The 72,089-nt window shown below is 40.3% G+C and overlaps 1 pseudogene; it reads left to right on the top strand.

The window, feature by feature from the left end:
- Positions 1-10,225: 10,225 nt before the first annotated feature.
- LOC148773128 (serine/threonine-protein phosphatase 2A 65 kDa regulatory subunit A beta isoform pseudogene) lies at positions 10,226-19,046 on the top strand (annotated as a pseudogene).
- Positions 19,047-72,089: the final 53,043 nt, after the last annotated feature.

The following is a 72,089-nucleotide window of genomic DNA, read 5'->3' on the forward strand; positions in this document are numbered from 1 at the left end:
TTGAAGAGTCTGCATATTTCATGTAAGATAAAATGTGTTCAAAATTTCATATGTGAAATATACAGTATTCTATGTCTCAGGTAGTATGTCTGATGCCCAGTTATTCATATTTAAAATGTATAGAATTCAATATTCCGTGTTAAAATTGCAGCTCAGTTGTTCATATATCAAGCACAGAAAATTCCAAATTTCTATAATTAAACGTTGTGTGCAGTTTTTCAAATGTGAAATAGTGTTTATTCCATAATTTATTAGAATAACATGCCCTCAACACTCAGATTACCAAATTAAAAATATAGGAAAGTCACACTTCAAGCTTGAAAATATGAAGTGATATTTTCATATACACAATATCGAAGGTCCATAATATACATATGAATATCTTTGTGCAGTCCTGCTTATAAGCATTCAGACTTTCTAATTACATGTTTGAAAATGTATCCACATTTTCTCCTATTAAAAACAAAACAAAACACAAAACTGTTTTTCAGGTCTCAACAATGAACCTATAATGCTACATGTGAAATTCACAGTTCATATGTCAGATGAAAAAAATCACCAGCCTTTCTTATTCCAAATATGCAAAGTTTCATGTGTTGTCAGAAAACATTCATTCAGATTTTCATATTTGATGTATCAAGAATTTCATAATGAAGATGAAAATCTTCACTAGTATGCTCATACATAAAATATACATAATTACACATGAGTTGGTGATGGACTGGGAGGCCTGTCGAGTTGTGATTCATAGGGTCCCAAAGAGTCGGACATGACTGAGCAACTGAACTGACCTGAACTGAACTGACACATTTGATGTAGAAATTCTACACACAGTGCAATTTTGCCTCCACTTGAGATTAGATTTATTTTCACTCTGCTGTGTCTTGTTTCCCTCATTCCATTTCTTCCAAAAAACCTCACCAATAATTCACTTGAAAAGCAAGTATGGACCCTGATTTAAGGGATCCTGATGAAAATTTATCACTAGGAATGCCAAATATCATTCACCAAGAAAAAGAAAGAGAGAAAGTTTAACAATCTAGCCTCAATTTCTCCTGAAGAAAAATGCCATTATTTGCCTCTATTTACTATCTATGATATAGATCTCTGACATTTATTTTTGCTTTTTTTAAAATATTCCTTAGCCATTTTAATAATTGAAAATTATGCTTTTCAGAGAAGCTGATGATTTTTTCTATACCTGATTGTGGGATAGACAACAAAAATTGGTGATTTTAACTTGCAATCAAGTTACTTTTACTCTTTTTAGTGAATTAACTCTTCAAGTTCAGAATTTATTAAATTTTATACGTTAAAATTTTCATCTCTTATTTACATTGTTCATGTTGTGCTGGAGAAGGAAATGCAACCCACTCCAATATCTTTGCTGGAAAAGCGCATGGATAGATGATCCTGTTGGGCTGCATTCCATGAGGTTGCAGAGTTGGGTATGAGTCAGTGACTAAGTTGCACATCCATTCAGGTTGTATTATTCAAATACAGTCCTTTACTCCTTAATACAGCTGAGTAAATCACAAGCTGAAATAGATGTGTGTTGTCATAATTTATTCCTTTGGGAGAGGACAGTCTATCAAGGCACATCAATTAGGATAATCTAAAATTAAAATCTCAAAATGATCTGTAAAGTGAAAAAAAGTTTCCAGAGGAATTTAAAATAACATCTCATAGACATTAATAAAAAAGGAAATCAAGGAAAACAGAACAGTGTCTGCACAGACAGTGAGACGGAGAAGAAGAGAACACAAACTGAAACTTCAGTGTGACTGAAGAAATGAGACTTAAAAGAACAATGTGAAGACTGAGACAAAGTTAGAATACAGAATCCTGAAAGGGTATTTATTCTCAAGAACTTGCTTTCTATCGCATGGCTTCGCTAGTGAGAGACAATTTTCTCTGTCTATAGCAAGGTAGAGATTTCTGAGGAACATAAATGGATGCTGGAGAATGGTTAGGAGACCATTGAATCATGTGTAGTTGAGAAATCACATATACTTTGGTCCATTTGGGGGACAGCAATAGCAACAGACATGGCTGAATCTTTGCATGGTACGTGGTGAAAGTAGTGCAACTGAGATATAGATAGGGTATGGCGAGATAGAAAATGAAGTAGTCACGGATATCTACTACTGTCATTAACAGGAAAGAATGTTTTGCTATTGTTGTTCAGTCAGTTATTCACGCCCATCCCTTTGCCACCCCATGGACTGTGTCCCATCAGGCTGACCTTCCCTATTTCCCAGAATTTGTTCAGACTCATGTCCATAGCGTTTGTGATGTTATCTAATTCTCTCATCATCTGCTGCCCACTTCTCTTTTTACCTTCAATTCCATCACTTCATGGGAAATAGATGGAAACTGCAGATTCTGATTGCAGCCATGAAATTGAAAGACACTTACTCCTTGGAAGGAAAGTTATGACCAACTTAGATAGTATATTACAAAGCACAGACATTACTTTGCCAACAGAGGTCCGTCTAGTCAAGGCTATGGTTTTTCCCATGGTCATGTATGGATGTGAGATTTGGACTGTGAAGAAAGCTGATCGCCGAAGAATTGATATTTTTGAACTATGGTGCTGGAGAAGATTCTTGAGAGTCCCTTAGACTGCAAGGAGATCCAACCAGTCCATTCTAAAGGAGATCAATCCTGGGTGTTCATTGGAAGGACTGATGCTGAAGCTGAAACTGCAATACTTTGGCCACCTTATGCGACGAGTTGACTCATTGGAAAAGACTCTGATGCTGGGAAAGGTTGGGGGCGGGAGGAGAAGGGGACGACGGAGAATGAGATGGCTGGATGGCATCACCGACTCTGTGGACATGAGTTTGAGTGAACTCTGGGAGTTGATGATGGACAGGGAGGCCTGGCGTGCTGTAATTCATGGGGTCACAGAGTGTAGGCCACGACTGAGCGACTGAACTGAACTGATTCCCAGTATCAGAACACTCGTTACTGAGACAGCACTTTGCATCAAGTGGCCAGATGAGAAAAAAACAATGAATGATAATAAACGTTTCCAAGGAGATGTGTTGAACACAACTAAGACACAGATGCAGAAAGCACCTTGGACAAAATTAAACACTTATTTATGAAAAACCCTGTGCAGGAAGTGGGAACAGAGAGGATCATCTTCATCTTAATAAAGGCCACGTATGGATAAACCTACCACTAAAATGCTTCTCATAGGTGAAAACTGAAAATATTTTGCCTAAGATCATGAGAAAGTTAAAGTTTGCCGCTCTCACCACTGTTACTCAAAATAATCTTGGGTCTGTTAGCTACAGCAATCAGTGAAGAAGAAGAAGAAAAAAAAACATTACCAGTAAACTGAAAAATAAGAGGTAAAAGTGTCACTGTTTTTCGACACAATTTATTATGTCACAGAATCCTAAGATGGCACCAGAAAATTAACAACAATGACTTTAGGAAAGTTGTTGGATTAAAAAAATAAACAGGAAGATATCTCCTGCATTCCTATAAATAACAAGAGAAAACCAAAAACAAAAATTAAGGAAATAATCTGATTCACCATTGTAACAGGAAAAATGAAATATTGGGCATAATCCTGCCTAAACTGAAAAAGGACTTTTGTGACAGAAATAATAAGGTATGGATGAGACAAATAAAAGATGATAAGCCCTTTGGAGAGGGTGCAGAGAAAAGGGAACCCTTTTACATTGTTGGTGGGAATGCAAACTTGTACAGACACTGTGGAGAACAGGGTGGAGATTCCTTAAAAAAACTGGAAAATAGGACTGCCATATGGCAGATCAATCCCACTGCTGGGGATATACACCGAGGAAACCAGAATTAAGAAAGTGATTTGTACCCCACTGTTCATTGCAGCACTGCTTACAACCACCAGGACATGGAAGCAACTGAGATAGCCATTGGCAGACAAATGAATAAGAAAATTCTGGTACATATGCACAATGGAATACTCAGTTCAGTTCAGTCACTCAGTCGTGTCCGACTCTCTGCAACCCCATGAATCACAGCATGCCAGGACTCCCTGTCCATCACCAACTCCCGGAATTCACTCAAGGTCAATCTAGTCAAGGCTATGTTTTTTCCCGTGGTCATGTATGGATGTGAGAATTGGACTGTGAAGAAAACTGATTGCCGAAGAAATGATGCTTTTGAACTGTGGTGTTGGAGAAGACTCTTGAGAGTCCCTTGTACTGAAAGGAGATTCAACCAGTCCATTCTAAATAAGATCAATCCTGGGTACATTGGAAGGACTGATGCTAAAGCTGAAACTGCAATACTTTGGCCACCTCATGCGGCGAGTTGACTCATTGTAAAAAAAAAAAAAAAGGAATATTACTCAGCTATTAAAAACAATGCATTTGAATCAGTTCTAATGAGGTGAATGAAACTAGAGCCTATTATACAGAGTGAATTAAGTCGGAGAGGAAAACAGCGATCGAGAATATTAACACAAATAGAATTTAGAAAAATGGTAACAATGAGCCTGTATTTGAGACTGCAAAATAGACACAGATGTAAAAAACAGACTTTTGGACTCTGTGGGAGCAGGCAAGGGTGGGATGATTTGAGAGAATAACATTGAAATATGTATATTACCATACGTGTAATTGATCACAAGTCCAGGTTTGATGCATGAGACAGGGTGCTCAGGGCTGGTGTACTGGAATGACCCTGAGGGATGGGATGGAGAGGGAAGTGAGAGGGAGTTCAGGATGGGGAATACATGTACACCCACGGTTGATTCATGTCAATGTATGGCAAAAACCACTACAATATTGTCAAGTAATCAGCCTTCAATTAAAATAAATACCTTTTTTTTTTTAAGGTGACAGAAATGAAATAAGAGATATCCTATTTTGGGGGCTTTAAAAATCAATATGTGAAAATGGCTACACTATGAAAAGGAGTTTGCAAATTCAGTATCATCCCTATTAAATTACCAATGAAATTTTTCACAGAATAGAACCAAAAAAAAAATCTTTACAACTTGATGGAAACACAAAGATTTGAATAACCATGCAAACTTGGGAAAGAGAAACTGAGCTACAGAACTCAGGTTTCCTCACTTCAGTCTATACAAAAAACATATAGTTTTGAAAATGTCATGCAATTAGCACAATATTGGGACTAAAGCCAGTGGAACAGATAGAAAACCCTAAAATAATCTCTTCCAATGATCACCTAATCTTTGACAATGGAGGCAACAATATTCAATGGCAAGAAGATAATATATTTGACAAGTTAAAGTGGAAAATCTGGACAGCTAAAAGTATTAGAATACAGTTAGAACACGACCTGGTTATTCTTCTGTGGCCAAATTGTGTCTGACGTTTTAGGATGCCATGAACTGCAGCATGACCGTCTTTCCTGTCCACCTCTTGGAGTTTGCCAGAGTTCATATCTATTGCATAGGTGATGCCATCCAATCATCTCATTTTTGTTTCCCCCTTCTCCTGCTGCCTTCAATCTTTCCCAGAACAAGGGTCTTTTTCAACGAGTTGGCTGTTGCCATCTCCTGTTATACCACATTCAATTTAAATTGTTCATGGATCTAACATTCTAGGTTGCCCTGCAATACTGTTCTTCACAGCATTTAATTTCAATTTCATCTCCAGACATATAAACAATGAGGCTTATTTCCATTTTGGGGCAACCACTTGTTGCTTTCTGGAAACGTGAGTTATTAACCTCTGCTTCTCTCAAGTAGCATATTAGGCATCTACCATCCTGGGAGACTCTTTTTTTGGTATCACACCTTGTTGCCTTTTTATACAGCTTATAGAGGTGCCATAGCAAGTATAATGGGGTGGTGTGCCATTACCTGCTCCAGTGGATCACATTTAGTCACTCCTTAGCACCATAGAATAAGACAAATTCAAGATGGATTAAAGAACTACTTATGAGGACAGAAACTGTAAATCAATAATATTTGAGGAAAGCATAGGTAGAATACATTGTGACATGGAATGCAGCATCAACTTTTTTTTTTTTTTAACTACCTCCTTGGGAAATGAAAATAAAACCAAAAATATATAAAGGGACTTAACTAAACTTAAATATGTTGCAAAGGAAACCAATAAGCAAGACAGAAATGAAGTCTCATTATGGGAAAAACATTTGCAACTGAAGATAATGACAACAGAAGAATCTCCAAAATATGGAAGCAGCTCATGTGGCTCAATAACAGCCAAATGAACAACCCAACTGAAACAAATGAATAGGTGATGAAATAGACACTTCTCATAAGAAGATATACAGATGTCCATTAATATTTGTAAAAATGCTTAGCATCACTAACTGTGAGAGAAAGGGAAATAAATTCTTCAATGGTGGTATCAACTCACATATGTCTGAATAACCATTATCAAAATAAAAAAATCCACACAAAAACTGCTAAGAGAGTGTTCTAAGTAAACAGAGCAATCCTGTGCTGTTGTTAGGAATGCACATTGATAGATTACGATGGAGAAGAATATAGGGGATCGTTTAAAAATAAGAGTGAAGCTACCATATGTTCAAGAAATCCAATAATTGTCAATAATTTTCATGAGGAAAATCATAATTCCAAAAGATGCACAACCTCAATATTGATGGCAGCATTATTTGCAAAGCACGACATGGAAGCAACAGAAATATCCATTCATCTAGAGAGGAATGGATAAAATGAGTTGGGACATACATACCAAAGTCTTAAGATGGAATGAAATCAGGTAAATTTTATAGATGCTGAAGGACAGAGACAGTGTCAGATACAATAAAGCTAAGACAAAAGAGGAAAAGAAATATCAGATATTAACACAAATATATGGGATCTAGGTAAAACTGGAATAGATGATTCTCTATGAGAAGCATAGATAGGGACACAGCAATGGAGAAGAAATATACGGTTATCAAGGATGCAATGCCTGGTGGTAGCAGGAATTAGGAGATTACAACAGACACACATATACTTCTGATCTGTATGCACAGCACAGGGAAGTCTTAATGCACTGTGGTGACCAGATTTAGAAAGTAGTCAAAAACATGGAGATAGATGTATGGTTGCTGTTTAGTGACTATCTCGTTTACTAGACTTTATGAGGTGAAGGACTGCAGCATTCTCTAATTTTGCTTTAGGGGAGAAACTAACAAAATAATGGAAAACAAGTATACTCCAAAAAAATTAAGTTTTAAAAGCATATTAGCTTTTTAATAAACATCATCATTATTCTTAATGAATCTCACATTATCTTGGAAGTGAAAAGTAGAACTCTAAGTGTGCACACTTTAATGACAAATGCAATGCCAATATCAGAATACTACATCCAAATTCATAACACACTTATTTAGAAGACAGCAATAAAAAATAAAAGTTACTGTACATTATATTTTGCTGCACATGTGCATGTCTAAAGATTGAAAAATTTTCCCCAAAAAGAAAAATTACCTTAAAAGAGTTGGGACAGAACCATGAACAATCTACTCTGTCTAGTTGACCCATCATATGTACTTGTGCATTTTATATATTATAGTGTTTTAATTTTTTTATTTAATTCTTTAAAATATTCATTATATTTGTCACACAACGTCTTTTACATGTTACCATATGTTATGGATGAATGACAATATACGTGTTCTTTTAAATCTCCTTTACATATTTATTTTAAAAATAATAGTTCTTCGTTAACAGGAATTTAAGCTTTACAAAATCTTTAAATGGTTATATTGATATGTTGAATTACATTCCCATGATGGCTGTAGATACAAGAAAATCTGAATTTTATTAAGGCATCCAGTTTAAAGGTATCTTTCTCCAATCAACTATCACTTGAGTTCAGTTCAGTTGCTTAGTGGTGTCCGACTCTTTACGACCCCATGAATGGCAGCACGACTGGCCTCCCTGTCAATCACCAACACCTGCAGTCCACCGAGTCGATGATCCCCTCCAACCATCTAATGCACTATCTAATCCTCTGTCGTCCCCTTCTCTTCCTGCTCTCAATCTTCCCCAGCATCAGGGTCTTTTCAAATGAGTCAGCTCTTCGCATCTGAAGGCCAAAGTACTGCAGTTTCAGCTTTAACATCAGTCCTTAAAATGCACAACCAGGAAAGATCTCCTTCAGAATGGACTGGTTGGATTTCCTGGAAGTCCAAGGGACTCTCAATAATCTTCTCCAACAACACAGTTCAAAAGAATCATTCTGCACTCTGCTTTCTTTATAGTCCAACTCTCAGATCCATGCACGATTACTGCAAAAACCATAGCCTTGACTGGACAGACCTATGTTGGCCAAGTCATTCTCTGCTTTTTAATATCATGTCTAGGTTGGTCATAACTCTACTTCCAGAGTAAGCGCCTTTTAATTTCATGGCTGCAATCACCTTCTGCAGTGATTTTGGAGCCCAGAAAACTAAAGTCAGCCTCTGTTTCCACTGTTTCACCATCTATTTGCCATGAAGTGATGGGACCAGTATCTGAATGTTGTTCTTTAAGCCAATTTTTTATTCTCTTCTTTCACGTTCATTAAGAGGTGATTAATTCTTCTTCACTTTCTGCCATAAGGGTGGTGTCATCTGCATATCTGAGGTTATTGATATTTCTCCCTGCAATCTTGATTCCAGCTTGTGTTTCCTACAGACCAGTGTTTCTCATGATGTAATTTGCATATAAGTTAAATAAGCAGGGTGAAATATACAGTTTGATGTACTCCTTTTCCTATTTGGAACCAATCTGTTGTTCCATGTCCAGTTGTATATATTGCTTCCTGACCTTCATACAAGTTTCTCCATATGCAAATCAGGTGGTCTGGTATTTTCATATTGTTTTAAAAAAATTACACAGTTCATTATGATCCACAATTCAAAGGCTTTGGCATAGTCAATAAAGCAGAAACAGATGATTTCCTGGATTTCTCTTCTTTTACCGAAAACCGAGTGGATGTTGGCCATTTGATCTCTAGTTCCTGTGCCTTTTCTAAATCCACCTTGAACATCTGGAAATTCATGGTTCCCATGTTACTGATTCATGGCTTGGAAAATTTTAAGGAACACTTTAGTAGAGTGTGAGATGAGTGCAATTGTATTGTAGTTCAGCATTTACTGCCATTGCTTTTCTTTGAGATTGGAGTGAAATCTGATATTTCCCAGCCCTGTGTCCACTGCTGAGTTTTGAAAGTTTGCCAGCATATTGCATGCACCACTTTCACAGCATCATTTTTCAGGTTTTTAACTAGTTCAATGGAATTCCATCATCTCCAGTATCTTTGTTCATAATGATGCTTCCTAAGGCCCACTAGACTTCACTTTCCAGGATGTCTGGCTCTAGGTGAGTAATTTCATGATTATCTCGGTCATGAAGTGTTTTTTTTTTTTTTTTTTGTACTGTCCTTCTGTGTATTCTTGCCATTTCTTCTTAATCTCTTCTGCTTCTGTTAGGTCCCTACCATTTCTGAATGTTTCTGCTGTTTTCCCAGATAACATACGATTACAGTAATAAGTCTTAGAGAATGCTGTTCTGGCATACTGTCTCGGGTCACACAGAGTTCCAGCCCCAGGGTACCACTTCCATTCAGATGCAGGCCAAGAGGAGTCACCCAGAATCATGGCTCAGACACACACAAGTGGAGACATGCCCTGGCTTGGCTGGCACTGTGACTTTGGAGCGCGCCACTCCTCCCAGCCCGCACGTCCCTCCACCCCATGGGTTTGCCTGTGCCCTCACCCGTATTCCTCCTCCTGCTCCTTCTATCCTCCTGAACAACCAACCGTAAGAAGCGGTAGTAAGGATATGACTTTGCCCCAGGAGCCAGGAATGCCCTGAATGATTCCACAAGCGACACTTTTCCTCTGATGGTTCTTCCACCTGAGCGGAGAGTAGGCCCTGGGGTAATTTTCACTCCCACAACTCAGCTCTACCTGCGGGAAAGCCAATGCCTCCACTACACGAAGTGGGGGCAGTGGGAGCCAATCCCTCGGGGCTCCACGGCTTGGGTGTACCTGGTCCTGCTCCTCTGGGTTCTCCTCACGCTCTTGAAAGTACAGCAGCTCCTGTTCCTCGCCAACAGACACCAGCTTCACCTCCTCCATGATGTCTTCCACCAGTGGCTGGAGGTCTTGCCAGAACCCCACTATTTCTCCTTCCTGCAAAGTTTCTCCTTACTCCACAGCCTCCATCCTGAAGAGGGTTACCACCTTGACTGGTGTCCCCTAACCCCCGCTCTCTGTAACGTCCCTGATGGCCCCACCGTGCCGGCAGGTCGCAGGGCCCATGTGGCCTGAAAACCAGTCTCATAAGTAAGAAAATTCAGGTTCCCAAAAACACTCCAGCCTTCCACTTGTCTTCCTTTCCTTGTTGCCCTTACCATGTACCAGGTTTGTAAAGGATGTGGGCCTGGAAGCACAGCAACTGGCTGACACAGCGGGCCCACAGGCTTCAATCACTCCCCATCAATTGACTACTTGTGGACACTACCAGAAGGGAAGGTGAGACACACAGGAAGATCATTATGTCATCACCCATGCATAGTATGTTGGTGGGAAAGGCTTGGCTTCTATACCCTGACATTCCAAACAATTCAAGAGCCAATCAAATGGAATTTAAAGTCATTTCCTCAGGGGAACTCTGGCTGCAATAAGCCTGTGCCCATCTCTGATCAACACAGTTCAGTTCACTTCAGTCGCTCACTTGTGTCCAAGTCTCCGTGACCCCATGAATCACAGCATGCCAGGCCTCCCTGTCCATCACCAACTCCCGGAGTTAACTTAAACTCATGTCCACAGAGTCGGTGATGCCATCCAGCCATCTCAGTCCCTGTCGTCCCCTTCTCCTCCCGCCCGAAAACTTTCCCAGTATCAGCGTCTTTTCCAGTGATTCAATTCGTCGCATGAGATGGCCAAAGTATTGGAGTTTCAGCTTTAACATCAGTCCTTCCAACGAACAGCCAGGTTTGATCTCCTTTAGAACGGACTGGTTGGATCTCTTTGCAGTCCAAGGGACTCTCAAGAGTCATCTCCAAAACCACAGTTCAAAAGCATCAATTCTTCGGTGATCAGCTTTCTTCACAGTCCAACTCTCTCATCCATACATGACCACGGGAAAAACCATAGCCTTGACTAGATGAATCTTTGTTGGTAAAGCAATGTCTCTGCTTTTTAATATACTATCTAGGTTGATCATTACTTTCCTTCCAAGGAGTAATTGACTTTTAATTTCCTGGTTGTAATCAGCATCTGCAGTGATTTTGGAGTCCAAAAATATAAAATCTGACACTGGTTCCATTTTTTTTACATCTATTTCCCATGAAGTGATGGGACCAGATGCCAAGATCTTTGTTTTCTGAATGTTGAGCTTCAAGCCAACATTTTCACTCTCCTCATTCGCTTTCATGAAGAGGCTTTTGAGTTCCTCTTCTCTTTCTGCCATAAGGGTTGTGTCATCTGCATATCTGAAGTTATTGATATTTTTTCCAACAATCTTGATTCCAACTTGTGCTTCTTCCAGTTCAGCGTTCCTCATAATGTACTCTGCATGAATAAGCAAGGTGACAATATACAGCCTTGACGTACTCCTTTTCCTATTTGGAACCAGTCTGTTGTTCCATGTCCAGTTCTGACTATTGCTTCCTGACCTGCATACAGGTTTCTCAAGAGGCAGGTCAGGTGGCCTGGTATTCCTATCTCTTTCAGAATTTTCCACGATTTATTGTGATCCACAGAGTCAAAGGCTTTGGCATAGTCAATGAAGCAGAAATAGATGTTTTTCTGGAACTCTCTTGCTTTCTCCATGATCAAGCATATGTTGGCAATTTGATCTCTGGTGTCTGTGCCTTTTGTAAAACCTGATTGAACATCTGGGATTTCACGGTTCACATATTTCTGAAGCCTGGTTTCGGGGATTTTGAACATGACTTTACTAGCGTGTGAGATGAGTGAATTTGTGCGGTAGTTTGAGCATTCTTTGTTATTGCCTTTCTTTGGGATTGGAATGAAGACTGACCTTTTCCAGTCCTGTGGCCACTGCTGAGTTTTCCAAATTTGCTGGCATATTGAGTGCAGCACTTTCACAGCATCATCGGAGCAGCTGTGAAGAGATATCCCATGCCCAAAGTAAGAGAAACCCAAATAAGTCGGTAGGTATTTTGAGGGGACATCAGAGGGTAGACACACTGATATGATGATCACAGGAAACTAGTCGATGTGATCACATGGACCACAGCCGAATGTGGTCCACTGGAGAAGGGAATGGCAAACCACTTCAGTTTACTTGCCTTGAGGACCCCAGGAACAGCATCAAAGTGCAAAATGATAGGATATTGAATGAGGAATTCCCCAGGTTGGTAGATGCCCAGTTTGCTACTGTATATCCGTGGAGAAATAACTCTAGAAGGAATGAAGGTATGGAGCAAAAGCAAAACCAATACCCAGTTGTGGATGTGCCTGGTGATAGAAGCAAGGTCAGGTGCTGTAAAGAGCAATATTGCATAGGAACCTGGAATTTAGGTCCATGAATCAAGGCAAATTGGAAGTGGCCAAACAGGAGATGGCCAGAGTAAACATTGACATTCTAGGAATGAGTGAACTAAGATGGATTGGAATGGGAGAATTTAACTCACAGGACCATTATATCTGTAACTGTGGGCGGGAATCCCTTTGAAGAAATTGAGTAGACAGCATAGTCAACAAAAGAATCCAAAATTCAGTACTTGAGAGCAATCTCAAAAACGACAGAATGATCTCTGTTCTTTACCAAGGCAAACCATTCAATATCATGGTAATCCAAATTTATTCTCTGATCAGTAATGCTGAAGAAGCTGAAACTGAAAGTTCTGTGAAGACCTGCAAGACCTTCTAAAACTAACACCCAAAAAAGATGTCCTTTTCATTATAGGGGAATGGAAAACAGAAGTAGGAATTCAAGAAACACCCAAAGTACGAGGCAAATTTGCCTTGGAGTACAGAATGTAGCAGGGTAAAAGGCTAGTAAAGTTCTGCCAAGAGAACGCACTGGTCAAGCAAACACCCTCTTCTCTTTTTCTTACCACTTATGTTGCCCTCTGAGGTCTAAACTCGCCATGAACTCACAAGTGAGAGTGTTTCCTGGTGTTCGGAACTTTTTAAACTTCTCCCTTTTTTATGCCTCCCTTCCCAGGACAGAGTTCCATCCCTATCTCTTTTGTCTCTCTTTGTATCTTTTATGTTTTTTCCTACCTCCTTTTGAAGCCAATGGGCTGCTTTTCTGGGTGCCTGATGTCCTCAGCCGGCATTCAGTTGTTTCGTGGAATTTACTCAGTGTTCAAATGTTCTTTTGATGAATTTGAGGGAGAGAAAGTGGTCTCCCCATCATTTTCCTCCACCATCTCCTTCCCTACCTCCATTTTTTTTATTTCTAAAAGTAAAGAAGCATTATCAGTTGATGTCATCGATTTATAGAAACATGAATTCGTTCATATTTTAGTACCTAATAGTAAGCCTCTGATATTCAGAAGTATACTAAGTAGGAAATTATAAATGTAGTTTGAAAGCTGAGGTCTGTAATAGGATCATTTATTTTAAAATCCTGGAATTTGTGCTGCTGCTGCTGCTGCTAAGTCACTTCAGTCGTGTCCGACTCTGTGTGACCCCATAGACAGAAGCCCACCAGGCTCCCCCATCCCTGGGATTCTCCAGGCAAGAACACTGGAGTGGATTGCCATTTCCTTCTCCAATGTGTGAAAGTGAAAAGTGAAAGTGAAGTCACTCAGTCGTGTCCGACCCTTAGCGACCCCACGGACTGCAGCCTATCCGGCTTCTCCATCCATGGGATTTTCTAGGCAAGAGTACTGGAGTGGTTTGCCGTTGCCTTCTCCGGGAATTTGTGCTACTGACTGGGAAAAATGCACAGCAAAAATTTTGAGAATTGTATTTTCTTCAGCCAGACTTTAATCCTGAGGGGAGAGCAGCATGGGGAACACATGTAAACCCATGGCTTATTCATAGCAATGAATGGCAAAAACCACTACAATATTGTAATTATTTAACTGCTTCAGCTAAAATAAATAAATGTTAAAAATGTTGTACAATCATAATGAATGTGATTTGTCTCAAAACATTTTTGATTAAAACACTTGTCTACTATTAGCATAGAAACTAGGGTTCCTTTACTGTTTATTGCTTGGATGAAATTTTACTTGCCCACTAATTCTATTTTTTAGTTTTTAATTATTATTTTTTATTGGTGGCTAATTATTTTACAATATTATATTGGTTTTGCAATACATTGACATTAATCCTCCCCAGGTGCACACGTGCTCCCCTTCTTGAACCCCCCTCCCATATCCCTCCTCCCTTTATCCTACTCCCAGGTCATCCATGTGCACCAGCCCCAAACGTCCTGCATCATTTGTCGAACCTGGACTGGTGATTCGCTTCACATGTGATAATATACATGTTTCAATGCCATTCTCCTAAATCATCCCTCTCCCACAGAGTCCAAAAGACTGTTCTATACACCTGTGTCTCTTTTACTGTCTCATATACAGGGTCATCGTTACCATCTTTCAAAATTGTTTGCGTTAGTATACTGTATTGTTGTTTTTCTTCCTGGCTTACTTCACTTTGTATAATAGGCTCCAGTTTCATCCACCTCATTAGAACTGATTCAAATGTATTCTTTTTAATGGCTGAGTAAAACTCCATTGTGTATAGGTACCAAAGCTTCCTTACCAATTCATCTGCAGATGGACATATAGGTTGCTTCCATGTTCTTGCTATTATAAACGGTGCTGCAATGAACAATCGAGTATACGTGTTTCTTTCAAATCTGGTTTCTTCAGTGTTTATGCCAGGAGTGCGACTGCTGGATCGTATGGCAGTTCTATTTCCAGTTTTTTAAAGGAATTTCCACACTGTTCTCCATAGTGGCTGTAGTAGTTTTCATTCCCACCAACAGTGTAACAGGGTTCCCTTTTCTCCAAACCCTCTCCAGCATTTATTGCTTGTAGACTTTTGGATAGCAGCCATTCTGTCTTGTGTGAAATGGTACCTCTTTGTCATCTTGATTTGAATTTCTCTGATTATGCGGGATATTGAGCATTTTTTCATGTGCTTGTTAGCCATCTGTATGTCTTCTTTGGATGTCTGTTTAGATCTTTGGCCCATTTTTTGATTGGGTCGTTTATTTTTCTGGAATTGAGCTGCAGGAGCTGCTTGTATATTTTGGAGAATAATTCTTTGTCAGTTGTTTCAGTGGCTATTATTTTCTTCCATTCTGAGAGCTGTCTTTTCACCTTGTTTATAGTTTCCTTTGCTGTGCAGAAGCTTTTAATCTTCATTAGGTCCCATTTGTTTATTTTGCTTTTAGTTCCAATATTCTGGGAGGTGGCTCATGGAGGATCCTGCTGTGATTTATGTCAGAGAGTGTTTTGCCTATGTTCTCCTCTAGGAGTTTTATAGTTTCTGGTCTTACATTTAGATCTTTAATCCATTTTGAGATTGTTTTTGGGTATGATATTAGGGGGTGTTCTAGTTTCATTCATTTACCAGTTTCCCCAACACCACTTGTTAAAGAATCTGTCTTTTCTCCATTTTATATTCTTGCCTCCTTTGTCAAAGTAAAGGTGTCCATAGGTGCATGGATATATCTCTGGACTTTCTATTTTGTTTCATTGATCTATATTTATGTCTTTATGCCAGTACCATACTGTCTTGATGATTGTGGCTTTGTAGTAGAGCCTGAAGTTCAGCAGGTTGATTCCCTCAGTTCCATTCTTCTTCAAGATTGCTTTGGCTATTCGCGGTTTTTTGTATTTCCATACAAACTGTGAGATTACTTGTTGTAGCTCTGTGAAAAATACTGTTGGTAGCTTGATAGGGATTGCATTGAATGTATGTTACTTTAGGTAGTATACGCATTTTCACAATTATCGGGGACCAGCCTCGATATGGCCCAGGATATCCTCGGGATGAACGGCGTCGGCGTCAGTGAGAGAGAGAGAGAGAAAAAAAACCCAAGCACGGGGTTTGCTCTGCTTACGTAGGCCGCAGGCGCCCTCTTGAATCACCAGAGGCACCCCACCAGGGCACCACCTCGAGTGGGTCTTAGAAGCCCAGGCAGATAAATAAACGCAGAGGGCCCAGCACTCCAAGGATCTCAACCAGAAAAAGGAGAATAGAGAAAAGGACAGAAAAAGAGAAAGAACGACATGGGGAGACCAAGCTTCAGTGAGCAAGGCCCAAAACTTTATTTTCCAGTGCTGCTTTTATACCCTAAGTTGTGCACATAAAAACTAGAGAAAGGGAGGTATAGACTCACGCCAAAATCAGGCGGGGTCTGCAGTCTTGACCCTTATCAGGATCAGGGCTTATTTTTGTATATCTCATGATAAACAAAAGTTTTAGGTGGTTTACATCATCTTCTGGCCAGGAGGCCTGCTGACAGTTTATGGCCTTCTCTCCTAACAAAGGTTAGTTAGCTAGAAAAAGTCTTATATTCTTTTTAAGTGATTTTCGTAAAGTCATGTGCTAGACACATGACAAAGTTACATTCCTATAAGGCAAAAGTGTAGTGAGCTACAAGAAAGGAATTTATTAACTTAAGATCTGATGTGGTTAAATCAAAGGCTACTACTTATACTCTCTATATGTGACTAATAAATTTCCAAGGATACAATAGATAAACTTTGCAGCAAGCATTGATTCAACAATGAAATCTCTTTTTTACTACTATTCTAATGATTTTTACTTCTTCAACAAATTCCTGTATTTTAGAATATTAGGCTTTCTGTCCTTGCATGGTTCGAGGCTGTAAACAGTCACATTCATAGTTGTAAAAGCCCGGACAAACTTGTCATGCAAGTTAGAAAGCTATCAGAGGGGCTTGGATTGGAACACTCCTATTAAGCCAAGGAGAACTTTTAAACTACAGCTCTGAATTAATGTTTTCAGAGATAAGTGGTTGGGGGGAAGCCCCCGTAAGTATTAAAGGACTTGATAAGAGGTGTAAGAGAGTAAGGCAGTCAGACTCCGGTTTTCTTTGGGGTAGATGCTCAGGTAAGTCCAGGGGGTTCCTCGAGTCCTGATTAGCCTTTGCCCATCAGGCCTCTTACCCAATTGACCATTGCCATGGGTAGGATTTCCCTCGCTGGCTCCTGGCACACAATATTTATTCTTCTAATCCATGAACATGGTATATTTCTCCATCTATTAGTGTCCTATTTGATTTCATTCACCAGTGTCTTATAGTTTTCTATAGAAGTCTTTTGTTCCTTTCCTCCTCCCAGCCCAACCCCTCCCTATCCCAGTTTTAGCATGGCACTGGCCTCAATCTTGACAGGAAGGGGACGGGCCCAAGATGGCGGCAGCCAACAGCAACCACTCATTCTACCCCATCACGGTGCTCATAGACGAGCTCCACAACGAGGATGTTCAGCTTTGCCCCAACAGCATCTAGAAGCTGTCCACCATTGCTTTGACCCTTGGGGTCGAAAGGGCCCACGGTAAACTTCTGCCCTTCCTTACAGACACAGTCTACGATGAGGACGAGGTCCCTTTGGACCTGGCAGAGCAGCTGGGCACTTTTACCACTCTGCTGGGTGGCCTCGAGTACATGCACTGCCTGCTGCTGCCCCTGAAGTTGCTGGCCACGGTGGAGGAGACGGTGGTGCTGGATAAGGCAATGGAATCCCTGCGGGATATCTCGCATGAGCACTCCCCCTCCGACCTTGAGGTCCACTTCGTGCCCCTGGTGAAGTGGCTGGCGGGCGGAGCCTGGTTCACCTCCCACACTTCAGCCTGCGGCCTCTTCTCTGTCTGTTACCCCCGTGTGTCAAGGGCCATCAAGGCAGAGCTTTAACAGTACTTCCAGAACCTATGTTCAGATGACACCCCCATGGTGCTGTGACCCACAGCCTCCAAGGTTGGGGAGTTCGCCAAGGTGCTGGAGCTGGACAACATCAAGAGCGAGATGGGGATGCTAGCAGTGGAGACATGTGTGAACATCGCCCAATTCCTGCCCCAGGAGGCCCTGGAGGACCTGGTGATGCCCACCCTGTGCCAGGCTACCGAGGACAAGTCCTGGCGCATCCGTTACATGGTGGCCGACAAGTTCACAGGGCTCCAGAAAGCAATGGGGCCTGAAATCACCCAGAAGAACCTGAGTCCTTCCTTCCAGAACCTGATGAAAGACTGTGAGGCTGACTGAGGTGAAGGTTGCCGCCTCCCACAACGTCAAAGAATTCTGTGGAAATCTCTCCGCTGACTGTCGGGAGAATGTGATCATGACCCAGATCTTTCCCTGCATCAAGGAGCTGGTGTCTGATGCCAACCATCTCGTCAAGTCAGCCCTGGCCTCCATCATCATGGGCCTCTTTCTGATCCTGGGCAAAGACAGCACGATCAAGGACCTCCTGCACCTCTTCCTGGCCCAGTTGAAGGACGAGTGCCCGGAGGTGCGGCTGAACATCATCTCCAACCTGGACTGCATGAACGAGGTGATCGGCTTCAGGCAGCTGTTGAAGTCCCTACTCCCTGCCATCGTGGAGCTGGCGGAGGATGCCAAGTGGTGGGTGCGGCTGGCCATCATCAAGTATATCCCTCTGCTGGCGGGACAACTGGGGGTGGAGTTGTTTGATGAGAAATTCAAATCTTTGTGCATGGCCTGGCTTTTGGATCATGTCTATGCCACCCGCGAGGCGGCTACCAGCAACCTCAAGAAGGTGGTGGAGAGGTTTGGGAAGGAATGGGCCCATGCGACTATCATCCCGAAGGTCTTGGCCATGTCTGGGGACGCCAACTCCCTGCACCGCATGACCACACTCTTCTGTATCAATGTGCTGTCTGAGATCTGCGGGCAGGACAACACCACCAAGCACATACTGCCCACCGTGCTGCACATGGCCGGGGACCCTGTTGCCAACGTCCGCTTCAACGTGGCCAAGTCCCTGTAGAAGATCGGGCGCATCCTGGACAACAGCACGCTGCAAAGCGAGGTCAAGCCCGTCCTTGAGAAGCTGACCCAGGACCAGGACGTGGACTTCAAGTACTTCGCCCAGGAGGCTCTGACTGTTCTGTCTCTCCCCTGATGCTGGAAGAGGACCCACCGCTGGCCTACGGTGCCCACCCTCCCCCGCCAGGCCCCTCCCTGGGGGGACAGTGGGGGTCCTTGGCTGTTACTCCCCGTGCATGCTCTGACCCCAGGTCCCTCCCCCGGCACGGTTCCTCCCTCAGACCGGGACTCCGACTTCTCACGTTCACCCCTCACGGGGCTGGGGGCGCACAGTGTGGGACGGAGCAGAGCCCTGGGAGGACGGGGCCGCTCCCGCCAGGTGGGGAGTGGGGCGAGCACCCCGGTCGCCAGCCAGTGCTGCTGCATGGGGGTGCCTCCCCCATCTCCTCTGCCTCCCTCCCTTCATCCTGGTGGTTTTTTGTGTTAGTTGTGCAGTTTTTATTTTATTCCCTTTCCCCCTTTTTCACAGAGAAATAAATGTCTAGAAATTAAAAAAAAAAAGAAGCCTTTTGTTGCTTTAGGTAGATATATCTCTAAGTATTTTATTATTTTCGTTGCAACAGTGAATGGAATAGTTTCCTTAATTTCTCTATTTTCTCATTATTAGTATATAGGAATTCAAGGGATTTCTGTGTTTTGATTTTATATCCTACAACTTTACTGTATTCATTGATTAGCTCTAGTAGTTTTCTGGTAGAGTCTTTAGGGTTTTCTGAGTAGAGGATCATGTCATTGGCAAACAATGAGGGTTTTACCTCTTTTCCAGTTTGGATTCATTTTATGTATTTTTCTGCTCTGATTGTTGTGCCCAAAACTTCCAGAACTATGTTGAACAGTAGTGGTAAGAGTGGCCACCATTGTCTTGTTCCTGACTTTAGTGGAAATGCTTTCAATCTTTCACCATTGAGGATAATATTTGCTGTGGGTTTGTCATATTAGCATAGGCTTAATGAAGAACAAGTCTAATGAAGCCTCCCACAAGAATACTGAAAAGCCCACAAGCATGACAAAATTAGAGCCTCTTTAGCTTACTACTCCCATACCAGAAATAATATATAAGAAACTGAGCAATTAGGTACCAAAATACTCACCAAAATACTGGGATATTTTTAGTATCACGTAGATTTAAAACCCTAGGAATTAAGAACAGCATTGTAAACCATACGAGGTTTCTTCCTGTCAGTTCAATTCAGTTCAGTTAAGTTGCTCAGTCATGTCATATCACAAGTAAGACCAGTTATTATGTAATTTTTGATATTTTAAATGTTAAGATGACATATACTGCCTGTTAACTTGTGGTGTTTTGTCTGATCATACATTGCCCTTGTTTGAAATGTTTTACACAGGCATTCATGAATGGGATTTTGCATAGGGAAGTGGAGAAGGAAATGGTAATCCACTCCAGTGTTCTTGCCTGCAGAATCCAAGGGAAGGGGGAGACTGGTGGGCTTCGGTCAATGGGGTCACACAGAGTAGGACACGACTGAAGTGACTTAGCAGCAGCAGCAGTGGGTTTGCTGTATATAGCTTTTATTATGTTGAGGTATGTTCCTTCTATTCCCATCTTCTGGAGGGTTTTTATCATAAATCCATGCTGAATTTTGTCAAAGGCTTTCTCTGCATCTATTGAGATATTCATTTTTTTTCAGTTTGTTAATGTGCTGTATTACATTGATTGATATACTGATATTGAAGAATCATTGCATTCCTGGGATAAAGCCCACTTGGTCATCATGTATGATCTTCCTAATGTGTTGTTGGATTCTGATTGTCAGGATTTTGTGAAGGAATTTTTTCATCTATGTTCATCAATGATATTGGGCTGTAGTTTTCTGTTTTTGTGAGATCTTTGACAGGTTTTGTGATTAGGGTGATGGTGGCCTCGTGGAATGAGTTTGGAAGTTTCCCTTCCTCAGAAATTTTCTGGAATAGTTTGAGTAGAATAGATGTTACCTTTTCTCTAAATTTTTGGTAGAATTCAGCTGTTATGCTTTCTGGCCCTAGGCTTTTGTTTGCTGGGAGATTTCTGATTACAGCTTCGATTTCCGTGCTTGTGATGGGTCTGTTAAGATTTTGTATGTCTTCCTGGTTCAGTTTTGAAAAGTTGTATTTTTCTAAGAATTTGTCCATTTCTTCCAAGTTGTCAATTTTATGGCCATATTATTTTGTGATAGCAGTCTCTTATGATCCTTTATATTTCTGTGTTGTCTATTGTGGTCTCTCCTTTTTCTTTTCTAGTTTTATTGATTTGGATTTTCTCCCTTTGTTTCTTGATGAGTCTGGCTAGTGGTTTGTAAATTTTATTTACCCTCTCAAAGAGCCAGCTTTTGGTTTTGCTGATTTTTGCTATGGTCTCTTTTATTTCTTTTGCATTTATTTCTGCTTAGTTTTAAGATTTCTTTCCTTCTGCTAACCCTGGGGTTCTTCATTTCTTCCTTTTCTAGTTTCTTTAGGTGTAGAGTTAGGTTATTTAGTTGACTATTTTCTTGTTTCTTGAGGTACGCCTATATTTCTATGAACTTTCCCCTTAGCATGGCTTTCACAGTGTTCCATAAGATTTGGTTTGTTGTGTTTCCATTTTCATTCATTTCTATGCACATTTTGATTTCTTTTTTGATTTCTTCTATGATTTGTTGGCTATTCAGCAGCGTGTTGTTCAGCCTCCGTATGCTGGCATTTTTAATAGTTTTTCTCCTGTAGTTGAGAACAAATCTTTCTGCACTGTGGGCAGAAAAGATGCTTGAAAAATTTCAATTTTTTTTTTTTTTTTGCATTTACCAAGTCAAAATTTATGGCCCAGGATGTGATCTATCCTGGAAAAGGTTTTGTGTGCACTTTAGAAAAAGGAGAAATTCTTTGTTTTGCCGTGAAATCCCCTATAGATATCTATTAGATCTATCTGGTCTATTGTATCATTTAAAGTTTGTGTTTCGTTGTTAATTTTCTGTTTAGTTGATCTATACATAGGTGTGAGTGGGGTATTAAAGTCTTCCACTATTATTGCGCTGTTGTTAATTTAGCCTTTCATACTTGTTAGTAACTGTCTTACATATTGCGGTGCTCCTATGTTGGGTGCATATGTTTATAATTGCTATATCTTCTTCTTGGATTGATCCTTTGATCAATATGTAGTTTCCTTCTTTGTCTCTTTTCACATCCTTTGTTTTAAAGTCTATTTTATCTGATATGAATATTGCTACTCCTGCTTTCTTTTGGTCTCTATTTGCATGGAATATCTTTTTCCAGCACTTCACTTTCAGTTTGTATGTGTCCCTTGTTTTGAGGTGGGTCTTTTGCAGACAACATGATAAGGGTCTCATTTTTGTATCTATTCAGCCAGTCTTTGCCTTTTGGTTGGGACATTAAACCCATTTACATTTAAGGTAAATATTGATAGGTATGATCCCATTGCCATTTTCTTTACTGTTTTGGGTTCAAGTTTACGTACCTTTTCTGTGTTTCCTATCAAGAGAAGATCCTTTAGCATTTATTGGAGAGCTGGTTTGGTGATGCTGAATTCTCTCAGCTTTTGCTTGTTTGTAAGGTTTTTGATTTCTCCTTCATATTTGAATGAAATCCATGCTGGGTACAATCATCTGGGCTGTAGGTTATTTTCTTTCATCACTTTAAGTATGTCGTGTCATTGCCTCCTGGCCTGAAGAGTTTTTGGTAAAAGATCACTTGTTATCTTTCTGGGAATCTCCATGTGTTTTATTTGTTGGTTTTCCCTTGCTCCTTTTAATATTTGTTCATTGTGTTTGATTTTTGTTAGTTTGATTCATGTTTGCCTTGGAGAATTTGGCCTTGGGTTTATCCTGTTAGGGACTCTCTGTGTTTCTTGGACTTGATTATTTCCTTCCCCATTTTAGGGAAGTTTTCAACTCTTATCTCCTCAAGTATTCTCTCATGGTCTTTCTTTTTGTCTTTTCTTCTGGGACTTCTATGATTAGAATGTTGGGGCATTTAACACTGTCCCAGAGGTCTCAGAGATTGTCTTCATTTCACTGAATTCATTTTTCTTTTTTCCTCTCTGTTTCATTTATTTCTACAATTTTATCTTCTACCTCACTTATCCTATCTTCTGTCTCCATTATTCTACTATTGGTTCCCTCCAGAGTGTTTTGGATTTCATCTATTGCATTATTCATTATATAGTCACTCTTTTTTATTTCCTCTAGATCCTTATTAAATGTTTTTTGCATCTTCTCGATCATTATCTAGAGGTTATTTTTCTGTAATTCCAGTTTGTTTTCAAGATTTTGAATCATTTTCATTGTCAATATTCATAATTATTTATCAGGTAGATTCCCTAAAACTTACTCTTTTTTTTTTTTTCTTTGGCTGGGCCTTTGTCCTGTTCCTTTACTTGCTGAGTATTTCTCTACCTCTTCATCTTGCTTATATTGTTCTGTTTGTGGTGGCCTTTCAGTCTTCTGGCAGCTTCTGGAATTTTCTTTATTGTGCAGTTTCATTGCTGTGTGTGGCCTTGGATGGGTGGCTTTTTAAGTTTCCCTAGTTAGCGAAGCTTGTGTCGGTGTTCTGGTGGGTGGAGCTGGATTTCTTCTTTCTGGAGTGCAATGAAGTGTCCAGTAATGAGTTTTGAGTTATCAGTGGGTTTGGAGTGGCTTTGGGAAGCCTGTATATTGAAGCTCAGTGCTGTTCTCCTGTGTTGCTGGAGAATTTGTGTGTAAAGTCTTTCTCTGAAACTTGTTGACCCTTTGGTGTTGCCTGGTTTCAGTGTAGGTATGGAAGCATTTGATGAGCTCCTTCAATTAATGTTCCCTAGAACAGCAGTTCTCTGGTGTTCTCAGGATTTGGACTTAAGCCTCTGGCTCTGGTTTTCAGTCTTATTTTTGCAGTAGGCTCAAGACTTCTCCATCTGTCTCTTCCTACGCAGTTCCTTCTGTTTAAGCTTCTTCTGTTTGCTGGTGTCTTCAGTGTCTCATTCCCTTCCTGACACAAGGCGGCAGTGGTAGACAATTTTTTTAGGCACACCTGTTCAGTCGTGCTGTGGGGAGGGAGGTAAGCTGCAGACAAATACCAGTGGCATCTGTGGGGAGTGCTTGCAATGTCTCAGCCACACTGGGTTTACCCCTGCTCATGGCATGTGTGCTGTCCCAGTCTACACTGCACAGGCTCTAGATTGCTCTGCTGGGAACAATCCTAGGCTGTCGCTGGGTTGGATGTACATCCATGGTCTAAGCCACTCAGCTTCTGATTTTCGGGTACTCCACAAAGGTTTAGACTCAGTTGGGCCTGAATTTTTTGCCCTTCCTGGTCTGAGCAGCTCAGGTGAGCAGGTGTTTGACCAGCAGAGTCACTGTGACTTATTCCCTCCCCAATCCCTGCTCCTCGGTTTTCTGGGCGTACCACCAGCGCACCCTCTCAGGCCGATATTGACTGGCCAGAACCCAAGAAATCTTGGTTAGCAACAAGGCCTGCTTGAAGCTTGGTATCAGATGTCTCTCTGGTGCCACGATTGCCTGCTTCCTTCTCTGGCTGTCCTCCCCTGCCGTCTCAGCTGGGGATGGTGGATGGGCTGACCACAGCTGGCTAGCACTCTTCAGTCCTTTGTTCTCTGAGTGGGCCTGGAAGTGTCTTAGCTTGGGGGTTTTCGCCATTTCACGAGGTAACTATCACACAGTCTGCTTATCTATCTTAAATTAGTTCCCTCAGATTGCCCTCAGGGCATTCAGGCCTGGTCCTTACTCTAAGGGATGCAGCCCGTGCCTCCCTGCCCAGTCCCAGCTTTCTAGGGGGGGTGTGGGCGGCTGCACTGCTTCTCCCATGGAGCTACTACTGGGCACGTAGTCTGTAGATTTTAATTATTTATTTATTGTTTCTCCTGGTTATGTTGCCCTCTCAGGTTCCAAGGGTTGCCACAGATTCACGAGTGAGTGTTTCCAGTGTCTGGAAACTTCTCTCTTTTTTTAAACCTCCCTTTCCGGGACAAACCTCCATCCCTCCCTCTTTTCTCTCACTTTTTATTTTTTATGTTATTTCCTACCTCCTTTTGAAGACAATGTCTTGCTTTTATGAGTGCCTGATGTCCTCTGCCGGCCTTCAGAATTTGTTTTGTGGGATTTACTCAACATTCAAATATTCTTTTGATGAATTTGTGCTGGAGAAAGTTGTCTCCCCGTGCTATTCCTCCTCCATCTTCCTGTCTCTTCCTTCACACTAATACTTAAAATTTATTCAATTCAAAGATTTGTTTCTTTTAGAGCCTACAGTTCCCATATTTTCTTTAAAAATGCATTATACCATCTTCTATTAACCACCTTAGTTGATATTTGTTACTACTTTCATTAAATATATTTTAGAGTGTCACTTGCTTATTTAACTTATATGCAGAGTACATCATGAGGAACGCTGGGCTGGAAGAAGCATAAGCTGGAATCAAGATTGCTGGGAGAAATATCAATAATCTCAGATATGCAGATGACACTACCCTTATGGCAGAAAGTGAAGAGGAACTCAAAAGCCTCTTGATGAAAGTGAAAGAGGAGAGTGAAAAGGTTGGCTTGAAGCTCAACATTCAGAAAACAAAGATCATGGCATCTGGTCCCATCTCTTCATGGGAAATAGATGGAAAAACAGTGGAAACAGTGTCAGACTTTATATTTTTGGGCTCCAAAATTGCTGCAGATGCTGATTGCAACCATGAAATTAAAAGACGCTTGCTTCTTGGAAGGAAAGTTATGACCAACCTTGATAGTATATTAAAAAGCAGAGACATTACTTTGCCAACCAAGGTCCGTCTAGTCAAGGCAATGGTTTTTCCCGCGGTCATGTATGGATGTGAGAGTTGGACTGTGAAGAAAGCTGATCGCTGAAGAATCGATGCTTTTGAACTGTGTTGTTGGAGAAGACTCTTAAGAGTCCCTTATACTGCAAGGAGATCCAACCAGTCCATTCTAAAGGAGATCAATCCTGGATGTTCATTGGAGGGACTGATGCTAAAGCTGAAGCTGCAATACTTTTGCCACCTCATATGACGAGTTGACTCACTGGAAAAGACTGATGCTGGGAAAGTTTGGGGGCGGGAGGAGAAGGGGACGACGGAGAATGAGATGGCTGGATGGCATCACCGACTCTGTGGACATGGGTTTGAGTGACCTCGGGAGTTGGTGATGGACAGGGAGGCCTGGCGTGCTGTGATTCATGGGGTCGTGGAGAGTAGGACACGACTGAGCAACTGAACTGAACTGAACTGAACTGAGAGTGATTTGAAGAAGCAACTCTAGAGACATTGAGTGTCGTTGCTCAGTCAACAAGTTGTCTTCAACTCTTTTGTGACACATGTGCAACAGGCCTCTCTATCGTTCACTATCTCCCAGAGTTTGTTCAAATGCATGCCCATTGTATTTCAGATATGGTCCTGCCATATCATCCTCTATTACTCCCTTCTTTTCCTGTCACCAATCTTTAAAAGCATCATGGACATTTACAGTGAATTGACACTTTGCATGAGCTGGCCAAAACTGAAGTTTCAACTTCATCATTAGTCCTTTGATTGAATACGTAGGGTTGATTTCCTTTAGGATCAATTGGCTTAATCTCCTTGCAATCCAAGGGACCCTTAAGAGTCTTTATTTTTTGGAGATTCAAAATCACTACAGATGGTGATTGCAGCCATCAAATTAAAAGATGCTTTCTCCTTGGAAGGAAAGTTATAACCAACCAAGATAGCATAATAAAAAGGAGGAACATTCGTTTGCCAACAAAGGTCCATCTAGTCAAGGCTATGGTTTATACAGTGGTCATGTATGAATGGGAACGTTGGACTGTAAGAAAAGCTGAGCACTGAAAAATTGATGCTTTTAAACTGTGGTTTTGGAGAAGACTCTTGAGAGCCCCTTGGACTTCTAGGAGATCCAACCAGTCCATCCTAAAGGAGATGAGCCCTGGGTATGCGTTGGAATGTAACATCATAAAGCTGAAACTCCAATAGTTTGGACACCTGATGCGAAGAGCTGACTCATTGGAAAAGACCGTGATGCTGGGTAAGATTGAGGGCAGGAGGAGAAGGGGATGGTAGAGGATGAGATGCTTGGATGGCATTGCTAATCAATGGACATGAGTTGGGGTGGTCTCTGGGAGTTGGTGTTGGAAAGGGAGGCCTGCCATGTTGATGGGGTCACAAAGAGTTGGACATGACTGAGCGACTGAACTGAAATGAAGCGTCTTCCTCAGCAGCACAGTTGAAAGTCATCGAATCTTCTTCTCTCAGTCTTCTTTATATTCCAGCTCCCACATCTTCACATGACTACTGGATAAACAACAGGGACTTGTGAAGTGGAGGCCTTTGTTACCAAGGTGAATGTCTCTTCTAAATACAATGTCTAGGTTTGCAATAGAGTTTTCTCCAATAAGAAATTGCCTTTTACCTGATGACAGCCCTTCACGAAAGTTGAAAGAATGTGGTCCACTAGAAAAGGGAAAGGCAAACCACTTCAGTATTCTTGCCTAGAAAACCACATGAAGACCATGAAAACAAAAAGATAGGACATTGGAAGATGAACCCTTGGTAGGTTCACAATATGCTTCTAGAGATCCGTGGAGAAATAACTCCAGAAATAATGAAGCAATTGAGCCAAAGCAAAATCAACAACCAGTTGGAATGGGACAGTGATGGAATCAGGGTTTCATACTGTAAAGGGCAATATAGCATAGGAACCTGGAATGTTAGGTCCTTGAATCAAGGCAAATTGGAAGTGGCCACACAGGAGATGGCAAGAGTGAACATTGACATTCTAGGAATCAGTGAACTAAGGTGGACTGGAATGGGAGAATTTAACTTACATGACCATTATATCTGTAACTGTGGCAAGAATCCATTTGAAGAAGTGGAGTAGCCATCATACGCAACAAAAGAGTCCAAAATGCAGTACTTGGGTACAATCTCAAAAATGACAGAATGATCTCTGTTCTTTTCCAAGGCAAATGATTCAATAAACTGTAATCCAAAACTTTTCTCTGATCAGTAACGTTGAAGAAGCTGAAGTTGAAAGTTTTGTAAAGACCTATAAGACCTTCTAAACTAACATTCAAAAAAGATGTCCTTTTCATTATAGGGGACTGGAAGGCAGAAGTAGGAAGTCAAGAAGCACCTAGAGTACCAGTCAAATTGACCTTGGAGTACAAAATGAAGCACGGCAAAGTCTAATAGTGTTCTGCCAAGAGATAACACTGGTCATGAAAACACCCTTTTCCAGCAACACAAGAGAAGACTCTACACATGGACATCATCAGATGGTAGACACTGAAATCAGATTGATTATCCTCTTTCTAGCCAAATTAGAGAAGCTCTATACAGTCAGCAAAAACAGGACAGGAAGCTGACTATGGCTCAGATCATCAGCTCCTTATTGTCAAATTCAGACAGAAGTTGACGAAAGTGGAGGAAACCACTAGACCATTCAGATATGACCTAAATCAAATCCCTTATGACTATACACTGGAAGTGCAAAATACATGTAAGGGACTAGATTCGATTGACAGAGTGCCTGATGATCTATGGATGAAGGTACCTTCCATTGACAGGAAACAGGGATCATGACCATCCCCAGGTAAAGAAATGTGAAAAATGAATGACTGACTGAGGAGGCCTTACAAATAGCTTTGAAAAAAAGGGAAACAAAAAGTAAAGGAGAAAATGAAAGATATATCCATTTGAATGCTGATTTCTAAAGAAAAGTAAGGAGAGAAATGAAAGCCTTCCTCAGGGATCAGTGCAAAAAAAAAGAATAGAAACAATAGAATGGAAAAGACTAGAGATCTCTTCAAGAACATTGGCTATCCCAGGAGAACATCTCATGCAATAATGGGCTCAATAAAGCACAGAAACTGTAGGGATCTAACCGAAGCAGAAACTATTAAGAAGAGGTCGTAAGAATACACAGAAGAACTGTACAAAAAAAGATCTTCACAACGCAGATAATCACGATGGTGTGATCACTCACCTACAGCCAGACATGTTGGAATGTGAAGTCAAGGGGGCCTTAGTCAACTGAGCTAGTGTAGGTGTTGGAATTTCAGTTGAGCTTTTTCAAATCCTGAAAGATGATGTTTTAGAAGTGCTGCACTCAATATGCCAGCTAAATTGGAAAATTCCGCAGTTGCCACAGGACTCGAAAAGTGCAATATTCTTTTCAACCCCAAAGAAAGGCAATGCCATAGAATGTGCAAACTACCGCACAATTGCACTCATCTCATGTGCTAGTAAAATAATGCTTTTTATTCTCCAAGCCAAACTTCAGCGATACGTGAACTATGAAATTCCAGATGTTCAAGCTGGTTTTAAAAATGGCAGAGGAACGGGAGATCAAATTGCCAACATCCGATGGATCATTGAGAAAGGATGTTCAGTTCATTTCAGTCCCTCAGTCATGTCCTACTCTTTGCGACCCCAGGAATCACAGCACACCAGGCCTCCCTGTCCATCACCAACTCCCGGAGTTCACTCAAACTCATGGCTATCGAGTCGATGATGCCATCCAGCCATCTCTTTCTCTGTCATCCCTATCTTCTCCCACCCCCAATCCCTCCCAGCATCAGACTCTTTTAAAGTGAAACAACTCGTCGCATGAGGTGGCCAAAGTATTGAAGTTTCAGCTTTCGCATCAGTCCTTCCAATGAACACCCAGGATTGATCTCCTTTAGAATAGACTGGTTGGATCTCTTTGCAGTCCAAGGGACTCTCAAGAGTCTTCTCCAGCACCACAGTTCAAAAGCATCAATTCTTCGGCGATCAGCTTTCTTCACAGTCCAACACTCTCATCCATACATGACCAGGGGAAAACTCTAGCCTTAACTAGATGGACCTTGGTTAGCAAAATAATGTCTCTGCTTTTTAATATGCCATCTAGGTTGGTCATAACTTTCCTTCCAAGGAGTAAGCGTCGTCTAATTTCCTGCCTCCAATCAGCATTTGCAGTGATTTTGAAGCCCCCCAAAAATATAGTCTGACACTGTTTCCACTGTTTCCCCATCTATTTCCCATGAAGTGATGGGACCAGAATCCATGATCTTAGTTTTCTGAATGTTGGCTTAAAGCCAACTTTTTCACTCTCCTCTTTCACTCTCATCAGAGCCTTTTTAGTCACTCTTTGATTTCTGCCATAAGAATGATGTCATCTTCATAACTGAGGTCACTGATATTTCTGGAGGCAATCTTGATTCCAGCCCCTGCTTCTTCCAGCTAACGTTCCCCATGATATACTCTGCATAGAAGTTAAATAAACAGTGTGACAATATACAACCTTGACGTACTCCTTTTCCTATTTGGAACCTGTCTGTTGTTCCATGTCCAGTTTTAACTGTTGCTACCTGACCTGCATACAGGTTTCTCAAGAGGTAGGGCAGGTGGTCTGAAAGGTCCCACCACTTTCAGAATTTTCCAGATTTTATTGTGATCCACACAGTCAAAGGATTTGTCATAGTCAATGAAGCAGAAATAGATGTTTCTCTACAACTCTTTTGCTTTTTCCATGATCCAGAGGATGTTGGCAATTTGATCTCTGGTTACTCCGCCTTTTCTAAAACCAGCTTGAACATCTGGAAGTTCATGGTTCACGTATTGCTGAAGTCTGGCTTGGAGTATTTTGAGCATGACTTTACTAGTGTATGAGATAAGTGAAGTTGTGCGGTCGTTTAAATCATTCTTTGACATTGCCTTTCATTGGGATTGGAATGAAGACTGACCTTTACCAGTCCTGCGGCCACTGCTAAGTTTTCCAAATTTGCTGGCATATTGAGTGCAGCCCTTTCACAGCATCATCTTTCAGAATTTGAAATAGATCAACTGGAATTCTGTCACCTCCACTAGCTTTGTTCGTAGTGATGCTTTCTAAGGCCCACTTGACTTCATATTCACTTAACTTCACTTTCCAAGATGTCTGGCTCTAGGTCTTTGATCACACCATCATGATTATCTTGGCTGTGAAGATCTGTTTTGTACAGTTCTTCTGTGTATTCTTGCCACCTTTTCTTAATATCTGCTGCTTCTCTTAGATCCATATCATTTCTGTCGTTTATCGAGGTCATCTTTTCATGAAATGTTCCCTTGGTATCTCTAACTTTCTTGAAGAGATTTCTTGTCTTTCCCATTCTGTTGTTTTCCTCTATTTCTTTGCATTGATTGCTGAGCAAGGCTTCCTTATCTCTCCTTGATATTCTTTGGAACTCTGCGTGCAGATGCTTATACCTTTTTTTTTTTCTCCTTTGTTTTTCGCTTCTTTTCTTTTCATAGCTATTTGTAAGGCCTCCCCAGACAGCCATTTTCCTTTTTTTTCATTTCTTTTCCGTGGGGATGGCCTTGGTCCCTGTCTCCTGTACAATGTCATGAACTTTCGTCAATTGTTCATCAGGCATTCTATCTATCAGATATAATCCCTTAAATCTATTTCTCATTTCCACAGTATAATCATAAGGGATTTGATTTAGGTCATATCTGAAAGGTTTAGTGGTTTTCCCTACTTTCTTAAATTTAAGTCTGGATTTGGCAATAATGAGTTTATGATCTGAGTCACAGTCAGCTCCCGTCTTGTTTTTGCTAACTTTATAGAATTTCTCCATCTTTGGCTGCAAAGAATACAATCAATCTGATTTCAGTGTTGACCATCTGTTGATGTCCATATGTGGAGTCTTCTCTTCTGTTGCTGAAAGGTGTTGTTTGCTATGACCAGTGTGTTCTCTCTGCAAAATTCTATCAGTCTTTGCCCTGCTGCATTCCATGCTCCAAAGCCAATTTTGGCTGTTACTCCAGGTGATTTTTGAATTCCTACATTCTCATTCCAGTCCCCTATAATGAAAAGGACATCATCTTTAGGTGTTAATTCTAAATGGTCTTGTAGGTCTTCATAGAACCATTCACTCTCTGCTTTTAAAGTGTTACTGATTGGGGCATAGGCTTGGATTAATGTAATATTGAATGGTTTGTCTTGGAAATGAACAGAGATCATTCTGATCATTTGGCGATTGCATCCAAGTAAAACATTTCGGACTCTTTTGTTCTCCATGATAGCTACTCCATTTCTTCTAAGGGATTCCTGCCCACAGCAGTAGATATAACGGTGATCTGAGTTAAATTCACCCATTCCAGTCCATTTGAGTTCACTGATTCCTAGAAGGTCTACGTTCACTCCTGCCATCTCCTGTTTTACCACTTCCGATTTGTCCTGATTCATGGACCTAACATTCCAGGTTCGTATGCAATATTGCTCTTTGCAGCATCGGACCTTGCTTCCACCTCCAGTCCCATCCACAACTGGGTACTGGTTTTGCTTTGGCCCCATCCCTTCATTTTTTCCTGAAGTTATTTCACCACTGATCTCCAGTATCTTATTGGGTACCTGCCGACCTGGGGAGCTCCTCATTCAATATCCTATTTTTTGTCTTTTAATACTGTTCTTGGGGTTCTCGATGCAAGTATACTGAAGTGGTTTGCCATTCCCTTCTCCAGTAGACCACATTCTGTCAGACCTCTCCAACATGACCCGCCCATCTTGGGTGGCCCCACACAGCATTGCTTAGTTTCACTGAGTTCGAGAATGCTGTGGTCCATGTGATCAGATCTACCAGCTTTCTATGATCACGATTTCAGTGTGTCTGCCCTCTGATGCCTTCTCTCAATACCTACCGTCATATTTGGGTTTCTCTGACCTTGGTTGTGGGGTATCTCTTCACGGTTGCTCCAGCAAAGCACAGTCACTGCACCTTACCTTGGATGAGGGGTATCTCCTCACGGGTGACCCTCCTGGTCTTGAATGTGGAGTAGTTCCTCTCAGCCCTCCTATGCCCGCGCAGCCAGGGCCACTTGGACGTGGGGTAACTCCTTTCGCCTGTTGGCCCTGGCCTTGGGCATGGGGTAGCTCCTCTTGGCAGCCGCCGAGAATCACTTTTATTTCAGAAACCAAATAGATTTACTGATGTGATTTATCCGTATTAAAATTATTTAGGAATGAGGTTTTGCAGGCTTATGGTTTTGGTTGCTATTTAGGTAAGCAGCCTGTATTTTAAGTTGATGCTGAAGTAAACGCTTGTTGAAAATTACCCTTCAATTTCAAGGAGACCAGTGACGTTGTGATGTCACAGCTACCCTTCACTTGCTAGGAGACCAGTGACTTTGTGATGTCACAGCTACCCTTCCACTGCTAGCAGAACAGTGCATTTTAGAACCACTGTGATGGTCTAGGGAGTTTCCCCCTTAGGCGAGCCAAGTAGCATTTGAATTTGCTGTGTGTAAAATCAGAAAAATGAGAAAAGTATCTGAAGAAAGATTTTTCTGAGATGGCACATATTTCTTCAGAAATGTAAGATGTGACTCCTAACGATGAATCCACTGGTTCAGAAATCTCCATCAGACCTTTGTATGATTATACACTTGCTGGGAATTCGGTTTTGCGATCTCTTATTGAAGAATATGCTTTTCAGGCTTTGTCTGAGGAAGTTCTGATAAAAAGGCCTCGTTACACATTTTCTATCTCTGAAACAGGTGAGCTGAATGATTTTCTTTCACTCACTTTTCCACAAAAATTGTGGAATATAGTGGAAAGTGATCAATTTCAATCTATTTGGTGGGATGAGAGTGGCACTTGTATAGTGATGAACGAAGAACTTTTCAAGAAAGAATTCTTGGAAAGAAAGGCGCCTTTCAGAATAATTGAAACCAATAATATGAAAAGTTTAGTTCGACAGCTGAACCTTTATGGGTTTAGTAAAAAGCAACAACCTGTTCAAAGATCTGCTTCACTATCTGACTTTCTGGAAGAAGAAAACAAATCTCTCTTTTGAGCAATATATCCCCAAATTTTCACTTATTAGCAATATGTAAAATTAAATCATGTGACCTAGAAAGCATGTTACCATATGTAGGTAAAACGGAATTCAAATTTGAGATAGCAATTTGTTGAAAAAGCTTTATTTTTTGAAGCTGAGAACAGCTGGAGGATATAATATTTGATATTTAACAAACTTTCCAATCAACTTGAAACAAGATACAAGTCTTGAAGTTACTTATGCTATTTACTATATATATACAACATATTTTTAGTTGAGGAGCACATTTGTTTCTAACATGTTAGTTGTTAAAACTACTGTGGAGGCGTTTGGTTTGATGGAATTTAATTGGTATCATTCAAGGAATTATTTTTTCTTTTCTAATTTTATTTATTGCAATTGGAGGCTAATTACTTTACATTATTGTATTGGTTTTGCCATACATAGACATGAATATACCCCAGGTGTACATGTGTCCCCATCTTGAATCCCCTTCCACCTCCCTCCCCATCGCATTTCTCTGGTTCATCCCAGTACACCAGCTCCACACATGCTATATCTTGCATCGAACGTGAACTTGTGATTCGTTGCACATTTGATAATATACATGTTTCAATGCCATACTCCCAAATCATCCCACCCTAGCCCTTTCCCACGGAGTCCAAAAGACTGTTCTATACATCTGTGTCTCTCTAGCTGTCTCATTTACAGGTTTATCGTTATCACCATTCGAATTCCTTATACATGTGTTAGTATACTCTATTGGTCCTTTTCTTTCTGCCTTAAATCACTCTGTATAATAGGCTCCAGTTTCATCCACCTCATTGGAACTGATTCAAATAATATTTAATGGCTGAGTAATACTCCATTGTATTTATGCACCACAGCTTTCTTATATATTCGTCTGCAGACGGACATGTAGGTTACCTCCATGTCCTGGCTGCGATAAACATTAGAGTACATGTGTCTCTATCAATTATGGTTTCCTTGGTGTGTATGCCCAAGAGTGTGATTGCTGGGTCGTATGGCAGCTCTATTTGCAGTTTTTGAAGGAATCTCCACACTGTTCTCCATAGTGGTTGTGCTGTTTGCATTCTCACCAACAGTGTAAGAGGGCTCCCTTTTCTCCACACCTCTCCAGGAATTATTGCTTGTAGACTTTGGAATATAAGCCATTCTGACTGGCACAAAATAATACCTCATTTTGGTTCTGATTTGCATTTCTCTGATTATGAGTGACGTTGAGCATCTTTTCGTGTGTTTGTTAGCCATCTGTATGAAGGAATAAACTTTTATAGTTTAGTTTTTTTTTGTTTGTTTGTTTTTTTTTAGTTTTTATGGGAGTTTTACCTTGGTTTGAAAAGAAACTAAATAATTGTTTCCTTTGACTTTAGTTACAGATCTACTATAATCCAAATTTCAAAAGAGGCTATCCTCAACTTTTAGTAAGAATAGAAAGAAGATTTGGGATTAACAATGTGTCTGAAATATCTTCATTATTTCGAGATTGCAAGAAGAAGCATGTTAAAACAAGTGTCAACATAGATGATCGTAACTCTGATTTTCTTCCTGAAACTAGTGGAGAGAGTACATTTTCAGCCACCACTTTAAGTGTGCCTTTCATACAAAAGCCTCACATCAGCCAGACAGTTGCTAATACAAGAGATCTAGCTCTGTGTGACTTACCTTCCCCATCATCAATATCAGTTAGCCAAACAGAACAGATTGTGGGAGATCAACCTGCTGTTTTGAATCAGTTGAGCATTTTTCAGTGGCACTCACATAGCAGCTACACTCAGGTAAATGGCCACGTTGAGGACTTGCCTACTACAACTACACCGACTTCGCAGAACCACATCGTATCTCCATTTCAGGGCAGTTATTCTAGGCTGATGGTGGAGTCTTCTAAGTTTCCAGACAGATACAGTGATATATCAGCCCATGACAGTCCTTTCCGTGACCTTCAAAAGAGAGGCAACTCATGGACCTCAGTGCCAAAGATCACTTATACATCTGCCTCCTCTCTTTCCAGTCAACCCATCAAGAATCATCGTTATGTGAAAACCATGCTAATTAAAACGGACCTATCAAATAAATGCCAGATTATAGAGCCTAATGAAGACTGAAATTTTTGTTGGGAGATGTCAACAAATACCTACAATTCTTGTATTTGAACAATAAAGTTGCATGTTCATCTTCATAGTTTCATTTTATTTTTTCAAACAATGAAGAGAAAAATGAGGCTTAGTTTAATGTCTGGCTATTTTACTGCACTGTTTTATAAACTCTTCAGAAAAAGAAAATATTCATTATGCATCCTATGTCGATGACACATGATCTAATATTTGTAAGCAAGAAAACGAGAACAAAAGGAAAAGAGGTAACGGATGTAATGTGATTTCTCCAATCACCCCTGCTGAAATGAACGGGTGTCTACATTAGGAGTATGTGGCTGAAGGAAGAGATACCAATAAAATAAAATTTAAAAAAAAAATGGAAATGCATAGTATGTACCTTAGTGCATTCACAGTTATGTTATATTCTATCAGATACTGGTAGATTCTTAAAAGGGTAGACAGCAGGTTATCTTCAGTATAGAAATTCGTTATGTACTTGAAAATATAAAATCATGATCACCACTGTACTGTCACTGTGACACCAAAGATAACATGACATAATCAGTGACTGGCCCATGGTCAGCACAAGATAGGAATTTTACAAGTGATAATGTATAGGGACATTTTTGTTCTGCTGTCCTTAAGTGAAAGTGACAGTGAAGTAGCTCAGTCGTGTCCAACGCTTTGCGACCCCTGTGGACTGTAGCCTTCCACGCTCCTCCATCCATGGGATTCTCCAAGCAAGGATACTGGAGTGGGTTGCCATTTCCTTCTGCAGGGGTCTTCCCGACCCAGGGATTGAACCCGGGTCTCCCAAATTGCAGGCAGACTTTTTAATGTCTGAGCCACCAGGGAAGATGCTGTCCTTAAGGCACGCCTTTATTTGCTGACACCATGATTCCACCCTATATTTCCTAATGCATGTTTAGATGTTGCTTATCAGTTCCCACAGAGACAGAATAAATTCCTGGTGGTGATTGTAGCACATCAGTATGATTAACAAGTTCTGTGAAGACATGGTATCTTTTTTCCTTAATAATTTCATTATCTTTCTCTTATACTGTGGTTCCGGAGCTACAATCTCTCAACCTAATTTCAGCCATGCTAAGCCCCTTCTCACAATTTTGTCTCAACTTTTTCTTGGGGTTGGAAGGAACTGCCGTTTGCCCTCCTACCAAGCTGAGCCGAGATATCAGGACTTCCGTGGGTTTTGGGCCTACTCTCTTTATGTATCCTTCACATCAGCTAAAATTAGAGCCTGAAAATGATACATTTTAAGTACTTAATAAATTATCAATAAAGAAATGCCATAATCAATCAAATGCTATATACATTACTCAACATATTCCTATAACTTTCAGTGTTATCATAATTGACCTTTCCTCTTTAGTGATAACTTTCCATGTTGATAAATATTTATTATATTTGCACGAACGTTAAATGTGGGAATTTAAATTATAATAAGACTGCTGCTCTCATGAAATTTACAGTCTATAAGAACCCATTCTAAGCATGTAGTTTCAGGCCCCAGTGCCCTAAAATTCAATAGTAGTTGTGGAGACACATATATAAAAAAAGAATCATTAATTTTAATAATCTAGAAAAGTCATGGAGTAAGCAGGGATCAATATCAATGGTTGATCCCAATTATATTTCACAACGAAATACTCTGAACAACGTGTCTGCTTGTTGGACTATCCAGATATCATGAACACTACCTAGAAATTTTTGAAATCTCAAATTTGGGGTCATTCCTTTAGATGATGGTGGCAACATCAAGTCAGATCCCTGCTATGCGGTGGTTACCCACATAGGACAACACCAAATTAAGTTGACCGCTTTAATTCTTGCAGCTAATGTACAGTGAAATCTGTGGAATATCTGTGTAGATAAGGGAGTGGTCCACAAACATACTTTTTCTTTCATTGAAAAATTACATTCAATGTAGGTGAGAATGCCATGTTTAGAGAGGTGAGTATTTTGAAGCCATGCTAAATGTTATTGAAATTGGTGTCCATAGTTATGATTTCAAGCCCAAAGTTCAATGCTCTTGTTTTAGATTTCAGCTTTTTAATGAAACCAAAAGGCACTTACTCCTTGGAAGGAAAGTTATGATGAACCTAGATAGCATATAAAAAGCAGAGACATTACTATGCCAACCAGGGTCTGGCTAGTCAAGGCTATGGTTTTTCCAGTGGTCATGTATGGATGTGAGAGTAGGACTGTGAAGAAAGCTGATCGCCGAAGAATTGATGCTTTTGAACTGTGGTGTTGGAAAAGACTCTTGAGAGTCCCTTGTACCGCCAGGAGATCCAACCAGTCCATTCTAAGGGAGATCAGTTCTGAGTGTTCATTGGAATGATTGGTGCTGAAGCTGAAACTCCATTACTTTGGCCATCTCATGCGAAGAGTTGACTCATTGGAAAAGACTCTGATGCTGGGAGGGATTTGGGGCAGGAGGAGAAGGGAACGACAGAGAATGAGATGGCTGGATAGCATCACCGACTTGATGGAGATGAGTTTGGGTGAACTCCACGTGTTGGTGATGGACAGGGAGGCCTGGTATGCTGTGATTCATGGGGTCGCAAAGTGTCAGAAAAGAATGAATGACTGAACTGACTAACTGACTGACGATGTTGTCAAATTTGTATCCTTTGAGCAATATCACCTTAAAGGTGATTCCATTTGCTATTTCATTGCCATGTACTGATTATTCGTTCTCAGTCCCTTTTACCTTCTTTTCATGTTCTGCTTTGAGTGGCAGGTCCTTCTCAAAAAGAACGGGAATAATCCACTTAGTCCTCTGTGATAACTTGGAAAAGACATGGAGAAGGACATTCAATATATCATGTTGAAAAGTTACTGTTTTTGTTCCCTCCTGAAACAAAAACATTACTAACCTGTACTAACTGCATTAACCTATACTTCAATTGTCCTACCAAGGGAAACCTGGTAAGATGGTCCATTACCTTTGTTATCAATTCCCATATGGCTTAAAATATCACTACCTGTCATTCTCCAAAGCTTATAGAGAAAATAGCTCAATACCTTAGGGAAGCATTGTACATGAATTCAATTTTCTTTCCTCTATGTATTTACTTTTTAATGGGTGCCTAAAATTGTAAAACTGAAAACAAAAAAATAAGTGAGGTAAATACAGAAGATTGGGGCAAAAAGTAGAAAAATTGATGGGAGAAGGTCAGGGGATGAAATTGGATGCTTAAAGTATAGCAAGCAAATGTGTCACTGAAGGGCCTAAAGAGGTCAATGTGACTTCAATATTGTTACACTACAACTTTATTTTCATTAAATCACACAATAGTTTTTCATGCAAAATATTGTAAGTTCCCATGGGATGTAGATCAATGTTCTATCTTTTGAAACATTCTGATTTAAAATGTCACTAGAGTGAAATCATTTAACTACAAAATGACTTCCAACATTAGGCCTAGAAACAGATAACAGAGAACTCTGTGCATTTCATAGGTGAGTATTTTTGTTTTCTTTTCCTTTCATAATTGTGTTTTGGGTATGTAAGATTATGACTCTCCGTGTGTGTGTGTGTGTGTGTGTGTGTGTGTGTGTGTATCAGATTAAGAATGTGATTGTGAGGGTATGTCTGAGTTCTCTTTTGGACTTTTATGTTGGAGATTTTGGCTGAAGAAACGGCTAATTCAATAGTATAAAGAGGCACAAATTAAAATGTCCATTCAAAAGTCTGCTTTAGTATTTCGAAGTACAAGACAAATGAATGAGTCTCAGAGATTGAAAGCATTTCGATAATAACCAAGCTACTCCACCCTAAGATACTTAAAATCTATGGCACTGTCACAATCAGCCCACCAAAAGTTGAGAGGGGCCTTAGTAGTCTGTGATGTCTGGCAATAACAAAAACACACACCTACTAATTTGGCAATACCAGAGAAGCTAAGTAGATGTGCGGAGTTTCAACCAGGACTTCGTATAATAGGATACTATCTTCCTATAGGAGGTGGCACACTCACCAATATGAATAGCATTCTTAGGGATCAAAGAAACTAATGATGAAATCTGTAATTCGGTTCTCACATGGTAGAAGTGGCCTTCCTCCTTCACAAGGGTATCAGTTAAAATAGACAATTAAATAGAAGGAAGTGATAACATGGCCCACATACTTCGTAGATAAAATCTTCAATATCCAAGCCCTACCACACTGATAAGATGATGACTATATAGGAATTCTGGTTTCAGCTCTATGTGGCAATCATCATATAATGGCACGGAAACATATATATGATTATATGTGCAACGAATCTCCAGTCCAGGTTCGATGCATGATACAGGATGCTCAGGGCTGGTGTATTGGGATTAAACCAGGGAATTGGATGGGGAGGGAGGTGGGATTGGGGTTCAAGATTGGGAACACATGTACACCCGGGGCAGATTCATGTCAATGTATGCCAAAACCAATACAATAATGCAAAGTAATTAGCCTCTAATTAAAATAAATAAATAAATAAAAAGAATGTATGAATATTTGAGATGCACTGATAGTGAAAATGATTAAGGCAATAGTCTTGAGATCTGATTCAAAGAGGAAAACAGTGTACTCCCTGTCTTCAGTTTCATGGGACTTCACATGCATTCACACAGTTGCACAATTCTCAACCCTCATCTAAAGACAAAAACTGTGACATTAAAAGAGGGATGGTCTATGTACAGAGAAGGCAAGTAGCAAAGTTTAAATGAATCCAGTCTCCTACCTACATCCTTGCTTAGTAATGTAACCCCTTTTAAGCTTTCCTAAGGGTAACTAGAATACACAAGTCAGAGATGCTTCTCCCAGGATTACAGAGTTTGATTGAGGAGATATAAGTTTGCTTAACTCTCATCTCATCCTTAACATCAAACATCAGCCTGTTAACACATCAGAAGATGGGCACTTCTAGAAGACACTTACAGACAATTCCTGCTTCTGCCTAAGACCAAGATTGTAGATCCAAGTGGCTGATGCGGTAAGGTTTCTGTCTCAGGATACCACATGACTCCGCAGGAGTTCTCCTTTTCTGGGAAGCTCTCCAAAAACATTGTGAGAAGTACAATGTGAGGGAGGAAAAGAAGGAAGCTGACAAGAGCATTGTTCTTTCTAATTGTCCTGAATATCACTTACCATCTCAGGTACAATGACAGGCTTAACATGATATCTGAACTATCTCCCAGCACTGCCAAGACTAATTTTTTGATGTAGCTCAGTCACTCAATCTTGTCTGAGTCTTTGTGACTCCATGTACAGCAAGAACCCGGGGCTCGCCTGCCCTTCAAATCTCCCAGAGCTGTCTCAAATCCATGACCTTTGAGGCAGTGATGCTTTGCGGCCATCTCGCCCTCTGCCGTTCCCTTCTTCTCCTGTGCCCAATCTTTCCCAGCATTGGTTTCGTCCCAGTGATTTTGCGCTAGGACTCATGTGACCGATATATTGGCTCTTCATGTTCAGCATGGGTCCTTCTCAGACAGTCAGAGATGGTTTCCTTCACGCTTTTCCAGTTTGAACTCCACGCTCACCATGGAACTCTCACACATCTTCTCCAGGCGCTGTTGCAAAGCATCAATATTATGGCACTCAGTTCTTGTGGGTCTGCTCATTCCTCCACTCGTTCCTCCTGAAAATCAACATTGACTAGTCAGGTATTTTTCAGTAAGCTCTCAGCTTTTTAACATGGTGTCTAGATTGGTCACAGCTTTTCATCAAAGTACAAGTTCCTTTAAATTTCATAGCTGCAGTCAATTCGGCAGTGATATCGGGGGTCAAGAAAGAGAAACCTGTCACTAATCCAATTGTATCCCATCGATATATCTCAAAATGATGGGACCAAATTCCATGAGCTTATTTTTGTGTGTGTGTTGGTCTTTATATTGTGTTTTAATCTAGCTTTTCCACTCTCCCCTTTCACCTTCATCAGAAGGATCTTTACTTCCTGGTATATTTTACCGATATTTGTGCTGTCATCTTATAACTGAGGTTAATCATTCTTCTCACAGTAATTTTGTTTCCAACTTCAGATTCTTTCAGCAAATTACTTTCCATGATGCACTCTGTACAGTCAAATGAGCTGGGTGACAATATATAGCCTTGATGTATTTCCTTCCCTATTATGTACCAGTTCATTGTTCCTTGTCCAGTTCCAACTGTTGTGTCTTCACCTGCATGCACATTTCCCAGGAAACCGGTAAGGTGGTCCCATATTCTTATCTCTTTAAGAAAGTCCCACAATTTGTCGTGACCGACACAGTTGAAGAGCTTCCCTGGTGGCTCAGATGCTAAAGCATCTGCCTGCAATGGGGCAGACCCAGTTTTGATCAGTCCATGGTGTCACAAAGAGTCAGAAACAACTGAAAGCCCTCATTTTCACAAGCAGTCTATGTAACAGAGACAATAAAGTAGATGTAAATAATTTATGAAATCTCCTTGCTTTTTCTATGATCCAAACTCCAATTCAGGTTTACATTAAGATTAAGTGACTAACTACACCTCCCTGTTTTGCTTTGTTTTGTTCTGCCCTTTTATTCTCTGGCTCTCTCTCTTTCAAGCTGTCATCTACCAACTGTTACATTCCTGGGCCCTTGCCACCTTCCCATACAAGAATTAAATTATGCCCATGCCACTCTCTGACCTTTGACACCCAGTTAAAACAGTTAAGTTTCCAGAGCTGAGAATAGGAATCTGTGTTCTGGGAAAATGTCAGCACAGTTTGACAAATAGCTAGATATTTTCAGGGACTGGCTTTTGAGCCCAATTCCTGTACCACCTCTCATCCTGGAAAGAACTATAGTTCCTTAAGCAGATTGCAATTCCTCATTAGCAGACATTTCAGGAAAAGTAAATCTGTTTATTTGCATGTTCAAAATCAAAGATGTACCAATTGCATATATATGTATATAACCTCCCATCAAACTGATTAATTCATGTCAACTAAAGTTTGTTGTTTCACCGGCATGCATAAAGGAATTACAGAGCTAGCCTAGAAATAAGATCAGAATTTCTGATTTCGCAGACAATAAGAGGACATTGAGTGCACCTCTGTCCATGGAGGCATCACAAATAATCCTTCTATAAAGGAAACACTTCTTCCAGAGCATCAAATGGATATTAGCAGAAGACCTTGCTCAACAGTGAGGTCTATATGGAAACTAGACATAACTGGAAGAATAGAGGGAAGATGGGAGGAGGACGAGAGGAATAGAACCAAGCCTGTGTCTTGGGGTGGGAGATGCAGAAGCAGGGAGTAGATTGAGGATCCAGGCAAGTCACCTGACTAAACTTAATTTAATTTTGACTGAAAAGAAGCAAGGTGAAGAAGCTGATGAAATATAGTTTGCCTAGAGTGAAAATCGAACAGAGAATGTGTGGTGTGGTCCTGCATGCCCCATATGGCAGTGCAGGTCAACTAGTGTAAAAGGGCCTGGAAGATCAAACATGGGGTTAGAAAGACAACCTGGGAGGGAAGTGCTTTTGACTGTGGAGATGGAGCTATGCATCTGGGATGACAAATTGTGTAGAAAGGAATGCATTTTGAAAAATCCCAAACTGACAAAGAAGTGAGAACTTAGGGCTCAGTCACACAGAGGAGGTGGTGACAGCACTAAATTTCCCCCTCGTGCCACATGCAAAGACTTACTATCAGGCAAGAGAAAAAGACTAGCTAGAATTATCATGCATGCTTCTGCCACCACAGGCTAGAAACCTATCCTATTAGGGCCATGATTTTATTGCCCATGGTCCCTGGCTTCCCCGAAAAACTGATACCACCAGGGTTTCTAAAGTCCCAGCAGCTGTACCTATTGCTCCTGTGCTCACCAAGGCAGTCCCAAGTGTTCCACAAGGGTCTTGGGGGTAGCCTTCTCTGGTGACCAAACGGAGTGGTTGTTCTCACACTACATCTGAGACTCAGGATCAGGGAAATGAAGGAAAAGGATTGAAAACTTTCCCACCAGCTGAGCAAGCCGCAGATTAAATACATGCAATCAACTCTGCAGATGCTTTCTCTATGGGATAAAAGAGGACAATAGATTTCCAGTGAATGAAAATACCCAGGCTCTTGCAGCTCTCAGAACCAATAGGAGTTATCCCAGTTTAGAGTCTGACCTGTCCTTACTGAAGATCCAGAGTTAAGTTCTGCCCACATTTGGGCGAGTTTTCTAGAGAGGTGGATTTGTGCTGTGGCTCATGTTCAGGACCAGAACCCTGACAGCAGGGACCCGAGGTAAAATTCATTGTATTTATGATGTTCTGCTATGCCACTTGGTCGTTCACTCTTTGTCTCACTTGAAATCATTCTTATTATTCCTACTTACTTGGTGTTTTAAGATTGTTTATATCCTATATATTTTTTGTATGTCTATATTGTCTACTTTTGTTTCCTGCTTTCTGTGCCTTTTGTTGATGTTGTTTCTTGTCATTTTGGTTTTAATAAATACATATTTCCATATTAACTGTGATTTTCTCTTGTTCTGAGGAAAAACCTTGTCGTTTTTGTCAGAGTTTTAGCCTTTATTCTTCATGTGTCACTCTACTCTGGTGTTGTTTTATGTCTTACAAGTTAATTGTTAGGTTCTCTTGTTGATTCTGTGTTCTTCCCTATTGTCATTACTGCTTCTATTATTTCACTTGTGGTTTGATTTTGATTTCTTACCATTTGTCTGTCTTCCTTTGTTCCTTCTGTCTAGATTTTATTATGTGATCTTGGTTCTCTGACTGGAAGTTGGGCCTGATCACCTAGGGCTTCAGCACTGTATCATAGACCACCAGAGAATTCCTGGCTCCAACGAATATTAATTGGTGAGATCCTCTGTGAAGGCCTCCATCTAAAATGAAGAACCATTCCACCAAAAAGCCTATACTATCCAGAGATGCTGCCTCACACCACACAAAATGCAAGACAGAAACACAAGCCAAATCATCCCCAGATAGACAGTCTGAAGTCCACTAAACCCATGCACACCTGAAAAAAAAAAACCCTCTGACACGGTTCTACCATGAGAGAGCGAAGCATCACCTGTTGCTACAAGAATGTAGTTGCTAGTCTCTCCTCCTCCGAAGACACACAAACCACTGGACCAAACTTATACACTCATGATACAGACTGGAAGCAAGTACTACCATACTGCAAACCCGGGCAGAAAAGACTAGTTACAAAGTAAGCTAAGCAAATCTGAACACAGTTAAGCATTTTGCAGGCAAAGAAACAAGGTAAAACCACATAAGTCATAATTAAAGAGGAAATAGAAATTGTCGCAGAAAAATAATTGAGAGCAACGATAGTAAAGATGATCAAACCTCTCTGAAAATAAATGGAGATCATGCAAGAAACATTTCAAAAGGGCATGGAACAACTAAACAACAACAAGAAATGGATGATAGCACAATAACTGCCATACGTGTACTGTAGGCTTCTCCATGCCTTTGTACAGCATAGCCAGAACGACATTGGAAAACAATTATCTTCCAAGTGTTAAATGAAGTGATAAAAGAAACCAAACTTTAAATAACAAGCAGACCTGACAATTCAATTGATACTGAAGTAGATTTCACCCAGAACCAGAAGAATGAAGTTTCTTCGCAAGGTCAAATGAAATATTTCTGAATAAATCACAAACTGGATCACTAATTAGGACTTGATAAATTTAAGATAATCAAAAATGTTTCAGGCCTTATCATTTTTTTTTTTTTACCACAGTGTTATGATTTACATGTCATTCACGTGTGGGGGAGAAAAAAACAAACAAATAAACAAAATAAAAGCATAAATAGCAAAGAAAAAACTGAAAAGCATGAATATATTGAGGCTCATGTACACACCTCTTCATGGTCAAGAAATCAATGAAAAAATCAGAGAGAAAAAAAATGTGTGTGTGTGTGTGTGTGTGTGTGTGTATCAGTTCAGCTCAGTCCATCAGTCGTGTAGAACTCATTACGACCTCATGAATCAGAGCACCTCAGGCCTCCCTGACCATCACCAACTCACAGAGTTCACTCAAACTCACATACATAGATTCTGTGATGCCATCCAGCCATCTATTTCCCTGCCTTCCCCTTCTCCTCCCTCCCCCAACATTTCCCAGCATCAGAGTCTTTTTCAGTGAGTCAACTAGTCGCATGAGGTGGCCAAAGTATTGGAGTTTCAGCTTTAGCATCAGTCCTTCCAATGAACACCCAGGACTGATCTCCTTTAGAATGGACTGGTTGGATCGCCATGCATCCAAGGGATTCTCAAGAGTCTTCTCCAAAACCACAATTCAATAACATCAATTCTTCGGCAATCAGCTTTCTTCCCAGTCCAACTCTCACATCTGTACATAACCACTGGAAAAACCATAGGCTGACAAGACGGGCCTTTGTCGGCAAAGTAATGTCTCTGCTTTTTCTTATGCTATCTAGGTTGGTCATAGCTTTCCTTCCAAGGAGTAAGCGTCTTTTAATTTCATGGCTGAAATCAGCATCTGCAGTGATTTTGGAGCCCAAAATCATAAAGTCTGACACTGTTTCCCCATCTATTTCCCATGAAGTATATACTCATAAAAACTAATGACAATGAATTTGTGATTGCATAAAACCCAATAAACAGGATAAAACACTAACTAAACTTACAACTAAAGCAATTAGAGAAAGAAGAATAAACACAAAATTCAAAATTGGCTTTGGGAAAAAAGAAAACATAGAGAATAGAACAGGAAAAAAAAGATGAAAATAGTCGCAAAGATCAATACTACTAAAAGGAGGCTCTTGGAGAGAATAAAGAAAATACATAAAGCTTGAGCCAGATTCATCAACAAAAGAGGGAGACCACACAAATCAATAAGTTATACATAAGAAAGGAGACATTATAACCAACAGCACAGAAATATCAAAGGATCATGATAGATTACAATAAAGAACTTTAAACCAATAAAATGTAGAATATGGAAGCCACAGACTACTTCTTAGGATCTCAACTAAGAGGAAACAGAAAATAGGAACACAACATTACAACCCCTAATATTGAAACTGCTATGAAAAATCTGTCAGCTAACAACATTCAAAGACCAGATGATGTCACAGATGTTTTATGAACCATTAAGTAAAATGTTAACATATGGGTTTCTTAAACTTTTCCAAAATACTACAACGGTAGGAAAACCCACAAACTCATCCTACGAGTACAGTATCACCTAATAGGAAAGACAAAGTTAACACAGAAAAGGAAAATTATAGACCAGTATCATATAGATAAACATAGAAGCAAACATCCTCAATAAAATATTCCCAAGAAGAATCCAACAACACATTAAAAGTATCGAACTGCTTTAATATGTGAGGTTTTCCCCAGAAAAGCAGACATTCTCCAGTAGCTGCGTATCAAACCATGAGATACAGCATAACAAATTTCAGGATTAAAACCATATGATGACCTCAGTTCAGTTCAGTTCAGTTCAGTCTCTCAGTCTGTCTGACTCTTTGCAACCCCATGAATCACAGCACCCCAGGCCTCCCTGTCTATCACCAACTCCCGGAGTTCACTCAAACTCATGTCCATCCAGTCGGTGATGCCATTCTGCCATCTCATCCTCTGTCGTCCCCTTCTCCTACTACCCCAATCTCTCCCAGCATCAAAGTCATTCCCAGTGAGTCAACCCTTTGCATGAGGTGGCCAAATATCGGAGTTTCAGCTTTACCATCAGTCCTTCCAATAAACACCCAGGACTGATCTCCTTTAGAATAGACTGGTTGGATCACCTTGTAGTCCAAGGGACTCTCAAGAGTTTTCTCCTACATCAGGTTTCAAAAGCATCAATTCTTTGGTGATCAGCTTTCTTCACAGTCCAACTCTCATATCTGTACATGACCACTGGAAAAACCATAGCCTTGATTAGATGGACCTTTGTTGGCAAAGTAATGTCTCTACTCTTTTAATATGCTATCTAGGTTGGTGGTAACTTTTCTGCAAAGGAGTAAGCGTCTTTTAATTTCGTGGCTGCAATCAGCATCTCCAGTGATTCTGGATCCCTCAAAAAACTCACACTGTTTCCACTGTTTCCCCATCAATTTGCCATGAAGTGATGGTACCAGATGCCATGATCTTAGTTTTCTGAATGTTTATCTTTAAGAAAAAAATTTTCACTCTCCTCTGACACATTCTTCCAGAGGTTTTTTAGTTAATCTTCATTTTCTGCCATGAGGGTGGTGTCATCTGCATATCTGAGGTTATTGATATTTCTCCCAGCAATCTTGATTCCCGCTTCTGGTTCTACATCCCAGCGTTCTTCATGATGTACTCTGCATATAAGTTAAATAAGCAGGGTGACAATATACTGTCTTAATGTACTCCTTTTCCTATTTGGAACCAGTCTGTTGTTCCATGTCCAGTTCTAACGGTTTCTTCCTTACCTGCATTTAGGTTTCTCAAGAGGCAAGTCAGGTGGTCTGGTATTCCCATCTCTTTCAGAATTTTCCACAATTTATTGTGATCCACACAGTCAGACTTTGACATAGTCAATGAAGCAGAAATAGATATTTTTCTGGAACTCTCTTGCTTTCTCCATGATGCAGCAGATGTTGGCAATTTGATCTCTGGTTCCTCTGACTTTTCTAAAACCAGCTTGACCATCTGGAAGTTCATGGTTCACATATTGCTGAAGCCTGGCTTGGAGAATTTTGAGCATGACTTTACTAGCATGTGAGATGAGTGCAATTGGGCGGTAGTTCAAGCATTCCTTGGTATTGCCTTTCTTTGGGATTGGAATGAAAACTGATCTTTTCCAGTCCTGTGGCCACTGCTGAGTTTTCCAAATTTGCTGTCATATTGAGTGCAGCACTTTCACAACATCATCTATCAGGATTTGAAACAGCTCAATTGGAATCCATCAACTCCACTAGCTTTGTTCATAGTGATGCTTTCTAAGGCCAACTTGAATACACATTCCAGGAAATCTGGCTCTAGGTAATTGATCACACCTTCGTGATTAACTTGGTCGTGAAGATATTTTTGTACAGTTCTTCCGTGTATTTTTGCCACCTCTTTTTAATGATCACCTCAATAGATGCCAAAACAACAACAACAACAACAACTTTGATAAAATTCAACAAACATGTGTGATAAACAATCTTTCCAGAAACTGAGCACAGCAAAAATTACCTCAACATAGTAAAGGCATACAAATCCAAACAACAATAAGGTATCATTTCACACTATTCTGTGTGGTGATCATCATAAAAATCGACAGTAGGGTCCTTCCTTGGTGGTCCAATGGCTAAGGCACCATGATTCCAAATCAGGGGTTCCATATTTGATCCCTGGTCATGGAACTAGACTCCATATGCAGCATTTAAGGCTTGGTGTAACCAACTAATGAAGGAAATATGTGTGTGTGTATATATATATATGTGTGTGTGCATATATATATGCACATACACACACACACACACACATATATATATAATAAATATATATAAAATTTAAAATACAATACAAATATAATTAAATAAATAATTAAATATATAAATAAAATAAAATAAAATATAAAAAATATAATTTAAATTATATACATATGTATAATATATATATAATACAATTTTAAAATACAATACAAATATAACTAAAATATATAAATAAAATATATAAAATATAATTTAAATTATATACATATTCATAATGTAAATATAACATTTAAATATTTATAATATGAATTAATAACTATTATATATATATATAGACACACACACATAAACATGAAAACAATGAATGAAGGAGATGATGTGAAGGAAAGGGAGCACTCTACATTGTTTTTCAGTTCAGTTCCGTTCAGTCGTGTCAGACTCTTTTGTCTATCAACAGCTCCCACTTAGATAGAGCAGAATATGAATGTTCCTTAGAAAATTAATAAAAATACCACATGCCCAAAATCCCAGTCTTTGACATGTATACAGAAGAAGCCACCATTGGAAAAAAAAGCATGTGTATCCCAGTATCCACTGCAATACCATTTACATTAAACAAGTTGTGTAACAATCTAGGTGTCCATCTACTGAAGAATGGATAAAGAAGTTATGGTTCATCCACAGGATGGAACATTTCTCATCCAGAAAAAGGAAAAACTTGGATTATTTCTAGAGATATGGATGTATTTGGAGCCTATTATATAGAGTCAAGTAATTCAGAAAAAGAAAGCCCAACATTGTAAATTAATGCATATATATGGAATTTAGAAACCTGTCTCTGAAGAATCTCTCTGAAGCATGGAAAAGTAAATGCAGAGGTAAAGAACTGACTTAGACAGAGTAGTGTAAGTAGAGAGTGGGACAGTTTGAGCCAGATGCCCTGACATATGTACAATACCAAGTATGAAGTAGTTAGCTGGTGAGAAGCTCCTCCTCAGGGCTCTGAGGTGCCCTAGACGAGTGGATTGTCGGGTAGCAGAGTAGGTTCAAGAGCAGATGGGAGGGCTGCTCAAAAGGGAGGCTCTCGTATACATATACTGATAGCCGATTTACACTGTGGTACAGCAGAAAGTAACAAACATTGTAAAGTTATTGTTCTCCAATTTCAAATTGTTTCTTAATTTGAAAAATGAAAGTCAGTGATTGGCCAACTTGGGCAAGTGACAAGAAATGCATCACAGTGTACATGTCAAGTAAAATATGTACCGGTGCGTTTGTCAAGTAAAATCTGCACCAAGGACTGCTTTAGTATGTATAGACAAACCATAAAGCAAAAACTTCAAATTCAGAGCTAAAAGAGCCAGAATAAATTCAGACTCTAAATTTAAGTATTCCGCACTTCATTTGACTGCCATTTTTTTCTTTTATGTTTTTGATATTTTTAAACTTTATTTATTTTAGTTGGAGGCTAATTATATTATTGTATTGTTCTCGCCGTACATTGACAGGAATCTGCCCCGGGTGCACAAGTGTTCCCCATCTTGAACCTCCTCCCACCTCCCTTCCCATGCCATCCCTCTGGTTCATCCCAGTACACCAGCTCCGAGTATCCTACATCATGCATCGAACGTGGACTGGCGATTTGTTTCACATATGATCATATACATGTTTCAGTGCCATTCTCCCAAATCATCCCACCCTCACCCTCTTCCACAGAGGTGCTGGGTTGGATGCACATCTCTGGTCTGAGCCACTCAGGTTCAGGTCCTTGCATACTCCACAAAGGCACAGACTTGGTTGAGCCTGCGTTTTGTGCCCTTCCCCCGTCTGAACAACTCAGGTGACCAGGTGTTTGGCCAGTGCAATCGCTGTGACTTATCACCTCCGTGGTCCCTGCTGCTGGGTGTTCTGGGCATACAAGCAGTGCACCTTCTCAGGAGTATGTAGACCAACCAGAAACACAAGAAGTCCTGGCCAGCAGGACTGCCTGCAGTTTGTTATCCGATGCCTTTCTGGGGCCGCAATTGCCCCTTCTGGCTCGGGCTGCCCTCCCCTGCCTATCTCTGTGGGGGATGGGCCTCTGCAGCTGGCTATTTCTGCTCAGTCCTTTGTTCTGTGAGCGGGTTTGTCGGAGTCTTAGCTTAGAGCTTTTCACCGTTTTGCGGGGTAGATATTCCACAGTTTGCTTTGCTATCTTCAGTTAGATCTTTCAGATTGCCCTGAGGCCCTGAGGACCAGAGGTCGGGTCATCAATGCAGCCTACACCTCCCTGCCCAGCCCCCACTTGCTAATGGCAGATGTGGGCATCTGTGCTGCTTCTCCGCTGGGAGTTACCATTGGGCGAGTAATCTGTGGGTTTTGATTCTTTCTTTCTTTTTACTCCTGATTATGTTGCCCTCTGAGTTTCCAAGGCTCACCACAGACTCACAAGTGAGAGTGTTTCCTGGTGTTCAGAAACTTCTCTCTTTTTTTATGCCTCCCTTCCCGAGACTGCGCTCTGCCACTACTTCTTTTGTCTCTCTTTTTATATTTTATGTTTTTTCCCACCTCTTTGGAAGATAATCAGCTGCTTTTCTGGGTGCCTGATGTCCTCTGCTAGCATTCAGAAGTGATTTTGTGGAATTTACTCATTGTTCCAATGTTCTTTTAATGAATTCTTGGGAAAAAGTGGTTTCATCATCCTATTGACTATGCCAAAGCCTTTGACTGTGTCGATCACAATAAACTGTTGAACATTCTGAAAGAGATGGGAATACCAGACCACCTGACCTGCCTCTTGAGAAACCTGTATGCAGGTCAGGAAGAAACAGTCAGAACTGGACGTGGAACAACAGACTGGTTCCAAATAAGAAAAGGTGTACGTCAAGGTTGTATATTGTCACCTTGCTTATTTAACCAATATGTAGAGCACATCATGAGGAACGCTGGGCTGGAAGAAGCACAAGCTGGAATCAAGACTGCTGGGAGAAATAAAAATAACCTCAGATATGCAGATGACACTACCCTTATTTCAGAAAGTGAAGAGGAACTCAAAAGCCTCTTGATGAAAGTGAAAGAGGAGAGTGAAAAGTTTGGCTTGAAGCTTAAGATTCAGAAAACAAAGATCATGACATTTGGTCCCATCACTTCATGGGAAATAGATGGAAAAAGAGTGGAAACAGTGTCAGACTTTATTTTTTTGGGCTCCAAAATCACTGCAGATGCTGATTGCAGCCATGAAATTAAAAGACACTTGCTACTTGGAAGGAAAATTATGACCAACCTAGATAGTATATTAAAAAGCAGAGATATTACTTTGCCAACCAAGGTCCATCTAGTCAAGGCAATGGTTTTTCCCGTGGTCATGTATGGATGTGAGAGTTGGACTGTGAAGAAGGCTGATCGCCGAAGAATCGATGCCTTTGAACTGTGGTGTTGGAGAAAACTCTTGACAATCCTTTATACTGAAAGGAAATCCAACCAGTCCATTCTAAAGGATATCAATCCTGGATGATCATTGGAGGGACTGATGCTAAAGCTGAGACTGCAATACTTTGGCCACCTCATGCGACGAGTTGACTCACTGGAAAAAACTGATGCTGGGAGAGTTTGGGGGCGGGAGGAGAAGGGGACGACGGAGAATGAGATGGCTGGATGGCATAACCAACTCTGTGGACATGAGTTTGAGTGTACTCCGGGAGTTGGTGATGGACAGGGAGGCCTGGCATGCTGTGATTCATGGGGTCGCGGAGAGTCGGACACGACTGAGCGACTGATCTGATCTGTTCTGAACTGAGCATACTATTCCTCTGCCATCTTCTTCCCTCCCTCCATTTTTTTTTCTAAAATAAAGAAGGATTATCAGTTGATGTCAACAATTTATAGAAACATGAATTCCTTCATATTTTAGTACAAAACAGTAAGCCTCTGATATTCAGGACTATGCTAAGTAGGAAATTATAAATGTAGTTTGAAAGTGGAGGTGCTGTACAAGGATCACTTATTTTAAAATCCTGGAATTTGTGCTACTGACTGGGAAAACTTCACAGCCAAAAGACTGAGAATTGTGTTTTCTTCAGACAGACTTTAATCCTGAGGGGGAATCAGGATGGGGAACACATTTAAACCCATGGCTTATTCATATCAATGAATGTCAAAAACCAATACAATACTTTAATTATCCTCCAAATTAAAAAAAAAGGTTGTATAATAATATTGAATGTCATTTGTGTCAAAAAAAGTTTTGATTAAAAGACTTATTTGTCTACTATTAGTATAGCCATTAGGGTTTCTTTATTACTTATAGCTTGGATGAAATTTTACTTTCACACTAATCATTTTATTTATTTTTATTTATTATTACTAATTACTAATTAGGCGGTGACAGAAGCAAGGTCTCGTGCTGTAAAGAGCAATATTGCATAGGAACCTGGAATGTTAGGTCCATGAATAAAGGCAAATTGGAAGTTGTCAAACAAGAGATGGCAAGAGTGAACATAGACATTCTAGGAATCAGTGAATGGAAATGGACTGGAATGGGTGAATTTAACTCGGATGACCATTATATCTACTACTGTGGGCAGGAATCACTTACAAGAAATGGAGTAGCCATCATGGTCAACAAAAGAGTCCAAAATGCGGTACTTGGATGTCATCTTAAAAATGACAGAATGATTTCTGTTCGTTTCCAAGGCAAACCATTCAATATTAGAGTAATCCAGGCCTATGCTCCAACTAGTAACGCTGAAGAAGCCTAAGTTGAGCGGTTCTATGAAGACCTACAAGACCTTTTAGAACTAACATCCAAAAAAGATGTCCTTTTCATTATAGGGGATGGGAATGCAAAAGTAGGAAGTCAAGAAACACCTGGAGTATCAGGCAAATTTGGCCTTGGAGAACAGAATGAAGCAGGGCAAAGGCTAATAGAGTTTTGTCAAGAGAATGAAATGGTCATAGCAAACACCTTCTTCCAACAACACAAGAGAAGACTCTACACATGGACATCACCAGATGGTCAACACCGAAATCAGACTGATTATATTCTGTGCAACCAAAGATGGAGAAGCTCTATTCAGTTAGCAAAAACAAGACCAGGAGCTGACTGTGGCTCAGATCATGAACTCCTTATTGCCAAATTCAGACTTAAATTGAAGAAAGTAGGGAAAACCACTGGACCATTCAGGTATGACCTAAATCAAATCCCTTATAATTATACAGTGGAAGTGAGAAATAGATTTAAGGGACAAGATCTGATAGATACTGTGCCTGATGAACTCTGGATGGAGGCTCGTGACATTGTACAGGAGACAGGGCCCAAGATCATCCCCATAGAATAGAAATGCAAAAAAGTGAAATGGCTGTCTGAGGAGGCCTTACAAATAGCTGTGAAAAGAAGAGAAGCGAAAAGCAAAGGAGAAAAGGAAAAATATAAGCATCTGAATGCAGACTTCCAAAGAATAGCAAGGAGAGACAAGAAAGCCTTCCTCAGTAATCAATGCAAACAAATAGAGGAAAACAACAGAATAGGACAAACAAGATATCACTTCAAGAAAATTAGAGATTCTAAGGCAAAATTTCCTGCAAAGATGGGCTCGATAAAGGACAGAAATGGTATGGGCCTAACAGAAGCAGAAGATATTAAGAAGAGGTGGCAAGAATACACAGAAGAACTGTACAAAAAAGATCTTCACAACCAAGATAGTCACGATAACATGTTCACTGACGTAGAGCCAGACATCTTGGAATATGAAGTCAAGTGGGCCTTAGAAAGCATCACTACGATCAAAACTAGTGGAGGTGATGGAATTCAAGTTGAGCTATTTCAAATCTTGAAAGATGATGCTGTGAAAGTGCTGCACTCAATATGACAGCAAATTTGGAAAACTCAGCAGTGGCCACAGGACTGGAAAAGATCAGTCTTCATTCCAATCCCAAAGAAAGGCAATGGCAAAGAATGCTCAAACTACCACACAATTGCACTCATCTCACACGCTAGTAAAATCATGCTCAAAATTCTCCAAGCCAGGCTTCAGCAATATGTGAACCGTGAAATGCCAGATGTTCAAGCAGGTTTTGGAAAAGACAGAAACACCAGAGATCAAATTGCCAACATCCGCTGTATCATGGAGAAAGCAAGAGAGTTCCAGAAAAACATCTATTTCTGCTTCATAGACTATGCCAAGCCTTTGACTGTGTGGATCACAATAAACTGTGGAAAAGTCTGAAAGAGATGGGCATACCAGACCACCTGACCTGTCTCTTGAGAAACCTGTATGCAGGTCAGGAAGTAAAAGTCAGAACTGGACATGGAACAACAGACTGGTTCCAAATAGGAAAAGGAGTATGTCAATGCTGTATATTGTCACCTTTCTTATTTAACTTATATGCAGAGTACATCATGAGGAACGCTGGGCTGGAAGAAGCACAAGCTGGAATCAAGACTGCTGGGAGAAATAAAAATAACCTCAGATATGCAGATGACACTACCCTTACGGCAGAAAGTGAAGAGGAACTCAAAAGCCTCTTGATGAAAGTGAAAGAGGAGAGTGAAAAGGTTGGCTTGAAGCTCAACATTCAGAAAACAAAGATCATGGCACCTGGTCCCATCACTTCATGGGAAATAGATGGAGAAAGAGTAGAAACAGTGTCAGACTTTATTTTTTCGGGCTCCAAAATCACTGCAGATGCTGATCGTACCCATGAAATTAAGACGTTTACTCCTTGGAAGAAAATTTATGACTAACCTTGATAGTATATTAAAAAGCTGAGACATCACTTTGCCAACAAAATTCTGTTTATTCAAGGCTATGGTTTTTCCCATGGTCATGTATGGATGAGAGAGTTGGACTGTGAAGAAAGCTGATCGCCAAAGAATTGATGTTTTTGAACTGTGGTGTTGGAGAAGACTCTTGAGAGTCCCCTGGACTGCAAGGAGATCCAACCAGTCCATTCTTAAAGATATCAATCTTGGGTGTTCGTTGGAAGGACTGATTCTAAAGCTGAAACTGCAATACTTTGGCCACCTCATGCGACGAGTTGACTCACTGGAAAAAACTCTGATGCTAGGAAAGGTTGGGGGCGGGAGGAGAAGAAGACGACAGAGAATGAGGTGGCTGGATGTCATCACCAACTCTGTGTACATGAGTTTGAGTGAATTCCGGGTATTGGTGATGGACAGGGAGTCCTGGCGTGCTGTGATTCATGGGCTCGTGGAGAGTCTGACACGACTGAGCGACTGAACTGAGCTGAACTGAATTACTTTACAATATTATACTGGTTTTGCAGTACATTGACATGAATCCGCCCCCGGTGTTCATGTGTTCCCCTTCTTGAACCCCTCTTCCACATCCTTCCTTCCCTTATACTCCCTCGGATCATCCCCGTGCATCAGCCGAAAACGTCCTGCATCATGCTTAGAATCTGGTCTCGTGATTTGCTTCACATGTGATAATATACGTGTTTCAATGTCATTCTCCCAAATCATCCCTCTCCCACAGAGTCCAGAAGAATGTTCTATACACCTGTGTCTCTTTTGCTGTGTCGTATAAAGGCCTATCGTTGTCACCTTTCAAAATTGCACTTATATGCATTAGTGTACTGTATTGGTGTTTTTTTTTCCCCCCTGGCTTACTTCACTCTGTATAAGAGGCTCCAGTTTCATCCACCTCATTAGAGCTGATTCAAATGTATTATTTTTAATGGCTGAGTAATACTCCATTGTGTATATGTCCCAAATCGTTCTTATCCATTCATCTGCAGATGGACATCTAGGTTGCTTCCATGTTCTGGCTATTAGAAACAGTGCTGCAATGAACATTGGAGTACATATGTCTCTTTCAATTCTGGTTTTTCGGTGTGTATGCCCAGGAGTGGGATTGCTGGGTCATATGGCAGTTCTATTTCCAGTTTTTTAAGGAATCAACATACTGTTCTCCATAGTGACTGTACTAGTTTGCATTCCCCCCAACAGTGTAAGAAGGTTCCCTTTTCTCCAAACCCTTTCTAGCATTAATTGCTTGTAGACTTTTGGACAGCAGCCATTCTGACTGGAGTGAAATACTACCTCACTGTGATTATGATTTACGCTTCTCTGACTATGAGGGATGTTGAGCATTTTTTTCATGTGATTGTTAGACATCTGTATGTCTTCTTGGATAAATGTCTGTTTAGTTCTTTGGCCCATTTTTTGATTGGGTCGTTTATTTTTCTGGAATTTAACTGCAGGAGCTGCTTGTATCTTTTGGAGATTAATTCTTTGTCAATTGTTTCAGTGGCTATTATTTTCTTCCTTTCTGAAGTCTGCCTTTTCATCTTGTTAATAGTTTCCTGTGCTGTGCAGAAGCTTTTAATTTTCATTAGGTCCCAATTGTTTATTTTGCTTTTACTTACAATATTCTGGGAGGTGGATCATGGAGGATCCTCTTGTGAATTATTTCGGAGAGGGTTTTGCCTATGTTCTCCTCTAGGAGTTTCATGGTTTCTGGTCTTATATTTAGATCTTTAATCCATTTTGAGTTTATTTTCATTTATGGTGATAGGGAGTGTTCTAGACTCATTCTTTTATCAGTTTTCCCAGCACCACTTGTTAAAGAGACTGTCTTTTCTCCATATTTTATTCCTGCCTCCTTTGTCAAAGATAAGGTGTCCATAGGTGCGTGGATTTATTTCTGGGCTTTCTATTTTGTTCCATTGATCTGCATTTCTGCCTTTATGCCAGTACCATACTCTCTTGATGACTGTGGCTTTGTAGTAGAGCCTGAAGTCCAGCAGGTTGATTCCCTCAGTTCCATGCTATTTCAAGATTGCTTTGGCTCTTCGAGGATTTTTTTGTATTTCCATACAAACTGTGAGATTGTTTGTTCTAGCTCTGTGAAAAATACCTTTGATAGCTTGATAGGAATTGCATTGAAAATGTAAATTACTTTAGTTAGTATACACATTTGCACAATATTTCTTCTTCTAATCCTTGATCACGGTATATTTCTCCATCTATTAATGTACTATTTGATTTCTTTCACCAGTGTCTTACAGTTTTCTATATATAAGTCTTCTGTTTCTTTAGGTAGATATATCCCTAAATATTGTATTCTTTTCATTGCAACAGCGTATGGAATAGTTTCTTTAACTTCTCTTTCTATTATCTCATTATTAGTTTATAGGAATGCAAGGGATTTCTGTGTGTTGATTGTATATCCTATAACTTCACTGTATTCTTTGATTAGCCCTAGTAGTTTTCTGGTAGAGTCTGTAGGGTTTTCTCTGTAGAGGATCATGTCATCGGCAACCAGTGAGGGATTTACCTCTTCTTTTCCAGTTTGGATTCCTTTTATGTCTTTTTCTGCTCTGATTGCTGTAGCCTATGTTGACATATGTTCCTTCTATTCCCACCTTCTAGAGGGCTTTTATCATAAAGGGATGTTGAATTTTGCCGAAGGCTTTCTCTGCATGTATTGAGATAATCATATGTTGGTTTGTTTCTCTCCAATGCGTTAATGTGCTGTATTACATTGATTGATTTGTGGATATTGAAGAATCCTTGCATTCCTGGGATAAAGCCCACTTGGTCATGATGTATGATCTTCTTAATGTGTTGTTGGATTCATCAGTGATATTGGGCTGTAGTTTTCTGTTTTTGTGGGATCTTTGCCAGGTTTTGTGATTAGGGTGAATTTGGGTTCATGGTATGATTTTGGAAGTTTACCTTCCTCAGCAATGTTCTGGAAGAGTTTGAGTAGAATAGTTGATACCTCTTCTCTAAATTTTTGGTAGAATTCAGCTCTGATGCCGTCTGGCCCTGGGCTTTAGTTTGCAGGAAGATTTCTGATTACAGCTTCGATTTTCGTGCTTGTGATGGGTCTATTAAGATTTCCTATGTCTTCCTGATTCAGTTTTGGAAAGTTGTACTTTTCTAATAATTTGTCCATTTCTTCCAAGTTGTCCATTTTATGGCCATATAATTGTTGATAGTAGTCTCTTCTGATCCTTTGTATTTCTGTGTTGTCAGTTTTGATCTCTCACTTTTCATTTCTAGTTTTATTGATTTGGCATTTCTCCCTTTGTTTCTTGATGAGTCTGGCTAGTGGTTTGTCAATTTTATTTACCCTCTCAAAGAGCCAGCGTTTGGCTTTGTTGATTTTTGCTATGGTCTCTTTTGTTTCTTTTGCATTTATTTCTGCCCTAATTTTGAGATATTTTTCCTTCTACTAACGCTGGGGTTCTTCATTTCTTCCTTTTCTAGTTTCTTTAGATGTAGAGTTAGGCTATTTAGTTGACTTTTTTCTTGTTTCTTGAGGTATGCCAGTATTGCTATGAACCTCCCTCAGCACTGCTTTTACAGTGTTCCATAAGTTTTGGGTTGTTTTGTTTTCATTTTCATTCGTTTCTATGCACGTATTGATTTTTTCTATGATTTGTTGGTTTTTCAGCAGTGTGTTGTTCAGCCTCCATATGTTGGAATATTTAATATTTTTTCTCCTATAATTGAGATCAAATCTTACTGCATTGTGGTCAGAAAAGTTGCTTGGAATGATTTCAGCTTTTTTGAACTTACCAAGCCTAGATTTATGACCCAGGATGTGATCTATCCTGGAAAAGGTTTCGTGCGCACTTTAGAAAAAGGTGATGCTCATTGTTTCGGCGTGAAATGTACCTATTAGGTCTAACTGGTCTATTGTATCATTTAAAGTTTGTGTTTCATTGTTAATTTTCTGTTTAGTTGATCTGTCCATATGTTTGAGTGGGGTGTTAAAGTCTTCCTCTATTATTGCATTGTTAATTTCACCTTTCATAATTGTTAGAAATTGTCTTACATATTGCTGTGCTCCTATGTTGAGTGCATATATTTATAATTGTTATATCTTCTTCTTGGATTGATCCTTTGATCATTATGTAATGTACTTTTTTGACTCTTTTCACAGCCTTTGTTTTAAAGTCTATTTTATCTGATACGAGTATTGCTCCTCCTGCTTCCTTTTGGTCTCTCTTTGCGTGAAATATCTTTATCCAGCCCTTCATTTTCAGTCTGTATGTGTCCTTTGTTTTGAGGTGGATCTCTTGCAGACAACATATATAGGGGTCTTGTTTTTGTATTCATTCAGCCAGCCTTTGTCTTTTGGTTGCGACATTCAACCCATTTTCATTTAAAATAATTATTGATAAGTGTGATACCGTTGCCATTTTCTTTATTGTTTTGTGTTCGAGTTTATGCACCCTTTCTGTGTTTCCTTTCAAAAGAAGATCCTTTAACATTGGAGAGCTGGATTGGTGATGCTGAATTCTCTCTGCTTTTCTTTATCTTTAAATCTTTTGATTTCTCCTTCATACTTGAGTGAAATCCTTGATGGGTATAATAATCTTGGCTGTAGGAAATTTTCTTGCATCCCTTTAAATATGTCTTGCCATGGACTCCTGGCCTGAAGAGTTTCTGTTGAATGATGAGCTGTTATCCTTATGGGAATGCCCTTGTGTGTTATTTGTTGGTTTTCCCCTTCTGCTTTTACTATTTGTTCTTTTTTTTTGACCTTTGATAGTTTGATTTTTTGTGTTGGAGTATTTCCCCTGGGTTTATCCTGTTGGGGACTCTCTGTATTTCTTGGACTTGGGTGATTATTTCCTTTCCCATTTTAGGGAAGTTTTCAACTATTATCTCCTCAAGTATTCTCTCATGGTCTTTCTTTTTGTCATTTCTTCTGGGACTTCTATGATTCCAATGTTAGGGCAGTTACCACTGTCTCAGAGGTCTCAGAGATGGTCCTCATTTCTTTTAATTAGTTTTTCTTTTTTCCTCTCTGAATCATTTATTTCTACAATTCCATCTTCTATCTCAATTATCAACTGTTTTCTGCCTCTGTTATTCTACTGTTGGTTCCAGCCAGTGTATCTGATCTCATCTATTGCATTACTCATTGTATATCGAGTCTTCTTTATTTCTTCTAGATCCTTATTGAACCTTTCTTGCATCTTCTCGATCCTTGTCTCCAGGTTATTTATCTGTAACTCCAGTTAGTTTTCAAGATTTTGAATCATTTTCACTATCAATATTCAAAATTCTTTATCAGGTAGATTCCCTATATCTTACTCATTTTTTGGAAGGCATTTATCCTGTTCCTTTACTTGCTGGATATTTCTCTGCCTCTTGGTCTTGCTTATATTGCTCTGTTTGTGGTGGCCTTTCCATCTTCTGGCAGTTTGTGGAGTTTTCTTTATTGTGTAGTTTCATTGCTCTGTGTGGCCTTCAACGGGTGGCTTGTCAAGGTTCCCTGGTTAGGGAAGCTTGTGTCGGTGTTCTGGTGAGTGGCGCTAGATTTCTTCTCTCTGGAGTGCAATGAAGTGTCCAGTAATGAATTATGAGATGTCATTTACTTTGGAGTGGCTTTTGGCAGCCTGTATATTGAAGCTCAGGTCTATTTTCCTGTGTTGCTGTAGAATTTGTTTGGTATGTCTTTCTCTGGAACTTGTGGACCCTTGGGTGTTGCCTGGTTTCAGTGTAGGTATGGAGGCATTTGATGAGCTCCTTTCAATTAATGTTTCTTGGAACAGTAGTTCTCTGGTGTTCTCAGGATTTGGACTTAAGCCTCTGCCTCTGGTTTTCAGTCTTATTCTTGCAGTAGGCTCAAGACTTCTCCATCTGTCTCTTCCAAGGCAGTTCCTTCTGTTTAAGTTTCTTCTGTTTGCTGGTCTCTTCAATGTCTAAACCCATCCTGACACAAGGGGCTGTGGTAGACCCCTTTTTAGGCTCACCTGTACAGTCGTGCTGTGGGGAGGGAGGTAAGCTGCAGACAAATATCTGTAGCATCTGTGGAGAGTGCCTGCAGTCTCTCGGCCACATTGGGATTTCCCCCGCTCACGGCGTGTGTGCTGTCCCAGTCTACACTGTACAGGCTTTAGGTTGCTCTGCTAGGAATCGTCTGAGGCCGGCCCTGGGTTGGATGTACATCCCTGGCCTAAGTCACTCAGGTTCTTGTTCTCGGGTACTACACAAAGGTGCAGACTTGGTTAGGCCTGCATTGTGTGCCCTTCCCTGGTCCAAGCAGCTCAGGTGACCAGTTGTTTGGCCAGCACTGTCGCTGCGACTTATTGCCTCCCCCATCCCTGCTGCTCGGTTTCCTGGGCGTACCACCAGCGGACCTTCTCAGGCAGATATTGACCGGCCAGAACCCAAGAAGTCTTGGTTAACAAAGAAGTCTGCTTTCAGCTTGGTATTGGATACCTCTCTGGAGTCGCGATTGCCCACTTCCAGCTCTGGCTGCCCTCGCCTATCTGTCTTGGCGAGGGATGGTGGATGCGCTGACCACAGCTGGCTAGCTCTGTTCAGTCCTTTGTTCTGTGAGTGGGTCTGGCGGTGTCTTAACTTGGGGCTTTTTGCCTTTTCGCTGGTTAGCTATCACACAGTCTGCTTAGCTATCTTAATTTAGCTCTCTCAGATTTCCTTAAGGTCATTCCGGCCCGGTCCTTACTCTAAGGGATACAGCCCGTGCCTCCCTGCTCAGCCACCGCTTGCTAGTGGGGAGTGTGGGCAACTGCACTGCTTCTCCCCTGGGGTTACTGCTAGGCACGTAGTCTGTAGTTTTTAATTATTTATCTATTGTTCCTCCTGGTTCTGTTGCCATCTGAGGTTCCAAAGGTTGCCACAGATTCACCAGTGAGTGTTTATAAGTGTTTGGAAACTTCTCTCTTTTTTTCAGCATCCCTTCCCAGGATGGACCTCCATCCCTCCCTCTTTTGTCTTTCTTTTTATCTTTTATATTATTTTCTACCTCTTTCCAAGACAATGGGCTGCTTTTCTGGGTGGCTGATGTCCTCTACCGGCATTCAGAGTTGTTTTGTGGGAATTACTCAGCGTTGAAATGTCGTTTTGATGAATTTGTGGGGGAGAAAGTTGTCTCCGCATCCTTTTCCTCCTCCATTTTCATGTCTCGTCCCTCACACTAATACTTAAAATTTATTCCAATCTAAGATTCGTTTCTTTTAGAGCCAACCATTCCCATATATATAGATATATATAGATATATTTTAAATGCATTATGCCATCTTCTATTATACAACCTTAGTTGTTATTTTTTACTACTTTCATTAAGTATATTTTAGAGTGATTTGAAAAAGTAACTCTAGAGACATCGAGTGTCGTTGTTCAGTCAACAAGTTGTCTTCAACTCTTGTGACGCCATGGACAGTTGCACAACAGGCCTATCTATCTTTCACTATCTCACAGAGTTTGTTCAAATGCATGCACATTGTATTTCTCATACGGTCCAACCGTCTCGTCCTCTGTTTCTCCCTTCTTCTCCTGTCATCAATTTTAAAAGCATCATGGACTTTTCCAGTGAATCGACACTTTGCATCAGCTGGCCAAAACTGAAGTTTCAACTTCATTAGCCCTTTGAATGAATTATTGGGGGTTGATTTCCTTTAGGATGAATTGGCTTAATCTCAATGCAGTCAAAGTGACCCCCAGAAGTTTTATTTTTTGGGGATTCAAAATCACTACAGATTGTGATTGCAGCCGTGAAATTAAAAGACACTTTCTCCTTAGAAGGAAAGTTACAACCAACCTAGATAGCATACTAAAAAGCAGGGATATTCCTTTGCCAACAGAGGTCCATCAAGTCAAGGCTAAGGCTTATTCAGTGGTCATGTATGAATGTGAGAGTTGGACTGTAAGAAAAGCTGAGCACCGAAAAATTGATGCTTTTAACTGTGGTGCTGTAGAAGACTCTTGTGAGCATCTTGCACTGCAAGATCTAACCAGTCCATCATAAAGGAGATGAGCCCTGGGTATCCATTGGAATGTCTCATGGTGAAGCTGAAACCCCAATAGTTTGGACACGTGATGCGAAGAGCTGATTCTTTGGAAAAGACCCTGATGCTGGGTAAGATTGAGGGCAGGAAGAGAAGGGGATGGTAGAGGATGAGATGCTTGGATGGCATTGCTGATCAATGGACATGAGTTGGGGTGGTCTCTGGGAGTTGGTTTTGGAGGTGGAGGCCTGGCGTGCTGCGGTTGATGGGGTCGCAAAGAGTTGAACATGACTGAGCGACTGAACTGAAATGAAGTGTCTTTGGCAGCAGCACAGTTGAAAGCCATCGAATCTCCTTCTCTCAGTCTTGTTGATATTCCAGCTCCCACATCTTCACATGACTACTGGTTAAAAAACAGGGGCTTGTGAAGTGGAGGCCTTTGTTACCAAGGTGAATGTCTCTTCTAAATACAATGTCTAGGTTTGCAATAGAGCTTTCTCCAAGAAGAAATTGTCTTTTACTTTGATGACAGCCCTTCACCAAAGTGGAAAGAATGTGGTCCACTGGAGAAGGGAATGGCAAACCACTTAGTATTCTAGCCTTGAGAACCCCATGAAAACCATGAAAACAAGAAGATAGGACACTGAAAGATGAACCATCAGTAAGTTCCCAATATGCTTCTAGAGATCCGTGGAGAAATAACTCCAGAAATAATGAAGCAATTGAGCCAAAGCAGAATCAAGAACCACTTGTGAATGGGACTCGTGATGGAATCAGGGTTTGATGCTGTAAAGGGCAATATTGCATAGGAACCTGGAATGTTAGTCCATGAATCAAGGCAAATTGGAAGTGGCCAAACAGGAGATGGCCAGAGTAAACATTGACATTCTAGGAATGAGTGAACTAAGATGGATTGGAATGGGAGAATTTAACTCACTGGACCATTATATCTGTAACTGTGGGCGGGAATCCCTTTGAAGTAGTTGAGTAGACACCATAGTCAACAAAAGAGTCCAAAATGCAGTACTTGAGAGCAATCTCAAAAACGACAGAATGATCTCTGTTCTTTTCCAAGGCAAACCATTCAATAACATTGTAATCCAAATCTATGCTCTGATCAGTAATGCTGAAGAAGCTGAAACAGAAAGTTCTGTGAAGACCTGCAAGACCTTCTAAAACTAACACTCAAAAAAGATGTCCTTTTCATTATAGGGGAATGGAAAACAGAAGTAGGATGTCAAGAAACACCTAGAGTATGAGGCAAATTTGCCTTGGAGTACAGAATGTAGCAGGGTAAAAGGCTAGTAGAGTTCTGCCAAGAGAACGCACTGGTCAAGCAAACACCCTCTTCCAGCAACACAAGTGAAGACTCTACACATGGACATCGCGAGATGGTCGACACTGAAATCAGATTGACCATACTCTTTGTAGCCAAAATAGAGAAGCTCTATACAGTCAGCAAAACCAAAACAGGAAGCTGACTGTGGCTCAGATCGTGAATTTCTTATTGTCAAATTCAGACAAAAGTTAAAGAAATTGGAGGAAACCACTAGACCATTCAGGTATGAACTAAATCAAATCCCTTATGACTATACACTGGAAGTGCAAAATACATGTAAGGGACTAGATTTAATTGACAGAGTGCCTGATGATCTATGGATGGATGTACCTGCCATTGTACAGGAGACAGGGATCATGACTATCCCCAGGTAAAGAAATGCAAAAAATGAAATGATGTCTGAGGAGGCTTTACAAATAGCTTTGAAAACAAGGGAAACAGCGAAAGAGAAGAGGAAAGATATATCCATTTGAATGCAGATTTCTAAAGAAAGACAAGGAGAGAAAAGAAAGCCTACCTCAGGGATCAATGTGAAAAAAGAATGGAACCAATAGAATGGGAAAGACTAGAGATCTCCTCAAGAACATTGGTGATCCTAAGAGAACATCTCATACAACGATGTTCTCAATAAAGCACAGAAACGGTAGGGATCTAGCCGAAGCAGAAACTATTGAGTAGAGGTGGTAATACACAGAAGAACTGTACCAAAAATATCTTGACAACCCAGATAATCACGATGGTGTGATCACTCACCTAGAGCCAGACATCTTAGAATGTGAAGTCAAGCTGGCCTTAGGAAGCATCACTACGAACTAAGCTAGTGTAGGTTTTCGAATTCCAGTTGAGCTATTTTAAACCCTGAAAGATGATGCTTCAAAAATGCTGCACTCAATATGCCAGCTATTTTGGAAAATTCAGCAGTGGCCACAGGACTGGAAAAGGGCAATATTCATTTCAATCCCAAAGAAAGACAATGCCATAGAATATGTAAACTACCGTACAATTGCACTCATCTTCAGTTCAGTTCAGTTCAGTCGCTCAGTCGTGTCCGACTCTCCACGACCCCATGAATCACAGCACGCCAGGCCTCCCTGCCCATCACCAAATCTCATCTTACATGCTAGTAAAATAATGCTCTATATTCTCCAAGCCAAGCTTCAGCAATACGTGAACTGAACTTCCAGATGTTCAAGCTGGTTTTAAAAATGGCAGAGGAACCGGAGATCAAATTGCCAACATCCGATGGATCATCGAAAAAGGAAGAGAGCTCCAGAAAAGCATCTATATCTTCTTTACTGGCTATGGCAAAGCCTTTGAGTGTGTGGATCACTATAAATTGTGGAAAATTTGAAAGAGGTTGGAATACCTGACCACCTGAACTGCCTCTTGAGAAACCTATGTGCACGTCACGAAGCAACAGTTAGAACTGGACATGGAATTACAGACTGGTTCCGAATAGGAAAAGGAGTACGTCAAAGCTGTATATTATCACCCTGTTTATTTAACTTAAATGCAGAGTACATCATGAGAAGTGCTGGGCTGGAGGAAACACAAGCTGGTATCAAGGTTTCTGGGAGAAATATCAATAATGTCAGATGTGCCAATGACACCTCCCTTTTGGCAGAAAGTGAAAAAAAAAACTAAAGAACCACTTGATGACAGTGAAAGAGGGTAGTGAAAAAGTTCGCTTGAAACTCAACATTCAGAAAACTAAGATTATGGTATCCAGTCCCATCGCTTCATGGCAAATAGGTGGGGAAACAGTTGTAACCATCACTGACTATTTCTTAGGCGCCAAGATTGCTGCAGGTGGTGATTGCAGCGATTAAAATTAAAAGATGCTTACTCTTTGGAAGGAAAGTTATGACCAGCCCGGTCAGAATATTATAAAGCAGAGGCATTACTTTGCCAACAAAGGTCCATCTAGTAAAGACTATGGTTTCCCCAGTGGCGATGTATGGATGTGAGAGTTGGACTATAAAGAAATCTGAGCGTTGAAGAATTGATGCTTTTGAACTGTTGTGTAGGCCAAGACTCTTGAGAGTCCCTTGGACTGCAGGGAGATCCAACCAGTCCCTCCTAATGGAGATCAGTCCTGGGTGTTCATTGGAGTTATTGATCTTGAAGACGAAATTGCAATACTTTGGCCATTAAGTGACTCACTGGGAAATTTCCTGATGCTACGAAATATTGAGGGCAGGAAGAGAAAGGGATGACAGAGGATGAGATGATTGGATAGCATCACCAACTCAATGGAAACGAGTTTGCATAAACCAAAGGAGTTGGTAATGGACAAGGAGGCCTGGCGTGCTGTGGTTAATGGGTGGCAAAGAGTCGGATATGACTGAGCGACTGAAGTGAACATTGCATATAATTTAAATAAACAGAGTGACAAAATTCAACCGTGTCATAATCCTTACCCTAATTGGAAGCAATCTGTTGTTTTCCATCTGGTTCTAACTGGTGTTTCTTCATCTGCATACAGATATTTTAGGAGGCAAGTCAGGTGACCTGGTGTTCCTATCAGTTTAAGAATTTTCCACCGTTTGTTGTGATCCACACAGTCAAAACCTTTGTTATAAACAATGCAGTAGAAGAATATGTTTATTTGTTTGTTTGTTTCTGGATCTCTTTTGTTATTTTCATGATCCCACAGATTTTTGGATATTTGATTTGTGGCTCCTCTTACGGAGAACAAAAACACTGGACATACTGATTTATACCTGGATCCCTAAGGGAAATCAGTGCCACTTCCTCGTGGTCATGGTTCCCGCCAACACCAAGGTGACACTAGATCATCAGCATCACTAACGTTGCTATGAAGTTCTGGGAAATGAGTTCTTTAAAAACAAACAAGCAAACAGGCAAGAAAACAAAGGTGAAACCCTTGAAAACTGACTGGGTCATATACAGAGATTTCTGTCCCACTACTTTGAGCTCTACTCCGTCTATCTACCTATTTCTCCATCCTTAGCTGTTAAAAGGACATAAAGAAGGGAACTTTTGTTATTTGTTTAACAAAAAATGAGCTTCACTGAATTATAAGGTAGGCCAGGTTTCGAGGTTTACCTTTTCCTTTAATTTGTATCTGCCTTGCTGTGATCATGAGAGTCCACATTATTTTAACCGTTTCTCATTCACAATGGCATCTTTGAAATTTCAGAAAGATTTGCTGGAACAAAGAGCCTTTATAATTTATTTTGTATTGAAAGAGATGCAAGAAAATCATGGATAATGTTTTTATTCATTCTACACATCTAACAGTGGAGTAGGAAATGACCACAGAAAGCAACACTTTTGCCTGGTAAATCCCATGAGCAGAGGACCCTGGTGTTCTACATTCCATGTCGTTGCAGAGTTGGACAAGACTGAACATACAAACATACACGTAACTTAGTGTCAGATGCAATTGTGTTCCATTTATTGTCTCCTAGGACACTGTGTCACTCACACTGAAGGGCTTAACATTTTTCTAAATTATCTCTGTGACTTTATTAAAGTTCACTGGCTGTTTCCTTACCTTCAAAAAAAGAAAAATGAAGAAGAAGAAATAAACGAAAATGTATCCTAAGTGGAGGGTCTTATGCTTCTTTTTCTCCATCCAAGATTTGAAACTTCTTTCCTAGTATATGAAATAAAGACACTGTTTTGACTTTATAGAGATTGGTCCACTGGGACGTTTCTTTTCCTATTTGGGAATGATAAACTCTAATTTAACCTTTCCCTTGTCTAGACCAGTAAGGAGCACAACAGAAAGATCTGGCACTGAGAGGAAATGATAATCTTGATACCCATATATATCTCGTCCTTTCCAGGAACAGGCTGCTTTATGCATTGAAAAGGTCTGTTGTAGAAAAAAAGAACCCCAAGAACTTTCCCCCACATATGTGTGGCTTTGAGTCCTGTCTTTCCTATGCTGTCTCATCATTTTTTATGTCACATATGAAAGGGCTTATTAGTTCCATCGTATTACCTACTTCTTTCCATGGCAAGAGTGAGCATATTCCTCATATTCTTTCCCACGAGTTACATAACATTTACCAAGAATTTTTCAGGAAGGCTGAGACTCCCTCTTCTGAAGGAGTTCTCAGTATTAGTGAAGATTTCCATGCCTTTTTAGCATATTTGTCTATTTCACACTTTAATGAGATTGATAAGAGGTCATGAGGGTTGTTCAATTGTCTTCATGAGCAACAGATAAGAAGTACTTATGGAGACACCTGATGCTCAGGGGAACATGGAGATGATCTTAGAAAGAAGGATGGGCTGCACAGTGACATATCTGAAGGCCTCAATCACAGTGGTTTAGACTACTCATTGCTACAGTAAAAGAAATGTGGATGGCAATGAAGTCATAAATATATATTATCTTTTACTGTAATACAAGTGAACTACTTTTGTGGTTACTGTATTCTCATCAGAGCTTCCTCCACACTACTATATCAGTCAGACATCTCATGGACTCATCCTTCTGGGTTGTCCCACAGCACCAGTTTTGCATGCCTTGCTTCATGTAATGAGCTTCAACTGGTTATCCGTTCTCCATATGATAATATACATGTTTGAGTGTTTCATGTTTCAATGCTTTTCTTTCCTAGCATCCCATCCTCACTTTCTCCCACCTAGTCTCAAATTCTTTTCTTTATATATGTGTCACTTTCATTGTCTCTCTTATAGCATCGTTGTTACCTCTTTCTAAATTTCATGTATAAGGTTTCATGTATTGTATTGGTGTTTCTCTTTCTGGCTTGCTTCCCTCTGTATAATAGGCTCCAGTTTCATCCACCTCATAGCAATGACTCAAACGTGTCCCTTTTTTAATAGCTGAATATTCCACTGTGTATATGGATAGCATCATCCTTAACCATTCATCTTCGAACCAGACATCAAGGTTGTTTCATGCAATGAACATTGGAGTACATATGTTTCATTGAATTCTAGTTGTTTTGGTGTGTATACCCAGAAGTGGGGTCGCTGGGTCATATGGTAATTCTATTTTCTTTTTTTTTTTTTTTTTAAGGAATCTCCACACTCTCCTCCATAGTGCCCATACTAGTGTGCCTTCCCACCGACAATGTGAGAAGGTTCCCTTTCTCCGCCCCCTTTCCAGCATTGTTGGCTTGTAGAGGTTTTTGATGGCAGTTTTTGATGGTAGCTTTTTGGCCAGTGTGAAATGGTACCTCACTGTACTATTGATTTGAGTTTCTCTGATAATGAGTGATGTTGAGCAGATTTTCGCGTGTTTGTTCGATAGCTTTATGTCTCCTTCTGAGAAATCTCTTTAGTTCTTTGTCCCACGTTTTGATTGGATTGCTTATTTTTCTGGTATTGAAATGCATGAGCTGCTTGTATATTTCGGAGATTAGTTTGTTGTCAGTTACTTTGTTTACTATTAATTTCTCCCATTTGGAAGGCTGTCTTTTCACCTTGAGTATTGTTTCCTTCATTGTGTAAAACTTTTAAGTTTAATGAGCTCCCATGTTTGTTTTAGTTTTTATTTCCATCACTCAGCTGTGTCACAGAGAATCATGCTGTGATTCGTGTTAGAGTCTGTTCTGCCTATGTTTTCCTCTGAGAGTTATATAGTTTCTAGACTTATGTTTATTTCTTTAAACCATTTTAAGTGTATTGTTGTATAGGGTGGTAGAATGTGTTTTAGCGCCATTGTTTTACAGTTGTTGACCGTTTTCCCCAGCAGCGCTTTTTAAAGTCGTTGTCTCTCCTCCATTATATATTTTTGCCTCCTTTGTCAAAGATAAAGTGCCATATGTGTGTGGATATGTCTCTGGGCTTTCTATATTGTTCCATTGATCTGTATTTTTGTCTTGTGACGGTACCTTTCTTTCTTGATGACTGTAGCAAACCTGAAGTCAGGCAGGTTGATTCCACTATTTCCATTCTTCTTTTTCAAGATTGCTTTGGCTATCAGAGGTTGAAATTGTTTATTCTTGTTCTGTGGAATAAACAACAACAAAAGCAACAACACTGGGAGGTAGCGGTGAACCTATGGTGTTTTGGCTGGTGTATTCATTTTCATATATTGATTCTTCTGATCTAAGAACCTGACAGATTTCTCTGTTTCTATTATCTTTATTTCTGCAGTGTATTAGGTGTCGATATATAGATTCAGGTCTTTTGTTTCTTTAGGTAAATTTATTCCTAAATACTTTATACTTCTCTTTTCAATGGAGAATGGATTTTTTTCCTTTAAAATTCTGAAGCATTATCAGTTAATGGGTCAGAGAGTTCTTTAACAGTTTCCTTTCCGTGAGAACCTGGGTATGAACTGTAGTCTTCTTTTGAACTTGAAAGCTTATTTTCAAGAGGTAGTGGTGTAAGTCTTTTCAAGGTTTGCTGTAAAGGCATGCCATAAAGCAGGTAGCTTCAATAAATGTTTTCTAATACTTCCAGGGACCTAGCCAGTAATAAAAGGGTTATCAGATTTGCTTTCTTCTGACGCCTCTTTTGGATGGTGGCACATCATCACACGGCTTTGTCTTCACATATAAATGTCTCTGTTTTTTTTGTGTCTGCTCTCCTTTCCTTATAAAAACCCAGTTCTGTGTATCAAAATATCTACCTAAAAACCCTATTGGCAAAAAGGCTCAGAAAGAAATTATACATTGCTCACAATTTTGACTCTGTACAAAGTAAAGTAAGTTCAGTTCAGTAGCTCAGTCATGTTCGACTCTCTGTGACCCCATGAATCACAGCATGCCAGGCCTCCCTGTCCATCACCAACTCCCAGAGTTCACTCAAACTCATGTCCATCGAGTC

Source organism: Moschus berezovskii, chromosome Y, assembly GCF_049115385.1.
Source record: "Moschus berezovskii isolate FMDL1 chromosome Y, NW_MosBer_1.0, whole genome shotgun sequence".
Classification (NCBI taxonomy): Eukaryota; Metazoa; Chordata; class Mammalia; order Artiodactyla; family Moschidae; genus Moschus; species Moschus berezovskii.